Source organism: Thamnophis elegans, chromosome 4, assembly GCF_009769535.1.
Source record: "Thamnophis elegans isolate rThaEle1 chromosome 4, rThaEle1.pri, whole genome shotgun sequence".
NCBI lineage: Eukaryota > Metazoa > Chordata > Lepidosauria > Squamata > Colubridae > Thamnophis > Thamnophis elegans.
Genome location: NC_045544.1, coordinates 66,269,292 through 66,322,591, shown reverse-complemented (window position 1 = coordinate 66,322,591; position 53,300 = coordinate 66,269,292). Strand labels below are relative to the sequence as shown.

At 38.2% G+C, this 53,300-nt stretch overlaps 3 protein-coding genes across 3 annotated transcripts; 2 read left to right on the top strand and 1 right to left on the bottom strand.

Moving 5' to 3' along the window:
* Window positions 1-5,089: 5,089 nt before the first annotated feature.
* On the top strand, window positions 5,090-24,477 carry EGLN1 (egl-9 family hypoxia inducible factor 1). Its single transcript, XM_032215325.1, has 5 exons — window positions 5,090-6,547; window positions 18,641-18,760; window positions 20,091-20,227; window positions 21,333-21,400; window positions 22,637-24,477. The coding sequence occupies exons 1-5, from the start codon at window positions 5,588-5,590 to the stop codon at window positions 22,699-22,701; spliced, it is 1,350 nt and encodes a 449-aa protein (XP_032071216.1). The 5' UTR covers window positions 5,090-5,587; the 3' UTR covers window positions 22,702-24,477.
* On the bottom strand, window positions 24,165-35,597 carry SPRTN (SprT-like N-terminal domain). The gene is made up of 5 exons (XM_032215323.1): window positions 35,270-35,597; window positions 34,354-34,453; window positions 33,319-33,447; window positions 30,978-31,236; window positions 24,165-29,855 (listed from the first exon to the last, which is right to left on the bottom strand). The coding sequence occupies exons 1-5, from the start codon at window positions 35,506-35,508 to the stop codon at window positions 29,137-29,139; spliced, it is 1,446 nt and encodes a 481-aa protein (XP_032071214.1). The 5' UTR covers window positions 35,509-35,597; the 3' UTR covers window positions 24,165-29,136.
* A 150-nt stretch (window positions 35,598-35,747) lies between these two features.
* EXOC8 (exocyst complex component 8) lies at window positions 35,748-42,368 on the top strand. The gene is made up of 2 exons (XM_032216841.1): window positions 35,748-37,415; window positions 40,204-42,368. Exons 1-2 carry the CDS (start codon window positions 35,847-35,849, stop codon window positions 40,810-40,812), a joined length of 2,178 nt encoding a protein of 725 aa, XP_032072732.1. The 5' UTR covers window positions 35,748-35,846; the 3' UTR covers window positions 40,813-42,368.
* The last annotated feature ends 10,932 nt before the right edge of the window (window positions 42,369-53,300 follow it).

Below are 53,300 nucleotides of genomic sequence, written 5' to 3'. Positions count from 1 at the left end.
GTCTACTCTGTTAACAAAGTATTGTTTCCAAACTAGTGTTTTTTGCTCTTTTGTGAAATGGGCAACACTCAGTCATGGTCTCCTTAGCAAAGATTCATTGGATAATATACAAGTGGCAGGTAATGCATAACATACTGTACTGTAAACAAGCCATGAACATGCCTTTACAAATCACCCTGGCTGCATTGATAACAATGGGCTAAATGAAAACTTCATAAACCATATTCAACCATGAACAATGGCAAATATACATAAACCCAGAATAATATTGCAGGATCCAATCTGGATCGTCACCAGGACCAGAGGCTTTGTCTTCCAATTGGATCCTGCATATTCAACCATATTAAAATGTACTTATGAATAAGTAATGCCCATATTTGTTAAAAGGAAAACAGCTTTTCTAGATTTCTTTATAAAGGAATATATATATGTAGAGTAAAAGTTTGTACCTTTTACACACATGCATATACACATTTTATACATACATACATACATACATACATACATACATACATTTTACAACAAATTCTTATTAACATCATCCCAAATCATCACTAGATGAGGGCCTCTTTATTGAGGGTTTTGGATGGATGAATGGATGGACAGATAGTCAGACACATCTCTCTAGGTAAAATATTAGCTTGAGCAAACTCTGAATGGATAAAGCCCGTTATTTCCAAAGCAGTATAGATAACTGACATAATTTATATGCTAATTACCTATTTGCATGATGATGTAAATATGCATACAATGTTACATCAATTGTATTAAACAGACATATAACTCTAGTGGATATTCCTTCTCCGCAGTTAGTCGGTAAGATTGATGTTTTATTCTTGTGCATAATTTGGTTTGCTTAGAAAATGCTAAGTATAAAATGAAATTGAGGTAATTGACAAAGATGATACATTTATTGATTTGATTTAAACTTTTAAATTTGTGTGACAATTAGAGCTTATTAGATTGCTGAAGGATAAGAATTATGTATCTTCATTTTTGCCTGCTTAAAAGAAGCAGGCAGGCAGAAGGTAACGCTGAAATCAAGATAGCCTCAGCAAAATGAAAGAAGCTATGTATTCTGGATTTTCTCTTTCATTGTGTCAAACATATAAAAATCATTGATTTTCCTGAGAAACAAAAACATGGAGAAAGAACGAAAGTGTATAGGGCCAGAAATAAAATCTTCCCAAAGAATATTTACAGCCTAAAGCTCTGCTTCTCTTGCTTGTTTTCCCTAACTAGAACAAATATATGCAACACATAGGATTACTCTATCAGCTACAACTGGAACGCCCTGAACCTGGTTTAAAGTTAGACAAAAATTTAATTCAGATAGAAATCATAAAGTATTTTTTGGCTTAGGGAGATATGTAAAATCCATTAAAGCCAAGTGTGATGTGAATGTCAGATTATTCTAATAATTATGTCTTTTAAGATTCCAGTTTAGTTAAATTTCACATTGGTTTTTTCCCCTCAAATCTAATGATCCAAAAAGTTTGAATAAACTAATCAATATTCTTTCATGTTTCAATAGCCTATTCATGGTAAAATAAAGCACTTGCTTCAGGTTGTCTTTCTCTGCTCTCATAGGTGAAGGGATTTCTGGGAAGAAACGAGTGAAGCAATTGATTGTCCACCAGATGGTGGATCTTCCTGGGCCTCCTTTGACAATAGCTTCATGATATGGTTTGAGCAGCTCCTAATACTAATGCCACTACTGTAAAGAAGTGGAAAGTGCAAAAATACATTTTTGTCATCCATTTGAAAATAAAACCTTATTCACAGGAGTTAGAATATATTCTAATTGCAATTACAAGTCAGACAAATGTAGATGTTTTCTTCATGACTGCCATCTTCATGCAAGGTAAAGCGCACATCAAATATTATATTGTTCATGGCATAAGAAAAAACGGAACTCTGTCAAAAACAAAATGTAACAAACATCATGTGGATTATAAAGCTGTGCTTTTATTATTGAATTATTCCATATCACAACATCCAGCTTTGTAGGAGGCACGTATTGAGAGCAGTAAAGTCATAATGTATATGACTGTTCTTTAGAAATTACACAATGATGCATTAAAAAATTGCTATAAGAAGAAATGGATGGACATAAGACAAGTTAATTATTAAACAAATTTATGCAAAAATGCAAGAATTGGCATTCTACTGTGGTTTTCACAAGGTCTGCTCTCATGTTTCTATGCTGAGTCATAGTGATGTAACTATGTTAAGTAAACATCACAATGCAAAGTAAGGTCATGGTGAGATTGTGCCTTTCTTTGAAGACAGGGAGGGAAAGCAAAGTACTGAACAGATTTCTACTAAGCAATTGTAAATGTAATATGCTATGATGCAGTTTCCAATAATTTGTTTTTAGAATTTTTAGAATTTTTGTTTGCCAATAGTATTGTCATATTCTAAAATTCACTACAGTACTTTCAACATTTATACTTTTTGAAACTTATATAAGCTGAACATGTTTGAGATATATTGTTCCCTTGCCAAATAAATGTGTGACTAAACTGTTCTGGTTATGGAAGGCATTGATTTTTTTTTTCAAGCAGCACATAAGCTATAAACTGGTAGTGCTAATTATGCATATTATTACTAGACCACCAGAAAAATGACAACCACTGAAGGGAAATGGAGATATAAAAAACTTATCTTCTGTGTGCTGCCATCCAATAGTAGAACAGATTTTTGTAGCCAAGATATGTAGGTTAACCTAATACTGAAAGGTACTATAAACAGGGCTACTACAGTAATCAGTTCTTCAGAAGACAACTTCCTAAATTTTCATAATTGGTCATGCTGAAGTGAACTTGAACCATAACCAATCCTCCTGGAGGCTATCAAATTGCCTACCCATTACTTCATGGCTGTATTAAAAGACTCTCATTCTGATATTACATGTGATAAATTGATAATTACACTCTACTGAATTTTGGATAGTTCATCTGAAAACATTCTTAAAAATGCTCAGTTTCTTTCAAAATGCAATGTTTTCCCTGGAAAAAAGCCTCTATTTTGTTCTACTGTTCTTACTTATGTAAGATTTCTTGTGTATACTATTTGTTTTTCTAGACGTAAATGACTGCTGAGCAGTTTTCCCAGCATCTGTTCTAAGTTTTGCAATGAAGAACTGTTGCTACTGTACTTGATAAACTTCCTGGAATTTGCAAGTTATTTTCCTCAGCTGTCTTGTATCAGAATTTAGCCCTTAGGAGCAAGTCATCTGCTTGAGCAAGAGGGCATACTGTGTAGACCAAACCTCTCAAGTGTGGCAGCTACTTAAAAATCTCCCATACAATGTACTTTAGTTTTTCAGACAGAGTTTAAACTAAGGACAAGGGCAATATAAGCATATCTTGAAATTTTGCAGCATTCTAATCTTCAGCAGTATTATAATTGTAGACATGAGAACTGTGAGCCTATTAGGACTGGATATAGAATAACTAATCCTAGGAAACAAGCTGTATCAATCAATGAAGTGATCTTTCTTTTATAGAAATACATTGAGGCCAGAATTTGCATTGCACTAACTTACAATTTGGTTTATTTTATCTTCTTTTCTGATTCAAATTGCAATATAATCAATAAATTACAAATAAATATTGGATTAATACAATGTGAAAATCCAAGCTCACAATGAAGATACTGCTAATTCTTTATAAAAACTCAAGGCCATGTCACATTATAGTATCAAAATAAAAACAATCCATTTGGCTACATTTTTAGAGACACTGTGAAGATATTCTTTAGTTGAATACATGTATCCGAGATCATCAATTATAGAAAGCTCAAAGTTGTTTACTGCTAGCATCTAGACAGCAGTACCATAAGTAGGTACTGTATATAGGTTACTCACCATTTATTATTTCTAAAATTTCCATCTATCTTAGTGCATATGTTTTAATTAATGTATTCTTTTTCAGCAATATAGCTATATACATAGCTATCTTGATATACATAGCTATCTTGAACAAGGAAGGAGATATACAAATTTTTCTTCATCCTTTATGAACCCATGATATAAACTGTTCAAAACCTAGCCCACAGATAATTGGAAATATGTGATCATTAAGAGCTGACATAAACTTGACAGCCATAATCAATCAAAATCAATCAAAACCAATCAACCTGATACATTTGCAAACATCTGCAAATGTTGGGGGTGGAGACTAAATAAGCTTATTTTTCCTCTGGCATGAATAGAATTCCAAGTAGACCAAACAATGCAGCAGATTCTACTCTTAAGTAATAATGCCCATCTTTTTTAATGTAAACTTTCTAAATTTTTACAAAGATAGAATAACTTCTATACTTAGGGTCAAACATAGCTGGATACAGCTTGGTTGTTGGAACCGTTTTACCCAAGTTTTCAAACTTGGCAACTTTTAAGATGTGTGGAGTTCAACTCCCAGAATTCAGCAATTTACAGACCAAAATTATACATTTATCAAAATGATTATTAAAATAATTGATCAAAAGTCCACATAACTTAAAAGTGAACAACTTTGAAAACCACTACTTTATGCCTTCTTCTGATCGAAGGAATATTGGGTTTTAAACCTAGAAATGCTTCCTGTGTTTTCACATTAGCAACTACAACGTTTCTTGGCATCGTCAATTTCCTGGTCAGGTTCAAATGATAGGCTCTATTTTGCTTTATTCAACCATATTTTCTGGGCTCGGCCGGCAGAACAAATAAACTGCGCACGCTAAGTTGCGGGCGGGCGGCCAGTTGCAGTTACAGATTTGGAGAATCAAAACTAGAAAATGAGTCACGGGCACCCCAGAGAAACGAGATTTAGCTAGTCCATGCGAATCAAAGTTCCCTTTCAATCCGCTCAATTGAACTACAACGGAGCTTGAGGGTTCAGCGGGTTGTCGGACCCGCCGCCTCGGATGTCCTCCGCCACATAGCCACGCGGCCCCGACACTCGCGCAAGAGAAAGAGGGAAAGAAAGGAAAGCCCCTAAACGCGCGTGGCCACCCCGGGTTCCGCCCCTCAACTGAACCTCCGGGGGTGGTTCGGGAACGCGCGCGCTCCTCCCCCCTCGCCCTTCCCTTCTTCTGGAGTGAACTGACTGGAAGTGGCGTACGTGCAAAGCAGAGCCGGAGAGTGGCGGCGCAAGCCCCGCCCCCTCCAAAGGCCCGGGCAACGATGAGAAGGGAGGAGGAGGAGATAGGGCGAGTGGGGGGACGCGGGGAGAAGAGCTCGCGCCGGCAGCGGACGGGTCTCTCGCTTCTCCCTCTGCCTGAAGAGGTGGCAGAGGAGGAGGGAGGAAAAAAGAGCCGCTGAGTTGTAGGGGAGGACGCCTCTCTTCCCATTTGCCAGAGGCTGCTATGAGGCGTCGGTAGGAGGGCGCCTCTGAAGCGGCAGGCGAGAAGGCGGCGGGGTTTGGTGGCGCTCCTCCGCCCAACAGGAGGAGAGGAGGAGGCGGACGAAGCAGCAGAGCCGCGGCGCGGCTCTGACGGGCTAGGGGGCGGCCATGATGAAGTGAGCCACTCGCTGCTTTCCCGAGGCCGCGGAAAAAGAAAAAGAAAAACCAGGAGCGACCAAGGAGTGGGGCGCGAGAACATGGCCAATGACAGTGGTGGGAGTGGCGGCGGCGGGGGGGCCGGCCAAGGTGAGGGATGCGACGGCGGCGGCGGGAGCAGCAGCAGCAGCGCCAGCCAAGAGCGGGACCGGCAGTACTGCGAGCTGTGCGGGAAGATGGAGAACCTGCTCCGTTGCGGGCGCTGCCGCAGCTCTTTCTACTGTAGCAAAGAGCATCAGCGTCAGGACTGGAAGAAGCACAAGCTCATCTGTCGGGGAAGCGAAGGCGGCGGAGGCTCCCCGGCGGCAGAAGGGGGCGCTGCTGAGCCTCGTAAACCCGGCGGTGACCAGCCCTTTCACCAGAGCGCTCGTCGCGGCCGCCCGCATGCTGCAGGACGGGACGGCGAGGAGAGGGCGGCGACGGCGGCTGTCTCCAAAAAAGCGACGGCGCTCCCGGCCAAGCCGCAGCGGGACACCAACTCGGAGGAGAACGTGGCGGTAACCAACAACCACGTTGCCAAAGTGGCGCCAGGAGCCCGAACACAGGAAGAGGAGGATAAGGAAGCGGCGGTTGCTGCGGCAGGTCCGGCCGTGGAGGCGGGGCACTTCTACCGGGATAAATCCAATTTGACTGGCGAAGCGTCTCTGCGCCCCAATGGGCAGATGAAATCGCTGGTGCCTCAGCGTCTGGCTTTGGAGTACATCGTGCCCTGCATGAACAAGCATGGCATCTGCGTGGTGGATGACTTTCTGGGCAAGGAGCTGGGCGGGCAGATCGAGCAGGAGGTTCGGGCTTTGCACCATACCGGACGCTTCACCGACGGGCAGCTGGTCAGTCAGAAGAGCGATTCCTCCAGGGACATTCGTGGCGATAAAATCACCTGGGTGGAAGGCAAAGAGCCTGGCTGCAAAACCATCGGAAAGCTTATGAACAGTATGGACGATCTTATACGCCACTGCAATGGCAAACTGGGTAACTACAAAATCAACGGCAGGACGAAAGTGAGTGGCACCTCCTCTTTCTTGCCATCCTCTGGTGGTACTTATGCAGCTGTCGGCAGTGAGGCCTTCTAGCTGTTGATTCTTTCTTTATGGTCCCTAAGCACATTTATTTTTAGGATGGTTTAATAGATTAATTGAAGGCCACAAAATTGTGGGTGAAGTGGTAAGGGTCAGAGAAAGATTGTGAGACAGCTTCTGTGAGGGATCCATGAGGGTTTCTTGATATATGTCTGTTTGGGGTTAATCTCAACTGAATTTAGTAGAATTTAAATGCTCCTGATTGAATAACTGTTTATTAAGTAAAGCACATCCAAAACATTAGGGTTTGCTCCTAATTCAAAGATACCAATATTATTTTAAGGTTCTTAGAGGACAGAACATTGAAAAAATAAGTTTTTCTCTATAACCAATTGATGCCACAGTTATATAATTTTGTTCATATAACCAGTTGATGACACAGTAGTGTTACAGAGTTGTGTTTAAGGTGATTGAAGTGAGACTCCTAAAGTGAGATTCTGTTTTCTAGTTGAGCAAATGTGTGGAAGAGAAACAGTAAAATGGAGAGCATAGTAGTGTCAATATGTGTGCTGTTTATCTTCTCTCATTTTATCAGTATACCTATAAGAGTATATACCAGTACATGCTAAATGTTGAATTAGCTAGAACTAATCATGGTGTAAACCTGGGGAATTTGAATTTACTACTTGACATCCTATTCAGTCCTGATTATTTTGTAATGCTAAATGCACATCGTTACATATAGCACAAGACTCTCAATATTGCACAATTATGCTTACTGAGATTTAGTGATTATTTCTTTTAGTAAGCTGAAAAAGCATTCTTGAATATTATGGTAAGCATAAAATTAGTTTTTAAGTTTATTTATAGGAACTAATACGTTATTGAATTTAACATTGATAATTAGGAGTAAAGTTTCATAGTGTTACCAACATTACAGAACTGTATTATAATTAGAAAGTATTATAAATTTTTATTGTGGTTTTGTTTCTTTACACATGATAGAGATGAGCCACAGCTCTTTTTAAATGTAAATGCTGAAGATGAAGAAATTGCCTGGGATTATACGCTCTCTTCTTAGTCTGTAACCAAGAGGATAAAGCAAATTTTGATGAGGATTAACACTTGTACTTGTACATTTATTGGAAAGAACTGAGCGGGGAAAAATTAACAGGTTTAAAATGTGGAAGTATCCACTCATTAGAAAAAGTGTTGTGTTATATTTATAATTATATTATAATTATCAGTGATAGAATTAATATGCTACTTAAATCCAATATGTTAGAAAAGTTATATCTTTGCTAACCATCAATTAAAATATAATTGGGCAGCAGCATTGTTTAAAATGTTTCATGGTTAGGTCAGTGTAGTTTTAAAGAGAAGACTTCTGTCCTCATTTTTCTATAAATCTTTGTGCTGGGAAAGCATAGGGAATGAGGTCTGTTTTTATTTTATTTATATTTGCCCACTTAAGAGTATACTTTTGAAGATATGCAGTTAATATAAAGAATTAGGACAAGAGCCACCTACACTGCTTTGTGTTGCACATATATTAAGAAAAACTGTGCATTGTGATTTATAAAATAGGACAAAATGATACATAATCTGAATTAAGAATTCCTAAAATCTGTTTCAGTTTTTAAAAAATCATGATATTTGCTGGCTTGTGAACTTCATGGAAACAGTGCATTTGATAGTGCTAAGAAAAAGATGATGTGAAAGTCCCTCCCTATAGTTTTTATGGGCAATTGAAGAAAGAAAAATCATTTAAGATTTGCAGGGAATACTTTCTTGAAATATGAGTGTGTATTACACCATGTAACAGTTTATATTTGAAGACACAAACCCCTATCTTCTCCCAGAATTATGCAGCAGTTTCAGAGGGCAAGCTTCCTAAACACAACCCCAAGAAGGGGTAAGGCTGCTTTAGGAGATGCTACATTCGCCCTCTGATCTGGACTATCTTGTGCCCTCAAATCAAAACATATGTCATATACATAAAAATATGGAAGAAAGCTTGAAAGATTGAACTGTGAAGTCAAAGTAAAATGAAATATAGAAGTACCAGATGATGTAACTATAGTACTTGAGAAAAATAAGGTTTTTTAGATTTTTCTACTCATGAACTGATTTGACACATGATCAATATTTTATCCACAGGAAATAGTTAAACTTCTTAATGAATGCTGGTGAGCAGGGGTAGCTCAGGTTACTATTCAAATTGTATTTGCTAAAATTTCCCTTCTAATGTTTAGAACACTCATTCCATTTTTAGATTCTCGTAATATTATATATAAAATTCAATTTTCTGTATAATATTTTTCTTATATTCAAATCCTGTCAAACTTGAATGTTTTAATCCATAACATGCTACCTCTACGTATAGTAAGTGACTTCAGTGTGTCAGACTAACTATTTCTGCTTTCAAAACTCTTCTGGTTTTTTTCTCTCTCATTACAGGTAGTCCTCAACACACAGCCTTTTGTTTAGTGACCATTGGAAGTTACAACATTACTGAAATAAGTGACTTATGACCATTATTCACATTTAGAACCATTGCAGCATCCCCATAGTCAGGTGAACAAAATTTGGATGCTTGGCAATTGGTTCATATTGATGACGGTTGCAGTATCCTGGTTTTGTGACCTTCTGACAAGCAAAATCTATGGGGAAGCCACATTCACTTAACAACCATGTTACTTAACAACAGTAGTGATTCGTTTAACAACTGTAGTAAGAAAAAATCGTAAAATGGGGAGGAAACCCACTTAATTGTCTTGCTTAGCAACATAAATTTTGGACTTAATTGTCATAAGTTGAGGACTATCTGTATTCCTTAAGTGAACTTGTTTTGTCAAGCTTTGTTACTTTTCAATTTCATTTTTTCAAATTTTATTAGGTACTGCAACTTTGTAAATTTAATACAACTTACAACTGTTTATGAAGGAACCATGATATATTTGTGTGCTATGTAGAATTAAGCACAGTTTTAGAAAATTGTCTTTTAATATGTTAATATTAAAAATAAGTTGTCATCATATATCTTTGAGTAAATCTCATAAGCTTAACTCTAATAAAACCTTTGTTTTGAGGTGAACAACTATTTTAAAACTCCAGGATTGTTAAAAAGGTAATATAAAAAACTTTAATATAAAATATTATTTAGAAATCTTTGTTTTATATAGTTTTTTTTGTAGAAAACAATTATTTGCAAAACCATTTGTATTGCACTATCACACATATTTTATTCTTAGAATATTGTTGCCCTTGGATAGAAGCACACTCTCAATGAATTTTGCTTATTTGAAATGAACCAACTATTTTGTATCACTAAAAATGAATGTGACTTAAAAGGGCAGGCTTGCAAGTCACATTTGAGAGCAGCCACTCATCTAGTATCCCTTTCTATCTGTTCTAGTTTAATCCTGTAAGATAATTCAAAACTTTAAATAGTTCATTTTGAATAAATTTTGCAATTCTAATTTTAATGTCATAAATGTGTTGGTCAATTTGCCTTAGATCCCAGGTTGTTCAATTAACTCACTTATTTTAAAGGCCAGTAAACATTTATCATGAAACTTTCTATAAAGTTGTTTTTATTCCATTATGTTGCTTTTTATATACACCAGCAAAATTGATTGGAATCATATAACTATTTGAAATATATACGGGTAGTCTTCCACTTAAGAACATGATTGGGCCCAGAATCTTAGTGGTTGAGTGAAGTGATGATTAAGTGAGATGCCATATGACCATTTCAGTTTTCTGGCCAACGAGGTCAGTCATAGCTTCAGAAAGCAAACAATTAGTGCTTTTTCCTGCTACATTTTGTGTTCTTCTCCCCCCACTTCTGTCATTCTAGTTTACTTTTTTAAAAAATTATAGGCTCATAGAATTTCATACCAAATATTATGTAGCTGTTACTCATTTATACTTTCTAAAACCAGACCGCAGAGGTTTTGATATAAATAAAACCGATATTATAAGGTCATGGATTTGCAACTGATCAGCTTCCCGTTTTTTTATTATTAAAAGAATTATAAATATATTTTATCAGGAAACCTAAGAAATGCTGAAGATATCTGTAAAGACTTGCTGTTCACTATGGTTTAAAGCTATTAGGAGTATAATAGAGTTAGCACACTCCAAGTTCTTTTAGTTAAACGTGTCACCTCTTGGATCCTAGAAGTGACTCTTCTCTGTGCTGCCCTCTGGAATGACATTTACCTTGAGATTTGAGTGGCTCTGAAGACCTTGCTCTTTGCATAATAGCAAATGAGATTGCAGACCTTCTTTCCTCTTTTTTTATTCCCATCTGAGTTTGTTAACTTATGCCATTTTTGTTCCTTTTTGCTTTTTGGTGTTTTTTGATTTTTAAATATTTTTTACAATTGCTAAACCAGTATAACTGGGAGTCGGGTGGCATATAAATTTAATAAAGTATTACAGTTGGTTGTACTGTAAGCCAGCTATTTAGACTGGATTTGACATTTTTATCTACCTATTGATTCATTTCCAAGGACAGGTGTTGCTTGATGGTGTTAAAGGTATCAGCATCATAGAAATGTGAACTTTTGCAAAGAAAACTACCTTTGCAATTGGCCAATGATCATTTTGTTTATGTGTTGGAGTTCAACTGTACTCCAGTTGTTTTGGGATTGCACCTAAGGCGCCTATTACTATCATTGTTTTCTTTTGCCATAGTCACTGTACTTTTGTTTGCAGGTATTTGCATATTGTGATTTTCTCCAGTTCTTTCTCTTCTATTCTCCTATCTCCTCTGGGCACCACAAAATCCACTATCCAGATTTTTTGTCCTTCTTATCAACAATTGTTACGTTTGGAGTGTTATGTGACAAGTACTTGTCTGTTTTGAATTCTGAAATCCCAGAGCACTTTAGCTTCTTCATTGTCTACTTGTCTATTTTGTGGACTCACTAGTTCTTGCTTGCTGGCAAATGGTATTTCTTGCAGATCTTCCAAAGCACTATTGTTGCTACTTTGTCATGCTGTTATTGGTAGTCAATCTCTACAGTCTTCTTGCAGCAGTTAACTAGGTGTTTGTTTCTTCAGCTTCTTTGCAGAAGCTTCATTTGTTCTTTGTTGCAGCCTTCTCAGTTCTGACCTTGTATTCATTTGTTCTTAAGACTTGGTCTTATACAGCCAAAATTAGCCTTCACATTCTTCAGCTTTCTTGCTTTTAACCTTTGCCAGGTTTTGTTATCTGCTTTGCTTGCTTTTTTTAAATATACAGGCCATGTAATATTTTGCTTTGTCTCTTTTCTATTCTTCATTTTATCTGTCTTACAGGTGAGTTTGGTCTCTCCAGTACTCAATAAGCCTTCATGGTATACTGGTTTGCGTTCATCATCTTCGTTATTCTTATTAACATGCTCCAGAAGATGAAGTAAAAAAAAACCTCAGCATTTCTAACTCTATCTCAAAGTAGGATGAATACATTTCTGCATCTTAAAGTTTATAACTTTATATAACTTTATTATTAAATAATAAAGGTAAAGTTTAATACCTTATTTTTCTGTCTTTAAGTTATGTATTCTTTTTGTGCAAAATAATATAAAGAACTGCAAAGGTTGACTGAAGTTATTTAATAGAAAATTAGTTATTTTCCAGGTTTGCTTTTTCTTGACTTAGGAATTGACACTTTTGTAGGAAAAGCATCATGGTCTCATTGCGGTGTTGATGATGTTGAGAAAAAAAAAAACACAATTAGCTTATTGGGATATATTGGGCTCAGTTTGTGGCATACCAATTTTTACTCTAGTCTAGGCATTTTAGTTTTCTTCTCTCCTGTTTTTTTTCCATAGAAAATTGTGTTAGTCCAAGGAATTGATAATATGTTTAATGTTAAAAGTATTGTAACTCTGTGGATTCCAATGTAGATTCTGAACTAGACTGTATTTGGGAATGTGATATTGTATCACATTTCTATTGTATTTGATAAAAGTCCATTTGCTAACAGAGGAACACAGCAGAGAAAAGAATTCCCATCAATTCTCTGTGTCTCCCAAAACTTCTGGAGGATTTTAGAGTAGATTGAGATATATACTGAGATGGTTTGAACAGGAAGAAAAGAGAAAATATCTTAAGATAGATTAATCATAATAAAGTCTAGTCCTCTTCTGGTAACCAGCGTCAACTTGACATTAAATATATTTCTATTTTTAGTCCAAACATTAAATATTAAAAAAAATGGTGGAGAATAGTTGTTGCCATTTACTTGGCAATATGAGAGGGGGAAGCTTGCAAACATTGACAAATATTCAAGAATTGGAAAGAAAACAAAGTCATGTCATTATTCAAAAGTTGAAGGAGAAATTACAATCATCAAATGTCTCCTTCCCAGTTCTGAGTTTGAGGACAAGAAACTTCAGTTTTTTTCTCGATGGGGTATGGTTTGAGGACTTCAAAAATAATCATCTACATTTATTTTAGGTATATTTGTCCATTATCCTATTTTTATTGTTATTCAAAATTGTTGGAAATATTAACATCCATTACATTTACAGAAAAGGAATCTTGCTTTTTTTTAAAAAGTTAGCAAAGGATGCTATGAGAAAACTTTAAATTGTTATTAACATTGTCTATATAACTGCTTTTAATCTGAAATGTTTTTTAAAGTTCAGAGCATTCTTTTTTGTCTTTAATTTTGGAGAAATTAAAATATGAATATATGGATATAACATTGATGTGTTTGGTGCATAAAAGACATACAGCGTATAAATTTATCAATTTAATTTATGTAAACATTTTTAATTTTAGTTGCAAATGCAGCTATAAACTGTTGAACACTAAATAGATATCTTCATTTTTGCTTATTCAGAGTGAAAGCATGAACATTGCAAAGTAAACATTGAACTGACATGTCATAGAATCATATAGTGGAAAGGAATCTTGAGTTAAAAGGAATCTTGAGGTCTTGTAGTTCAATATTATCTTCTGCTACAGAAAATAATTCTGAAAATATTTACTTTTTAGGGGGAGAAAGTTTAGAAAAAGGTAATGATCAGGCCTGAGAATCCACACATTCCATGTGAAGCATTTTCTAAATGGTTTCATTTTTTGAATTTCAAATATTGTTATCAACTGTCATTGTTTGTTATTGAAGATTAATCATTTTCATTACTCTCTGACCTTCTACAATAGTTTATTTCTTTTGCTTTGTGTATTTCCTAATGTAGGCCACTTTATCAGTTAACAATTATGCATATCATTTAATAAGAAAATATTATGCTATAGTTTATAAATTATTTTACAGGAAGAATTCCTCTCCCCATTTTATATGAACTTTTCTATTTCTATTCAGTGGTCTTCAAATATATAATTTTGTATGACCTTTATTGAAATAGTGTGCTAACCTGTGTTGAAAATAATACCATATTAAAAATCGCATCAAACAATCATGGGAAAAGATAGTGGCAGTAGATACATCAATTTTAATTTTTAATGGAGTAAATATTGTTAAATAGAGGGCAAAACATTTTCAACCAAGATACCCCAAATGAAGTAACTTTCAGAATGCATCCAAAATCCTGGACCCATGTCTTACATAAATGAGAAAGTTTTGAAATATTTACAAATATTTCATACAAAAAGTCATAAATATGTTATATGGTCAATTCTTAATTGTGCTGTTTCAATATGGGCTAATTTCAAGGCAAATACATCTCTGATTATGTCCCAGATTTTTTAAGAACTTTTATTTCCCACTGACATTAGAAACGTTGCAATTGTTGAAGGCATTGACAAATCTGGTAAGGAAATATCTCTGAAACAGTGACTCAAATGGGGATGGGTTTCTAGTATTTTTTTAAAGCAAGGAAGAATCCTGAAAGAAAAATATTTAAGAAAATTAAGCTGAAAATATTATGTTTATAAAACATTTGAAGGTATCTTAATCATAGTATGTTATATTACATAGTACCAGTTGAATGGGAACATAGAATCTGAAACCTCTCTTAGAAATTAATTTTAAATGTTTTGTTAAGAATGCTTTTAATATAGGATATCCATCTGTCAAGTCATCCAACTATCCACCTATCAATCACATTTACATTACCACCCATCTCATGTAGTGACTGAGCAGTGTGTACAAGATAATCCAAATAGATTTTAAAAAGCTAATGATGCAAAAAGATTTTTAAAAATAGTGGCAGGAGAAGCCATATAGAGAATGTATTCTGTTGGCCATCATGTAACCATCTGGCAGGCTCTGCTCTTATTATGGGATCCAAGCCAGTTGACATAACCATGTTTTGAATATAATCTGAAGACCAATAAGATTGGAGCTAGCCTCACCTTGGGCAGGGGGAGGACTCTCCACAGGACAAGCACCATGGCAGAAAAGGCTTTCTTCCTAGATCCCATTTGAAGATATTACTTATCTGGGTAGTCCTGTAATATGCCCCCCGTCTGCCAGACCTATGGGACAGGTAGATGTAACTGGAGAGAAGTGATCCCCCAAATAACCAAGTGCCATGATAATGATAAGTATCAATAAAATTATTACATCTTGTGATATCAAGACTTTATGCCCGATACACCAGTTGAACACACTCATTTTTGTATTCTAAAGCAGACATAAAGTTAGATTAATAGATTTGTTGTAAACAATTAGAAAGCCAAGCATTCAAAGAAAAAGAAGTGCTGTATCTAACAACCCAGAATCTTGCCATATGTATTCCCAAGGCTTAAATCCTGGGTCCTTTCCTCTGACCCTTTCTAACCAGTGACAGTTTTGCTGCTCATTTCTTGATGCTAAAGATTTGTGAAGCAACTCTCTTGATAGTGAGAATCAAAGGGCTGCTGCCGGTTTGCACCAATTCAGGCGAACCGGTAGTTAAGATTCTGCGCGGTGTGGCTGTGATGAGTGACATCACCCAGTCACATGACCAACCGGCCGCGCCTACCCAGCCAGAGAACCAGCTGTTAAGTTATTCAAATCCCACCACCGATCAAATCCCACTTCAGCTCTTAGCAAGTGCTATGAGAGGAAAATCCATAAGAAGCCGTTTACTTTTCCTCTTCTACCCAATTGTATGAAATGCAGTGAAATTCATTTTCCCTACTCTGTAGATCATCTGTAGCTCTGTTGTTATAGAAATGGCTAGTTTATACTCTTACGTAAAAGTAAAACATTGAGGTTTGATGTTATTTCTTGTTCTACTGCCCCAAAGGCAGTCGGAAGTCAGTGCCTTCTCTTTTTCCCCCCCTTCTTCTCTATACTTTTCCCTTTTTCCTCTCCTATTTTTCCTTTTATTTGCTTTTGTATCTTTGTGTTTTATATTATAAACTAATAAAATGGAAAAGATGGGGAAAAAATAACTAATTTTTTTAAAGGCCTCATCTTTACTTTCAGAACTTGATGTCTTTGTTTGATTTCTCATCTTTATTGAAAGGAGCTTGCAAAGCATGGTCAGACACACTAGAGACATGTTCAGTAATATTCAAGAGCAAGACCCTGAAACAAAAAACCCCTGGGTTTATTTATTATCAACCAACAAGGAACTACAAACATGTAAGAACATGATTGGTTACAAAGAAGCCTGAAGCAAAAATAGACACATCATGCTGCACCTGTCAAATGCGAAGTCAAAACTTTCCACTACTTTTAATGAACAACTTCCTTTTGAAACCCTAACTGCTAATAGAGTTGAAACAATAATGCATGCTTTCTTGATTGTTTATTAAATAATGACTATTATATTTAAAACTCTTACACTATGCTCAGGAACATTTAAATGCTTTCACAGTACAAATGTGCTAAAAGTTTCATAGTTGGAACCATCAACTTGGTGTGGTCCATGTCCAAACCAATTATGCTTATTTTATGTTATGTGAAGCAATACAGTATGTTGAATTTTATATATATGACTACACACATGCACACAGACTACAGTTAAATTATATGATTTATCAAGTTGTGCGTGGTCTTTGATCCAATTTTAACCATGGCATTAATGACTTGCCGAAAATAGTTTAAGGTAGGAGTAGTAAAAAAAATCTTTGTTAACTCATCTGTACTCCCATTCCTTTAATTTTCGATGTCTAGGGAAGTTCTCATCAAACAACAAATGATTATTTGGCTATAAAAGCTAAAACTATATATTATTATGTTGCTTCTGGGAAAAAAATATTCCTTTAGTATTCAATTCCTTAATTCATTAAGATCTCTACGTAGTTTTCTTAGTAACTATTCTTTTCTTCTGGGATGTTTTTAGAGAGGAATCTAAAGGTACTTACAATAGAATAACTTATTACTGCAGATAAATGGAGACAAATATCATCTTTAAAAGATTATGGATATAGGGTAATTAGAGTTTGCTGTAGAGCATTCTAAAGGGATGATAATGGCATAAGGTTTTTTGTTTGATTGGTTTAGTGTTTTATGGTTGTTTTAGAGTTACTGGTTTTACTGTTTTATGAGCTGCCCAGAGTTGCTTAAGATGCTTTATACAACACACTATACTAGGCTAAAAATGTTGTTGGATAGTTTATAATTCAGTGTATGTTGGGATTTATACCACTGTCCTAGCATTATATGAAATAGGCAGTCTTGTTTAGCTCTAGTGTATTGAATTTGTTTTAATAGAGCATATTATCCAAATATAGCTGTTGTGTTTTGTTAATCTATTTTAAGGTATAGAAGGTTGTGTGGACCCAAGCAGTGTGTAGAATTCCTTGTCATGTCCATTTTGAAACTTAGGTTTTAGTGTAGTATATAAAGTAACTTTCCAATTCTTTGTAGGAAAGTAATATCTGAATTCCTTTATTTGTCTATTTTTAAGTGTTCTTTGAACATTTTTGTACTGTTTTGAAATGCCAGTGAAAAGTCATTCTTGTTTGTTTGCGGATAATGACATATAAATAACTATCCTTAGACGGCAGCAATAACTAACATTTCTTACATTATTAATAATATAATAGAATTTATAAACAGCAGGCTAAAATTTAATGGAAAGCCCTCTGATTTCTCCAAATTATAATTTTCTTAATAAAGTAATGTAGATCATTCAAGTTATACCAGTTTACTTACAGAAAATATTTACAAGTAATCCTTGTCTTTACAACAGTTCATTTAGTGACTGTTCAAAGTCATAATGACCCTGAAAAAAGTGACTTATTACCATTTTTCACACTCATGATTTATTGCAGCATCACCATGGTCATATGATTAAACTTCAGACGCTTGGCAACTGACTCATATTTATGACAGTCGCAGTGTCCCAAGTGTGTCCCCTTTTGTGACCTTCCAACGAGCAAAGATGATAGGGAAGCCAAATTCACTTATCAAGCGTGAATTAACCTAACAACTGCAGTCATTCACTTAACAACTGTGGCAAGAAAGGTTGTAAAGTGGGCAAAACTCAGTTAACAAATGTTTCACTTAGCAACAAAAATTCTGAGCTCAATTGTGGAGGTAAGGAACCCTAGAGCAAGAGACAGCTGCAGAGGAAAAAAATAATTGTGGAAGTATACTTGAAAATTATTGAATATAGATATATTGCTTCCTTGCTTATTTATTTATTTATTCAGTTTATATAGCTTCCCATCTCAATGAATGACTCTGAGAAGTGAACAATAAAACAATAATAATTAACAAAAATTAAAACACATGGCAGCCAAGAAAATCATTGTCATAACCAAGAGATGGGACCTCTTATATCCATGGGTCCAGAAAAAGATCTTGCAAAATAATTTTGATTTCTTCCTGTTTTAATCTTAAAATATGATAAACATTATTGAGCATTGACCTATGGTGTTAACTTGTTTTTTTTTTATTTCTCCATGCTACTGCTGGCACAATAATTATACTAGATTAAAGCTTACAAATTGTCAATATGTATAAGGCTATCATTACCCTAATGTGTTAGACAACCATCTGAACAAATATGCTTTTAAAAAATAGTTTCATGGATGTTACACATAATCACTTGCATATTTATTAAATATTTTCACAAGATTAAATTTCAAAATGCTGAAATTTATAAATCCATTTCTTGAGATAGAGAAGAAGTCCCTTTATGTTCATGTTATGTGTTTTCTTGTTAATTGCAGGCAATGGTAGCTTGTTACCCAGGCAATGGAACAGGATATGTGCGACATGTGGATAATCCAAATGGAGATGGAAGATGTGTTACGTGTATATATTACCTTAATAAAGACTGGGATGCCAAGGTACTTTCTATTATTGGAGAAGGTTTTACAGTATATTAAGAAATGGCATTCTTGTTATATTAATTGTAATAAGCAATTGATTGTTATGCTAAGTTGTTTTAAATAAGTCTAAAAATAGTTTTTGCATAAGTTTTTAACATGCTCCCTTGAATATCTGGCAAACTCATTCTTAATATTGCAACCAAGCCCTAGGTCTCCAGGGCAAATATATTCTGTCTAGGATCTAAAATGTTATCTGGTTCTACTTTTGGAAAATATATTGGAAATTCTATTATGTAAACTGAGACCTTTAGCCTGAAGTAATTCTTCTACCTTCAGCTTATGTTTTTTATCAACATCATGATTTTGGTTGTTGGTAAAGTGATTCAAATGAAAATGTAATCTTACTTATAATAAAGTACCAAATGTGTATTGGTGCTTAATTGTGGTGCTTAATGTATTTGTTGAAAAGGGGAAGGAGGAGGAAGAATTACCACATTTTTGGAGTATAAGACGCATCTTAGTTTTTGGGGAGGAAAATGAGAAGAAGAAAAATTCTGCCTCTGCCTACCAGCATCCATGGTATTCAGCTAGCTAGCTTCCTGTCAGTATGTGAGACTTAATGACTTGGAACACATGATAACAAGGTCAGCCAATTAATAGGCATAGCAACTAAGTTAGCCAATGAGGGCTAATTGAACTCTGAAACAGTATTTGTTGTGTGAGCAACAAGGAGACAGAAAGGAGCCTGGTTTAAGCTGATAACTGAAAGTAAAACTGCTTCTACCTTGGAAAACCTGCTTTTGGTATTATATTGTATATTATTATTATTTTGAATCCTGCTGAATCAGTTACTTGTATGTGCGTTCAGAATGTAATTGCTGCTGCAAACTATGACCAGCCAGGTCAGTTTTAGCACTTAATGCAGCCTGATTCAGCACAACTGATTGGCAGGTGGATTCAACTGCGGAATACCCCCAATCAGCTGTTCCAGCCTGCAGGGATTGCCACAGACCATCGCTGCCTCCATGCCTTGCATTTTTCGCCTCTGGTGCGGGTGGGTGGGTCTAGCACCCAAATTTTCACCCTCTTTTGGGGGAGGGGAAGGTGCCTTTTATACTCTGAAAATACAATATCTTTAGGAAAGTTTGTGGAAAGACAGCCAGAACATAATTTGTATCATCTTAGTTTGATGACCCTTTGTAACTGTCATTTTACTTTTGCTTCATCCTGAAGAATTTTGGAATATTAGGAAGCATTTCCATTATTGTTATTATCTATTGTAGCAGATAATATCTTACAATAACTGATAACTACTAAAAATGTAAATTCCTGTTGGATTTTTTTCAAGGTAAATGGAGGTATTCTTCGAATATTCCCAGAAGGCAAAGCCCAGTTTGCTGATATTGAACCTAAATTTGACAGACTGCTGTTCTTCTGGTCTGATCGCCGCAATCCTCATGAAGTGCAGCCTGCATTTGCTACAAGGTGAGATGAATGAATCATGCATACAGATTTTAAAGAAGCCTGGCAGGGTGTGAAATGTTAAAAACTTGCTGTTTTAGCTTTCAAAAACACATTAATTGCTTTCTAGAAAGTTATAGATGAACAAAACCCACTTAAAATGCTTATTGCAATTTAGGGATCTACCATGCGGCTACTATTTGTCGGCCATCAGGATCAAAGTCTATCAGTTTTAAGTACTGTAGAATATATAACTAAAAAGTTAGAATTTTGGACAATAATGAAAACCTTTAATGGATCTTATTTTAGTAGAGTTGTGTTTAGTTAAAAAGTCTAATGATTCTGTCTATTGAATGTAAGAAATAAAGAAATTAACTATGTTGTTCTTGGGCTGGACCTGTATGTATCTTATTTCAGAGATTGCAAAAAAGGTAAATAAACTTAATCTATTGTGGTGTTATTTATTTAAAGGCTAAAACAGCCTCCTATTATCTTGGGGCTCTCCAGATGTATAAAATTCAGTTCCTAGTATTCTCAGCAATAGCCATGCTGGCTGAGAAATACTGGGAGTTGAAATCCATATATCAGGAAATGTTGTACCTACAGAAATGATATTTAGATAATTTGGAGATAGTAATTTTTCCTAGAAGATCAAGAAATCACAATTTTAACTAATGCAAAAAATAAACTTTCAATTCAAAATTGAAAAATTAAGGAATCATTATGTGATGTAAGTGAGGAACATCTTTCAAATGTTTTGTAAAGAATTAATAGACTGGTAAAATTATTTTATAAATAACATTAATTAGCAAAGATACAACATACTTCAATAGTTTTTATATTCATATTGATTTAAAATGATTTTCCATAAATTACAGAGGTCTCAGTTCTAGAGAAATTAAGATAGTAAGCGTCTTGAGCTTCACTTTAAAAAATACCTAGTTCCCTATAAATTATGAAAGATCATGATATTCATGGGCGCCACATAAGGGAGAAAATAGTTCTATAAAACTGACAAATTGTGTTGAAATTGTACTTTTTAAGTGTAATAGAAATAATCTCAAGTAATCTAAACAGCAGCATTATTTTAATGTGCCATTACTGCTTCACCTTTTTTATTCTTTTAAAGGTACGCAATAACAGTGTGGTATTTTGATGCAGATGAAAGAGCCCGTGCAAAAGTAAAATACTTAACAGGTAAGTAAGTTGCCATATTTTCTTACTGAGTGTTTTTACAAATTTTTTACTTGAATTTGGTCTAGTAGGACTATTCTATTTTTAAAGATTGTACTTAATCAAAATTACAATAATCTAGAGCATAGAAATTGAGCTACTATCACTTTATTAAAATATCAAGCAATATCCACTATAGAGATATAGTTTACTAAAACTGGCTACTTTGGCAAAAATAGAATTATATATCATTCTTACTAGCTGACTTTTGCTGTGTAAGGGTAAGAGGGAAGTGGAAAAAGTATATAGCCTTGGATAGGCACATTGCATAGTTTCTAAAAGATGAATATTTATTTACTTGGTTCTCTGAAGTATCCTTAAATTTTGCTCTACTTGTGTGGGACTGCCCTTGAAGAGCAGCTGGAAACTTTATTTATTATTGATTTATTTAAATGAAAATTACAAATTTGAACGAAGAAAATAAAAAATCAAAATGTGACAGGGACGATAGACACATCAAGGAGATCTCTTAAATATGGAGTGAGGTCCACAGAAGTTAAGTTAGAATTAAAACTATGAAACTGTTAACCTCAGCTGGTTCAAAATGCAATGGCACATGCAGTTATTTGTGTCTGTAGTCTAAAAGAACACACATTACAACAGTTTCACAACCTGCACTGGTTATAAGTCTGTTTTCAGTTTCGATTCAAGGTGCCGTTTTTCTTACTTAAAAAGCCCTACATGGGCCAGATTATTTGAGGGACCATTTCTCCCCAACTATATTTGCCTGTTCTATCAGTTCCAGCTGAAAAGTGTGGGCCTGTCAGGGAACTACATTTCTGGGACTCAGGAGGCAGATTTCTCTGCTGTCACCCGCTTCAAGGACTAATTATGGGCTCAATTATGGTTGTATTGCCTATAAAAGGAACTTTTTTGTGAGATGGGGGCCCATATAAATTAGATGAGTAAATGAATAAAAATGAAACTAAGACATTGTATTAATTATAACAAAATAACATAATAAAAATAGTTTTAACATTCAAAAGACAAGCGCAAATATGTGCCTTGATGTTGGGGTTTTTTCCCCAACTTCATTCACTTTTGTAGTCAATTAATATTTAACTTGGTTTCAAACAGGCATTAATTTTGAAGTTCTAAAAATGTGTATTTTGTTTTAAAGTTTAATAAAAGAAAAATTATAACATTTCAAATCCGTGTATCAGTACCATCATTCCATATAATATCCTCCCTTCTTTGCAGGTGAAAAAGGTGTGAGGGTTGAACTAAATAAACCTTCAGATTCAGATGGGAAAGAACAATTGTAAAAGCCTTTGGTCTACAGTTCCCTCCTCTACATCCTGGATCTTTTCACCTCACCTTCATCAAACCTTGATGATATCTATTAACTTTTGAATGTGAATATTAAGAAAAAGAAAATCAGCACCAAATCAAGATTTTGAATCGGTAAACAATGGGTTTCAATGTTACATCAAATGGCTTTTTAACTGCTGAAGCATTGTACTCCATGATTGTGACTCCAATCCCGTGACTGCTAATGTAAAGATTGACAGTTTACACATGAAGTGCCCAACATTTTGAGATTTTTCTATCATTCATCTTTTGACATTCAGTCGTTCATCTTCCTCTTTAAAAAAGTGATAAATGTTGGGTTTAAATAATTTTGTATAACTAGGTTTGGTGATCAAAATTGAACAAAACATTCTACAAAGTAGCATTTCTCTATTTTTGTAAATCTACTATTTTCCCCATTATTCTACCATATAAAACTTAATTTAAATAAATGAAATGCCAGTAAATGATTGTCTTTTTACCTAAAATCCAAAAAGGAGCACTTTAATCATCATCTGAGAACCCATTTTTTTCATATCTTATACTGATTTGATTGATTGATTGTATTATGTTCTCTCTGAAACTTAAGCAACATGAAACGATGCCTGTCTTTCTGTCAGTTACTTATGGCTTTACTTACTGAATCCGGAAAGTAACCATTTTTTAATCTGTCTCATTTGGGTTTTCTAAGTGACTGGCTGGCCACTAAGTGAACTTGATACTATCTGTACTGTCATAGTGTTGAACGCTATGGGTGTACTCCACTGGGAACTTCATCTGTGAACCCATTTAATGGAAATGCAGTTCTTCAAAGAAAAGCTGGGCTCTTGTGCAACTTCTGCAGATGAATTACTAGGTGGATTCTGTCCACAAATATCATTCAATACCTAAACTGTAAGGGCTTTTCTAGGCTTTTAGATGAAGCAACACCCCTTCTACTACTTTGATGGGAGATCTGTCTTAACTCATTTCAAAGCTTTCTCTCATTTGTGTAAGTTAAAATCAGATACGTTTTCTCTCAAAGCATTACCATCCCTCATCCTTTACTGTTTGCCCCTTGATCTTCTTACATAATGTCAGGTGTATATTAAATACATTAAGACTGAAGTGCATCACTGCAGGCTTAATATGTGAAGGATTTCATATCATGGAGAAATTTTTACAATGGTCTAATGTTTGGGGGTCGGGGGAGAGTGAGGAACAATAACATTCATTTATCAGCTATGTGAAATTTATTTTTCTGCTAAAATGTGATTCCCTGAAGGGGGAAGCTTTTAAATTCTCCCAGCCTTACTGATAGCATCACCAATCCCTTTTTGCCTCACTTAATCAAAATAAAGTAAGTGTACAGAAATGTTTTTCTGTATGCAACTTAACATCTGTATAGTTTATATTCTTAAAAGTCCTTTTCTATGGAAAGCTCAGTAATTTTTATTAAAAAAACCTTACTATTCATGTAAAACATGAAAAACAACAAGGATTGTGCTTAATGACCATTGACAGAAGGGAGAAAATTCAACATTAAAATAACATGCTGGGGAAAGTTACAAAAAAAACTTTGGGTTTTGTTCCCTTCTGTTCCCTTCTCCCAAAATTACTTACTAGCTGTCAAAACTTGTAATAGTTTGACTTTTCTCTTCATCCTGGTAAATCAGAAGAAAACACATCTTACTCTTAAGTGCCTCTGGAAGCCTGGCCAAGGAGTGTTAATTCTTTACCGACTGATCTGCAGCACAATGCACAGTTTAGGCCTAGTAAATCTAACTTTTAACTGCTTTTGTATTATGTTTAATGTGTTAAAATGCAAACCTAAGATTTTACTTTTTTGTCCCTTTATTCAAAGGTATCAATCAGCATCTTAAATTTGCGCTTGCTGGTGAGATATACAATCTCTTGGATATCTCCATTATTTACAAAAGTTACCAAACCGGGCCTCTGATGCCCATTTGAAAACAGTTCACGTTAGTTAAATTTTCAGCCTGGGGCATCACCAAACAGAAACCTGTTTCAGACTATTTTTAAACTGTCTTATGGCCTGTATTTCTGTTTAGTCCTGGTTAAAGATAAAGCTTCATGATGCTATTTTTATTTCATGACATTAGCCAGCTGTAAAACAAGACTTTTATCTAGCAGGCAAAGAAATTCAGGATTCATTTGCAGATTTATTATAAAGTCATGTAACTTTTGAAAATCAGTGTTCCTTATTGAAACAGCTCTCGAGTTGCTTGTAAAGCTAATCTAATTAAAAGATTATGAAAATTCTTGAAACAATGTGGTTATTTTGTAATTATGTAACTCTTTTAAAGCCTATTCCACAGCAACTAATTTGTAATCTGATAAACTGTGTGTGTGTGCACGCGTGTGCCTGTTTTTAGCAGGCAGTGACACTGTAACTGTAGTCAAAAGTCTGTTAGCTTTATTTATAAACCCTGTTTTTAATTATCTAATCTAGCTGGGATTGTTTTTAAAAGTGAGGCTGCTGAGGGAAAATAGAGGAGGGAGAAAAGTGCTGTGGCCTGTTAGTAAGTCAACACTATGATTATAAACATTTTATCTCTACTACCTTAGTGCCTCCCTTGCTGTAAACACAGTTCTTGATTGAGAGATGTAGATAGGTATTCTGAGTATATCCACACAAACTGAATTCACAATCACTAGATAAACAGGGTAGGATCTTCTGCCTGCCCTTGTGTCTTCTAATCCACAAATGAAGAAAATGCTATCTGGATACATTTCAAGGCTAGTCATCTCCTAGGGAATGGACAATTACATATACTTGTCAGAAGACATTAAGAGGATTCACTTTTAACCATCTATATCAGTGGTTCTGTCGCGACCCCTTTGGGGGTCAAACAACCCTTTCACAGGGGTCACCTAAGACCATCGGAAAATTGCAAAATTACAATTAGGAAGTAGCAACATTTTATTCTTGGGGGTTACCACAACATGAACTGTATTAAAGGATCACGGCATTGGGAAGGTTGAGAACCACTGATCTACATAAAGCACCCTTGATTGCTTATGTACGAGATACTCTTCAATTGATTACAATTCTTTAGTTGGTTCATATAACATTTAAATAAAAATGGTTCCTCATCAAATCAATAGTTCACTTTTTTTTCACTGTTAGAACTTTGTTCTGAGAAATTTAATTTTCTGACCATGTTTTTACTACAAATTTGTGTTTTTAACTTTAAGAGTTTTGTCAAAACAATGAGAAAATCTTTCAACAACACAAATGCAAGAGCCTTGGTTTATGTTTTGATGTATTATTGTTATTTCCAATATTTAGGGAGACCCCTCTATAAATGTTTATAAGTATGTAACCAGACATATAAAAACAACAGTAAAATACAGTGCAATTTAGAAAAACTACAGTATAAAAATGTAAACTCATAGCCTTATGGGCTATGATATATATCCATTGCTTGGCCACAAATTGCCTCTTAAATATATGCAGTGTAGTAGATCTCTGGAGATTCTTCATAACAACTATTTCTACACAGTTGGTTACAATAAAAATGAATACATTAGATCAGTTACTTGAGTAAGTTGGATTAGATCACTTAGGGGCTTGTTCTATGCTTGTTTTATATATTTTTGTTAGATTAATAATATAATTGAATTCAGTTGGATACCATCATCTAGACCAGTGGTTCCCAACCTTTTTTTGGCCATGCCCCACCTAAGCATCTCTAAAACCCTAAAGCGCCCATCCCCCGCATATAATTCTTACTTTACTCAAAAAGCGAACTCTACTCACATGGAAGCCTAAAAGGCCATTAACTTGGTGTAAAGGTTCAAATTGCCCCCATTAAAAATCAAATTGCTCCCCTGTGGGGCGTGGGTCCCATGTTGGAAACCACAGATCTAGACCCAGTAATTATGTTCAAGCTGCATTACCCAAAAGGCATAGAATGTAATCTACAACAGGGGTGCCAAACTCACGACCCAAGGGCCAGATGCATCGCATGCTGCTGGCCCTGCTCCGCCTGGTTTAGCAAAGGGGAAAAAGGTCCCAATGTCACATGATGCCACAGTGACGATGCGAGTTTGACACCCGATCTACAGCATAGATAGCATCTATTGGAATCAATAGAACAATTACTTGCCTCACATGATGTCATGATGCAAACTCCATCCTTATATATTTGTCAGTCTAATATAAGCACATAGACGGTAAATTTTGCATCGACCTGTGATGGCCCATGATTAGAACCATGATGGCCTGTGATGGCCCATGACCTGTGATGGCCCATGATTAGAACCATGGCTTACTTCATATTCTTCTTTTAAAAGTTGCTTCATATTCTATTTGCCTCAATATTTTAATGCGAAGTTTTAAGTCATCCCTTTTTTTGTACACTGTGAATCTTTTAACACTTTTTTGCTCCTTGTTCTGTGCCATAATCCAATCAGCTTTGGGGGCAAGCCTGTGCTTTTTGTATGTATGTATACAATGTCTGCTGTTAATACCCTAAAGATTTGTTTCTTTGTCCCACCCAAGGTAGCTTTGATGTATTATCTGAATCTAGCCAAAACGTATCTTATTTAACAGGGGGTAATCCATGATGTGTGAACACAATTGTCAACTGAATTTGTTTTGGCAGATTTTCTGCTTGTTTTCCATATATATTTTTTGAATGTAAATGTCTTTTAGTCTGTTTCACTACTCTGGTTTGATGCATCTTTTGAACTAATAGGTGTTTATTTAAGTTGATCTTGTGGTTTTAACTTATTTCTATGCATCTTGGACAATTAGTTCTCTTGATTCTCTATTTCCTTTTATCTAGTTCCTTCATCTCATTCCATCATCTGATTCTGAAGAGGAATAGGATTGTGCTGACATCTAAAGTTGATATTAATGGTATTAAAGTCACATTTCCCAATCAAGCATAAATTTGTCAACATCGTCATGTATAAATATGTACCATAACCACAATAGAAGTAATTTATATTGCCTATTATTACCCTATTATTTCAATGCATTCCCTGGATGCCTTTCTTATTTATTTTCCCATCTCAAGATTGCTTTGTGCCTTTTGAATAATTTTTTTGAGACTGGTTGTGATATTATAGAGAAAAGTATACACGTAAGCGAAGCAACAATTGTTCTCCTTATCGATCACTTATCTATCATTCCAGGCTGTTGACAATGAACAATCACCAGCAAGCTAGTAGAATGTCTGATTGAAATTGAAAGATGCCATGGCTGTTTCTTTCATAGCACTGTCTATTGTAGGTTTTCCAGTCAACAATAAAATACGAGCCTGAATAGATGTTTGCATGCTTATATGAACATTGCCGTTCAAAACAAAAGCTAGTACAGATCACCAAAACCTAACTGACCTATAAAAGACACAAGTTATGTTACATTTTATTTGAAAAGCAGATTATGAAATTCATGATTTATTTTTGAAGAGAGTTCTGTTCATATATGATTTCAGAAAAGCTATTTATTTTTAATTGTACAAATGGCTGACAACTCTCATGTGCAAGAATATATTTCCATCTCAGAGGAAATAGGTTTCAAAAGTTATTAATAAATAGTAGGCATACATCACTTTAATAGGCACTTTATAAATGAAATGGTAGTGTTCCCTACGTGTTTATGATTTAGAAAAACATCTACCTGATCAAAAATCAGTCTAACCCTTCTGAACTCAACAGAAAAAAGCTTTGGAAATCCAGCCAAAATCTATAAATTGGGTGATAAAAAGCAGACATGATAATTTTAAAGCAAATACTTGGTGAGCCATTTCTTTAGGTGCAAACAGAAAAGTAGCCAGTATTCTTTACAATATGACAACAGCTTTCAAATTCAGGGGAAAACAATCCCATGTCTCTCACACCAGAATTCCCCAACCTTTCCAGGTTGGTGGCCCAGAGTGGGGAAAGGGGATGATTTTGTGGAAGGGCAAGAGTATGCACACGTGTGTGCATAGCGCCTGTGATGTTTGTGGCAAGGCTCAAGCAAGTGGTTAAGGCTGATTATATCTTGTCTTTTGCAATTTTTGATCAGGTAGATGTTTTTCTAAATCAACACATGCCCATCACAATGCTCATGCAAGTGGGGCCACAAGCACCCACGTTGACACTCGCGTGACAGGCTGCAAGCGCTGAGGTTTGTGCAACTGGGGCTCATAGGAGGCTCATGTAGTGCAGCTGTATACAGGTGCACCGGCTGGCCCCTAACGTGGCCCAGTGGTGATTAGCCCATGGCCAGGTAGTGGGCCGCAAACTGCAGATTGGGGACCCGTTTTACACAAATTCAATGCACATTTGAGTTTCATGCACAAAACAAAATCAAATATAAACTTTTCTACGTAAAAGACAGAAAGTGCATAAATACATACAAATACAGAAATCTTGAGCAAAGCAGTTTTAGATGAAAACCACATTAGAAGATTTCAGAGGCAGAGGTCTAAGTGTTCATTAATTTTGGTTTCCAAAACTTCAGATTGACAGACGGGGCAATATACGTTTCTATTTTGGTTACTAATTGATGTTTCTGAGATTGCTGATTTAGCTGTATTGTTCATAGAAGAACTAGCCTCCTTGAGTTCTCCTTTCTTTAAAAAATAGTTGACAAACATAACTGAATCTTCCATTCGGGCTCGTTTTGCTGGGCCACCATTCTGGGTGTTGCTGTTTCTCTGAGATGGTGACTGGGATTTTGGAGTCATTGTAGCTGATATAGAAATTGTGTTTTCTGGAGCCCTTTTGTGAGGTATATCTCTTAGAGCCTTTGTAGAACTTGATTCTGACCTTTGCCCCCCCAAAGAAGTATTTTTAACTGGTGAGCCATTAACATTAGTATAAACCTTACGGTTAGCAACTGAAAATCTAGGAAATGTGGTACTAGAAGCAGAGCTATTTTCAGGACCGCTTGGAGAAAATGGAGAGGAGACGGTTGCGCAGGAAACATTTTTCTCAAATTTGATTTCATTTTTAGGATTTGACCTAGATGAATCAGCAGGTGAATGATATTGTGACTGGAGCAATTCTCTGCTCTTAATGCTTGGACTTACAGCTCCCTCTAATGATGATTCACTTCTTTTTCCTCCAAGAATATATCCTTTCCCACTAAAAGGTATTATGGTCTGTATGCTGCTTCCATGAGCTTTTCCTGAAATTATACCAGAAGTTCTTTTAGTTCAAATAAACATCAGCTATTACAAATGCTTCTTACTCAATATATTTACATGTACTGAGTAATGCCCATTGCAAAATGAATTTAGCAGATTTATTTGTAAAAACAGCGCTTGAAACATGTCCATAATATTTTGATGTATCATTCATAAAATTGCACTTGTAGAGAGAGAATTCTGCAAAACCAATATGGAATATGAACACAAGCAGCTTAATTTAAGTGGAATTTATTTTTTTCTATTTTTATTTCAGAGAACCAGTCTGATACAGTGGTTAAGTTACAAGGCTAGAAACCAGAAATCCAGAGGTGGTATTAAGCCAGTTCAGACTGATTCTGGCGAACTGGTAGCGGAAATTTTGAATAGTTCGGAGAACTGCAAATGCTACCTCTTGGTTGGCCCCGCCTTCCCTGTCCTATATTCCCTTGTTTTTTAGCTCAGCTGATTCACACGGCAGAGCGGATTGCCGTGCTTCAGCTGAGCTAAACAACAGCTCAGCTCACCAATGCTGACATCGAGGGCGATCTTTGAGTGTAGCGCGTGTGCGTAAAGTGCACGTGCATGCTTTCATACAATTGGTAGGAAAAGATTTTGAATCCCACCACTACACGAATCCCACCTTAGGCATGAAGCCAGCTCGGTGACTTTAGGCTTAGTTCTCTCTCAGATTTAGGAAGAAAACAATGGCAAACAATTTCTGAAAATAATGCCAAGAAAACTACAAGGTAGTTATCAGAAATCAAGATTGATTTTAAGGCTTACATGAACACAAAATTCACTATAAACCTATCTACGGATTCTGGAATGGAAACCTTTTTACTAACTAGTGGAGTCGAGGAATTGAGAAAGTCTCTTATGGAAAACTTCATTCGGTTCCAACTGCTTTTAGGATCCAAATCACTAGTTCAAGTTAATCTCAAATCACCCTCATCTAGAAAATCAATATTCAGTGCTTTTTGCTTTTATACTGAACACAATCCCATGTACTTGAAAATATTAATCAGCATTATTGAGAAAAAATTAAGTAGCTTTTAGCAATTAATCTTTTCATTTAGCCATACAGAATTTAGTTACACGGTAAATTAAAAAAAGGTACATACGTGGACCATCGTCAAGGATTTTTGCTTGATCATCTTTCTTCTTGCCTTTCTTGGAGCTGTTGTCGGGCTCTCTGACCTTGGTAAATGTTCCCCCACAGCTCCTTTGGTGCTCTGCCCACCAATAGTCATTGGCAGATGGCGCCCTATTCATTACACGCTTTACGTAGCCATAATAAGGTTTCCTATTTCGACATGACCCATTACAACGCCACCAGTGCTGACGATAGAAATCCACCTCATCATGAAATTCATGATAGATCTGAAATTAATCCAGAGGGGGAAAGTGTACTGTACAACTTTCGTTTTCTTTTTATATAAATACATACACATCTATCATGCTACTATATTCCCTTTCACAGTAAGCAATGATAATTCAGACTGCAGAAAAGGAGTGAGAAACAGTAAATCAAACAAATTAAAAGTACAAGAGAATCTGAACACTCCAGCCAATCTTTCACTTTCTCTATGTGTACTCACTCTTCCTTCATATATTTGTTTTCCAAAATGATTAACATTCATTTTTTTACATAAGGAACCTCTTTCAATATACTGTATTTTTCAGAGTATAACACCCACCTTTTCTCTCTCTCTCAAAAAAAAGGTGAAAATCTGGGTGCGGCTTCTAAACTGAATACAGCATTTTTGACCTACCGAAACATCGTCCCCCTTTGCAAAAATGGACATGCAGAGGGTTTGGGAAGCTTGCAAAGTGCTCCTGAGGGCTGGGGAGGACAAAAAAAAAAAAAGCAAAAAACGGGCCAATTTGCTCCCCCAGCCCCCAAGAGCACTCTACAAGCCTCCCAAAGCCTCTGTATGCCCCCCTCTTTTTTATTTTTTGCAAAAAGTGGCTCTTTTTTTTAAAAGAATGGGCCTTTTTTTGCTTGTTTTTGCCCCCCCCCAGCCCCCAGGAGCACTCTTAAGAGCCTCTCAAAGCTCTGCATGTCTTTTTTTTTTTTTTTTTTGAAAAAACGGGGTTCTTTGCTCGGTTTCCCCCCCCCCCCAGCCCCAGGAGCACTCTACAAGCCTCCCCTTTTTTGCAAAAAACGAGGCCTGCAGAGTGCAAAACCTTTTTAAAAAAATGTACCTCTTCAAAATCATGATGCGTCTTATAGTCCAAAAAATATGGTACTTCTTTTGTACTACTGATGCAATGCCCAGCCCAAATAACTTAATCACCCATTCATTCTTGACAGTAATCTATTGTCCAGAAGACTAATTTTCCCACTCTCACTATTTTTTTTGTTTCTCCTGTATATCCAAATCCTTACTTTCATATGGCTAACATGGGCAAAGCGCACTCTTAAATACAGCTATTTTTACTTCTTCAACAAACATTCATTCCTTTTTACAGAACACATGTGTTTCTGCAGACATTTGCATGTATTGCATGTCTATCCATTTTCCCATTTTCAGTAAACATTTATGAATTCTTCTACTGGTTCTAGTTTTTCAGCATTTATATACAGTATAACTAGCAGCTGTTTCAACCATTTCACCTGTCCAACAAATCTTTGATTTGCAGCTCCACACCCCTTACGGCCACATACAATCTGTTTAACATTATGTCATTCAAGTTCTCATACAATAGATACCATTTCTGTGCTAGCTTCACATGACCAACCAACAACTAACTTTCCTTTTGTATATGGAATAACAATCATATTCTTCCAATTGTTAGGCAGAATCAGTTTTCACACTTGTTTGAAACAACTCACATAGTCAATCAAATAATCAAGTTACATTTAGAGATTTTTTCCAATTATTCTATCTGTATATGTTATGTTATGTTTTTTTTTAAACTTTCACCTTTTTTCCCCTTGGGCACTAATCCAAAGAGAAAAAAAACCAAGCATACATTTTCATTTTATGTAATTTATAGCATGTGTTTCAATTGATCTCTTCAGCATGTTACTATATTGACTTTTCACACTTAAGCATATTGCTATTATACCCAACAAATATGTGAAATATTACTCCCATTCATTCTGAGAGATTTATTGATCTTCTAACACTTTTTTATATAAGCTTCATGCTTTTTTCTCTACAGTTCTATTTCCACTTATTTTTTCAATTCTTTTTTTAGATACACTCAGATTGATCTATAGTAACTCAGAGCATATTTTCTGATCATTATAGTTTAGTGTTTTCACTTCAATGAGTTGCCCTCAACCCAAAAGATAAAACTACATCTGCTAATAATAGAACTCTGAGGATTGGCTGAAAATATCAACTCTGCTAAAGTATATCATCCCGTCAGGAACTGGCTTGCCATCATATCATGCAGTCTCTATTCTGTGCTTAAAAAATGAAAATGAGCCTTTATATCACAAAAAGCCTTTACCGTAATATTTGCTCCTGTTAAGCGATTTATCCGGTGCATATGTTTGCAGAACTCTGGACCATGAGACTCGCGATCCTTGTCATTATTAGTAACAAACAACAGGGCATGAATCATTTCATGCAGAAGAGTCTGAAATTAATTAATGAGATTACTTATTAAGTATCCATTTCTGACAAGACATTGCATATCCATATTTTGGAAAGAAATTTATCAATTTCAGTTTGTCTACCATATGGCAAGAAAAATATGAATTAAATTTTGAAATGTGGTGTTTACAATTCAGGTTTGTACAAATGTACTTGGTTTACAATGAGAATTCATAAAACTGTTGTTAGTTTGCATTTATTCCACAGCTATGTAAAACTGACTGTAGTTACCAAGCAAATAGATCTATTGAACTTTTTTTGTCCCATTAATGAACTAAGCGAAAGAAGAAAGGGAGTTTGCTTCTCTCACACAAAACAATCATGGAGGAAACAGATCTCATGAAAACCAAGACAGATGTGTTAGCTAACTGGCCACGGACCAGAGAGTCTCTACTCTCATAATAACAGAATTTCATATCTCCTTGTTTGGAATACAATAACTCATCCCATTATATAAGAAAGTAAAATATTGCTATAGATCAAAAATAAGGCACATACTGCTACACTGGAGCTCCTTGGTATTTTTACAATACAGGAGTCATTGTTTCTTCCATCTCTGTAGAATTAAAACATTGTTTTTAAAGCAAATGAGAGCTAATTCCTAGGAAAAAGTACTTTATTAAATATATATATAGTACTGAATTTCTGCAACCACAGAGCACTAAGGCATCAAAGTGCTCTATTCATAGAAAAGACCTGACTATTCATATGACTACTTGCTATATTTAGATCTCTTACTATTATTCTTATATTATTAAGCATATTTCAAGATCTGATTGTTACTGACAAAATATATTCCACAGTTTATGCAAGCATTCAACCATGTTAGGCTGCAAGAAATTTACATGCTACATTCCATCTTTGTAGAAAGAATTCCATTTTGCAATACCTCCACGAGGTCCTTCCTTGGCCGTAATTTTAAAAGTGGTTCACTTAGTCGAATGGAACACATTCCTCCATGACCTTCATAGCAGCAAACTCCAGCACACCTAGAAGGCAAAGCAGAAACTATCAATTTTTGTATCCCAACAGCAAAAACCTACCAAAGCAGAATGTGACTGGAACAGTTATCCATTGTAGAAAACTTTACCAGTTTTCTTTGGTAGTAAAAGGACAACTTTTCAAGAAAGAGAAGTAGAAGAGCATTTAAAAGCAGCCCACTTCTCAATCTGAATTAGCATAGTTCACACTGCTACCTCATCCTGCTGGTTTGTGGTAGCTCAAAATCCCAAGACTCAGGTACAAACATTTTACAGCTATCATTGATCTTGACCAGTATGTGTGTCTGATTATGCCTGCCCTGCTTGGTTGTCAGATTAAAAAAAAATGTGCCTGCTTGCAATCAGGCAATCCAACCTTGGCTGACTAGGAAAGCTTAACAGGATCAGATCTGACAATCAGAATGAAATATCAGGGTTGTACATTTTACTACATTTTACAGTTTTTTAATGGGTAGATGTGCTGCAATGGGAGCAGCTCAAAAGGCACCTTTCTTGACACCTGAGCCCGCAGAGAAAGTCTTTCCTCCCGATATTCTTTGCACTACCAATCCCAGAATTGCAAGCAGCAGGGAATTCTGGGAGCGGTAGTCCCACCATCCCTGGAGGGCGTCCGTTTAGGGCAAAGGTCTTCAAACTTGGCAACTTTAATACTTGTGGACTTCAACTCCCAAAATTCTCCAGCCAGAGCTGGCTGGAAAATTCTGGGAGTTGAAATCCACAAGTCTTAAGGTTGCCAAGTTTGGAGACCTCTGGTTTAGGGATGTCTCTCTCCTCCCTCCCTCCCCGGCGCTTCCCTCGGCCTACAGGGTCATGCGCGGGCTCCATTTTACTTCTACCGCCGCCAGGCGCCCCCAAAAGAGGGTCTCGTTGAACTGCAGAAAGAGGCCTCGAACGTCCGGGTTGGGGTCCATCAACTCCCAGGCATCGTCCATCAGTGAGAGCGGCCGCGGAGGATCAGAGGAGAGCGTCTGAACCCGCACCTCCTCGTCCTCCGCTCCCCATTCCTCCTGCAGCTGCAGGGCCAGCAAAAAGTCCTCGTCCATCGTGCCTCCAAGGAGCGACACACCGAACTACCAACAGCCGCCATTCATTGGCCGGAAGCGGCTTTGCAATCTGGCGCATGCGCTAAGCCTCCTTCTTCGACGCCGCAAAGCGCTTGCGCACCTCTCCAAACATTCAGAGCGAAAAGCCTGCTCTACATTTGTGGCCATGCGCGAAACGGAGAGCGACGTGTCGCCGTTCTGTGACGTTTTACGTGTCTCCCTCTCCCCCCCCCCCGCAAGCTCTTCTCTTTTGAAGATCTTCGGGAGCGGCTCTTTTTCCGGCGCAGACGCTCCTTCGTTTCCGCTTTTGGGGGTCTCTCGCTGCTCCGGGCTCAGGCATGGCGGTGTCTCTGGGGGAGGTGGCTGCAGTCGGCGGCGCCAGCCGTTTGCGGCGGCAGCTGGAGTCCGGGAGTTACGCGGCGGAGGAGTACGTGAAGCAGCTGTCCCAGCAGTCGGACGGGGACCGGGACCTGCAAGAGCACCGGCAGCGCATCCAGGCGCTGAGCGAGGAGACGGCGCAGAGCCTAAAGCGCAACGTCTACCAGAACTACCGGCAGTTCATCGAGACGGCCCGCGAGATCAGCTACCTGGAGAGTGAGATGTACCAGCTCAGCCACATCCTCACCGAACAGAAAGGCATCATGGAAACCGTCACCCAGGCCCTCTTGCTACAGGCCAATGTCGGCGAGAGGGAAGACCCGGCCGTCGCGGGAGCCTGGCGCGCTGCAGCTACCGCCGCTGATCCTCACACCAACCCTTTCTTGCCTCTCTCCGGCAAGGACGCCTCGGCCAACGAGGAGGGCCGGCAGCGAACTCTCACCACCCTCCTGGAGAAAGTGGAGGGCTGCCGAGACCTCCTCCCAGAGAGTCCTGGCAAGTACCTAGTGTACAACGGGGACCTTGTAGAGTACGATGCTGACCACATGGTGCAGATCCAGAAAGTCCACGCTTTCCTTATGAACGATTGTCTGCTGGTGGCAGCATGGCTGCCCAACCGGCGGGGCATGTACCGTTATGATGCCCTCTACCCACTTGATGGGCTGGCGGTGGTTAATGTCAAGGACAACCCCCCCATGAAGGATATGTTCAAGCTGCTGATGTTCCCTGAGAGTCGCATCTTCCAAGCTGAGAATGCCAAGATCAAGAAAGAGTGGTTGGAAGTGCTGGAGGAGGCCAAAAGAAACCGAGTTCTCAGTGAGAAACGGAGGCTGGAGCAGGAGGTCCCAACACGGGCTCTTCCAATGCCTGCTGAGGCTTCTAATCCATTTGAAGTAGATGAGGAAGAGGAGATGAAGAAAGAAGAGAAGGTGATGCCCGAAGAAGAAATGGTGGATCTGTCTTTAGAATGGATTCAGGAACTGCCAGAAGACTTGGATGTCTGCATTGCTCAGAGAGACTTTGAAGGGGCGGTTGATTTGTTAGATAAGCTGAAGGAATATCTGAGTGACAAACCTGTGACCCAAATGGTTAGAGAGTTGCGAGCGAAGGTGGATGAAAGAGTCCGACAACTCACTGAGGTCCTTGTGTTTGAATTGTCTCCGGATAGGTCTCTCCGAGGAGGACCCAGAGCTACCCGGCGAGCTGTTTCTCAGCTCATTCGCTTGGGTCAATCAACTAAGGCATGTGAACTTTTCTTGAAAAATAGGGAAGCCGCTGTTCACACGGCCATCCGACAGTTGCGCATTGAGGGCGCCACGTTGCTGTATATCCACAAACTTTGTCACGTCTTCTTTACCAGCCTGTTAGAGACTGCAAGAGAGTTTGAGACAGACTTTGCTGGAAACAGTGGGTGTTACTCAGCTTTTGTAGTCTGGGCCCGGTCTACCATGCGGATGTTTGTAGATGCATTTAGCAAACAGGTGTTTGATAGTAAGGAGAGTTTATCTACTGCAGCTGAGTGTGTAAAGGTAAGTAAAGGGAGAATGGAGTAAAATCCTGAAAAAAAGTCTGTCAGTGCATCTCTATGGGAGAGGTATTTGGGCAGTGTTTTTGAATGTAGTGTAGCTCACTCTAAATCCTCCCATCTTGTCATATCAAAGACATGGAATTTATGCTGGGGCCTCCTACAGCAGATACACACATAAATGTAATGGGAGAGCAGAAATGCACATACAGCATCTTGTTTGTTACACAAAACAAAATGCTTATGAGCAAGTGGTAAAAGATCTGGAAGACAGCAACATTTCCAGTTCTGCTAGTGGTAAACAGACTCTCCCTCTCATATTTGGAAAATACAGGTTAGTCATATGCACTGCCTCTGCAGTGCACCTGGATCTTAACCACAGATCCTGTCTTACCTGAAAAAGCATATTTTGCTTTATAGAACAAAAGATGAGCCTCTGTATAATCTAATGTTGCTTTTTTACTGTCCAAAAAAGATACAAGCAGATACCATCTGCCATCACTTTTTATTTATCTCTTATCTCTGAAAAGACTGAAATGGAATACAGACTACTCTTTTCTGTTAACTGAATGGTGGGAGTACTGCATTTTTTGGAGTATAAGACGCACCTTTCCCCCCCCAAAAAAAGAGTGTGAACATTTTGGTGTGTCTTATACATGGAATACAGCATTTTTGGCCTCTCGAAACCCCACCCCATGAATCCCGTTTTTCGTAAAAATGGACCCGCAGAGGGTTTGGGAGGCCCATTTTTTGCCCTCCCCAGCCCTCAGGAGCACTCTACAGGTCTCCCACACCCTCTGCACGCCCTCCTTTTTTTTTCAAAAATATGGGCTGGTTTTTGCCCTCCCCAGCCCCCAGGAACACTCTACACGCCTCCCAAACCCTCTGCCCCATTTTTGTGACTATTTTTCGCCTCCCAAACCCCCCATGCATTACATTTTTGCCCTTCCCTCCTCACAAAAACCAGGGCGTGCAGAGGGTTTCATTTCATTTTTTTTTTTCATTTTAATGACATTTATAGGCAGCCCTTTTCCCTGAGGGGACTCAGGGCGGCTTACAATAAATAGGAAGGGGGTGCAAGACAAAACACAAGAAAAAAAAAACGTGTGAATAAAAAAAATAAACCAGTAAAACACAACATTCATTCAGCATTCGGGTGGGGCGAGGTTAGGGTCTTATCCCCAGGCCTGACGGGATAGCCAGATCTTGAGGGCTGTGCGGAAGGTCTGGACGGTGGTGAGGGTGCGAATCTCCACGGGGAGACCGTTCCAAAGCGTCGGAGCTGCAACTGAGAAGGCTCTCCTCCGCGTAGTTGCCAGTCGGCACTGACTGGCGGATGGAATTCGGAGGAGGCCTACTCTATGCGATCTGATGGGACGAAGGGAGGTAATTGGCAGAAGGCGGTCTCTCAAATAGTCAGATCCACTACCATGGAGGGCTTTATGAATGGTGAGTAGCACCTTGAAGCGCACCCGGAGATCAACAGGTAGCCAGCGCAGCTCACGGAGGATCGGTGTTATGTGGGCGAACCGTGGTGTGCCCACGATCACTCGCGCGGCCGCATTCTGGACTAGCTGAAGTCACCGGATGCTCTTCAAGGGCAGCCCCATGTAGAGCACATTGCAGTATTCCAGCCTAGAGATCACAAGGGCCCGAGTGACTGTTGTGAGGGCCTCCCGATTCAGGTAGGGCCGCAAATGGGGTACCAGGCGAACCTGGGCAAATGCCCCCCTGGTCACAGCTGACAAATGATGGTCAAAAGTCAGCTGTGGGTCCAGGAGGACTCCCAAGTTGCGGACCCTGTCTGAGGGGTCTAAATTTTGACCCCCCAGCCTGAGTGATGGAACGTTGGCCAAATTGTTGGGAGGAAAACACAACAGCCACTCGGTCTTGTCTGGGTTTGGGAGGCCTGCAGAGTGTTCCTGGGGGCCAGGGAGGGCAAAAACATTTTTTTTTTGTTTTTTTTTACCTCTTCAAAATCCTGGTGCGTTTTATACTCCAGTGTGTCTTATAATCCAAAAAATATGGCAATAGAAATGAAACTTGTCTTTTATCCAGTTTTATTTCATATTAGCATTAACATTATGGATAGTTAAATTACTGGACAATACATTTCTTTTAAATGTATGAAATAAGTTTCAGTTGTATGTTTTAAATTAAGATGGTCACTGCAAACTAGTTATTTTTACTTAAATTTTAGCATAAGTAGTATTACATGGATTAGAGCTGCACTGTCTTTAACATTAGGTGAGACAATGAAAGGCAAGAATGGGGCAGAGTCCATTCTTCCTCTGTCACATGTTAAATAAGAAACTTAAGTTTGTAAGAAATAATGCATCTTGAAGTCGCGGCTCCAATTATGAGGCAATGTCTAGTCATATTTATTGAGTGGCACAAAGCCTCTTTTGAGCTTTATACAAACTTTGAGGTATTTGTGTCCTATATTGAGTAAAGCCCTGGAAGAAGAGAACTGCCTTCTGAATTCAAATTATATTTGGTATTCCTTCCATCATCCTCTTCTTTCTGCCTATTATGTATGCAATCGGTATTAACATCCCTCATTGACTTTTGGCAACAAAGCCTTCCAAGAAATGTGGCTGTCAGCTGATTAAAATGTTGCCCATCCCTGGATTAGACAATTATCTATTAATGATCCTGTAATACTATGCAGAGATTGGTTTAAAGTCATATTTCAGTGTTTTCTAATGTTTCCAATAGGAAGATTATTTTGCCATCTCTGTATTGTACAATATCTTTAAATTTAATTAAATTAATGTCATTTGTTGTTGAAGGTGGCAAAGGAACATTGTAAGCAACTTGGCGATATTGGTCTGGATTTGACCTTCATTATTCATGCCCTACTAGTAAAGGATATCAAAGGGGCTCTGCAGAGCTACAAAGACATCATAATTGAGGCCACAAAACATCGCAACTCTGAAGAGATGTGGAGGAGAATGAACCTGATGACCCCGGAAGCCTTAGGAAAGCTTAGAGAGGAAATGAGGAGCTGTGGTGTGACCAGTTTTGATCAATACACTGGAGATGACTGCTGGGTGAATCTTAGTTACACAGTTGTGGCTTTCACGAAACAGACTATGGCTTTCTTGGAGGACGCTCTCAAGTTATATTTCCCTGAGCTGCATATGGTTCTGCTAGAAAGTCTGATGGAGATAATCCTTGTGGCCATCCAACATGTTGATTACAGTTTACGGTGTGAACAGGATCCCGAGAAGAAAGCATTCATCAGGCAAAATGCATCTTTCCTTTATGAAACTGTCCTTCCTGTTGTGGAAAAAAGATTTGAGGAAGGTGTTGGAAAACCTGCTAAGCAATTGCAGGATCTGAGGAATGTTTCACGACTAATGCGTATTAATCCTGAAAGTACTACCTCAGTGGTGTGAAATATAATGCCTCAGTAGTTTTCATATAGAGATTGTATATACTTGTGTACATACATACATAAAGATATGTATGTACATACATAAACTCCTGATGATTATCAAATACGGCAAAGCTCTCATTAGTTAATTATGTTCTGCAAATACAAGAGACAGCAAGGAAAAAAGGAAAAGAAAGCAAATACTGTAGTTAGCTCAAGTAGCATCTTTTTTTGAAGGTCTGAAAGTGACTGTTTAGATTTCAAAACATGTGATGACATCTGTTTATGTTAATAAATAATGTTATTTAAATGTATGTAATTAGGTGCTCCAGAAAAAAAATTCTGACCTTTTTAGGAATGTAAATTATGAGGTGTGTCTATTGATTTCTCCACGTTAGGCAGGGGTGCACGTGAAATAGGAAGAATGTTTTAAACAATCTGCTGTGTTCCCTATGTTGAGCTGTTCTATATCAGCCACAGCTTAGTACAACCCAAACCCAGAATGCTTTGGTTATGGAACAAAATCCAAGTAGGATTAGATGACATGTATTGCTCCTCTTTCCCTTCCTCTCCCTCAGTGCTTCCCAGTAAGCCATATCTCATTATACTGGGAACAGCCAAAGAGAGGAAGGGAAAGAGGGGATGTGCCATCCCTTTCCCCAGTGCTTTCCCTTTAAGCCACTCCAGTGTTCTAGTAGGGCATATACCAGAGGTCCTTGTCCCCATTTTCCTGGCGCCTTCCCTCTCCTTTGCTGTTGTTGACATTCCAGAATGGCATGTAGCATTGGCTTGCCTTTCGCACTGATTGGCCCAGGATTTGCCTTCTCTTCAGGTTAGGGTTCCTGTCATGTCGTCATCCCCCACCCATCAGTCCATCATGCCAAAACATGCATATCAGTTTGGGCATTGGCCTCCTAAAGCCTGCTATATCATGCATGAAACATTTTATACATCTATAGTATCAAGACAATTTTCCTTTGTTTCTAAAGTAGCAGAAATTGTGTAGAAAACAAAGCCGTCTTGCATGAATCGCTCTCGGATGATGGGGAAATACTACAAAAAGCTGCAGTCAAAAACATCCAGCTGAAAAATTCTTTGAAAACTATCATTCAGTATGAGGTCTGCACTCTTAATGATAGCATTTCTATTGCACACATATTTTTGGCAATAATAAATGCTACCTTAAGCGTAAAATTTGCTTCTTTTTGATTTTTAGCAGGTGAAACATGAATAATTTCAAATAATAGTTGTCTCAAAAAGGTAAGCCTGCTACGATTTGTGAATTTTGTTGCAATTTTGCTACAGCTTCCTGATTTTACTGAAGTCAAATCTACTTTAAAAAATGAAACTCTTCTTAGTTAGAAATGGAAAGTCCTATAACTAACTACAGAACAAGTTGTGCTTGATCTAGTTTTCATGTATCCATTTACACATATCCTTTCAATTTCATACAGTGATGTTTATTTGAGAGAAGATACGTAATCTGTTCAGTTCATTATGTCTATGTGGTCATCAGTGATCCACTGAGCAGTGAAAATCGGAAAGAAATGGAGAAATATTTTACAATGTTAATAAATCTGATTCCCTGAAAACACCATGATATGAAAAATCACCCACATACAACATATAACATATATAAGGGTGGGATATTTAGGGCAACGCAAGAAGAAATTGGATGGAGGTTTACCTGAGTTTAAAAAGTAAAAATTTACCCAGGCAATATTCAAGGTGTAAAACTAATAGCTCTTTCCATAGTTTTGCCCACAGTGATTATGTATTAATATGGGTAGAGGGTTAGATTTGTTTGTCTTTTTTAAGAAATACACTGTACAAGGTAAATGCCAATTGAAGGAATCCCTATTAAAAATATACTGGTGTTGTATAATTATCTAATGAGTACTAAGCCAGAATTAATAACTCCAGGGAAGTGCTCCAATTTGTTGGAAAAAACATGTTCAGTAAAATGTAAAATGAAATGCTACGTTGAAAATATTAAAGACTTGCTACTACTATGTTGTTGCCTTTAAAATTGTGTAATGGAGATTGGGTGAACTGTCTTTGCCATATAAACAAATACTGGGGGGGGGGGAAGGGAAAAAGTTATTCTTGCCTCGCATTTCAGTAAAGTTTGAGTAAACTATAAGAACGTGGGACTGTCACACATGTTCTGTTCTAGCTGATGGTCATGGAAAAACACTTAACAGAATATCTGCATATTCTTTTTCCAGAGAAATGTAAGTATAAAAATGTTTTGAGCATAACCAATCTAATATGCACTGGAGGTATATACAGTGGATCCTCCGGTCACGACCGTAATCCATTCCAGGATTTCAGTCAGCACCCAATTTGGTTATGACTGGAAGAAAGACTGATTGCGCACCCAAAAATTGTGGAGGGGGAAATCATGCAGCAGGGAAAACCGCTGCGGCTGTGTTTCATCGCCACCCAAGGATGTGTTCGTAAACAGTGAAACATTCAGCAGATTTTTGGGTCGGCACCCGATTGGTCATGGTCAGAAGTGTTCATGATCTGAGGCTCCACTGTAGGCCTGTATTTCAAAGGACACAGAATTCTGTATTTGCTACAACAAAAGAAAGGCTGTAATGTTGAGGGTTATACCACATTTGATCTTAGCCAAAAGGCCGAGAAGTTTCATGCCTCTTGTATAAATAAGAAAAACATTGTTTCTCAGGACTGCTTTTAGCAGCCTCAGTAGACCAAAGAAGCTACAATTTAATTTGAGGGAAGTTTATATCTAAGTATCTGAACAATACTAAATAGTTGAAATTTAGAAAATTATTTTATTCATGGCATGCCCTAAAATTGCATGCAGACTTAATGAAGGGAAACACTACCCAATGTACAGGTTTTTTAATACAAGTATGTTGGCCTACTTAGCACCCCTTCTATTCCCCCCCTCCCCCCACATTAACAGCCCTGTTAAGTAAGCTGGGCTGGGACAGATTGACCCAAGGTCACCTAAGAAACTTCTCTGGCATATAATAAGGCTGCTTCATATTTAGTCACTTGAACTTCCTCCGAAGGATGAAATTGGAGTGTGTTTTAAATACTGACACTTGCTCTTCATTAATCAAAGCACAAAAGAGGCCTGCTAATGTTGCAAAGCACCAATTTTCAGTATCATTTTATTTCCAAGAGTTTAAAAAAAATCAGGCCTAAGACACTTAGGGGAAAAAATGAGGTTGGCGGCCACCCCATGTTTTCTGTAAGGAACCATGATTACCTATCCAACCACATAAAAAGGTAAAATTGTTGGGTAGGGATCTTAAAGGTAGCAAGAAACTGCAACATTATTAGCCTTTAAAAAAAAGTAAATTGATGTAATTACCCATTATGGCAGCTGTTTTGAGAAAGGCCAACCTGCCATTTGGTGAAATGCCTGTAACGCGTCCACAAAATTTCAATTCACAAAAGATAGGACAGACCCTTTTTAAAGGCAGCTTTATGAAAGGAACAGATGCCTTTATAGAGAGAAAGCTTATCCATTGCTATTAGCCAGGATGGTGTGCTGGAGAGGAGACTTGATGCTACATATCTTTGATTCTTTTACAGGAAGCATTCTTAATATGCATGGGATTAAGAGTGCTGAACACACATTGTCACTGACACAGTGCAACACCGATTATTATTCCAATACTCAGCTGCTAATCAGATCAGGCACAAGCCTTGTCAGACTCTATTAACTGTATTTATGTTTTGCACTGAAGCCTGAAATGACACATTAAATGCTTATAGGGATAGTGCTATATAACCTCCAGATGAATGAAATTAGCTGTGTTCAATCATTTATACTGCATGTCCTTCAGTTACCTATTTATTTGATCAGCAAAACTGCTTAGGGAGACAACTGGAAAATGATACATATTTATCATATTCAGTATTTTGCTGTAGGGCACAGCTTTAACTCTAATAGTTTTGAATCCCTGAAATAATTGCTGATTTTTTGGTTATTTATTTATTTATTTGGTCAGCCAATAACCATTCAAGGAAATATTTGAATATCACTTTATTTCAGAGACTCTGTTTTTTCTCTAACCTTTATCTTCATATTTAACATACAAAAAACCCCTGTTCTGTTGTTACCTACATATTGGTATCACTGAGTATATGAGAGGATTCATTCTTGTTTGTTTCATAATCTGCTTCTAATTTGGCTCAGGATACTGTATCCTGGGAAATGTGTGGATATGATAGCTAATATACAATCATATTCAGAAATGCTGGCACAAAACCACAATATTAGTGTACTTTTTCCACAGATTACAAGTCAGGATATTTCCTTTATGGCAAACTTTAATGTGTAATCAGATAACTTTTGTGATTGGTTAGTTTTTAATTATTCCTGTGATTGCATAATAGTTATGTTGGAAGAAATGTCCTTCTGGGTTCTGCTCCAAGTGGGGAAAAAGACACTGGAGACTTGGAGGCTGCTTGGAAAGATGGTTTTAATGGTGGACAGGACCACATGGCTTGAGTCCCGAACAGAAAAGGTGATCACATGTTTCAATGTTGGTGGAGAAGAGAAGAGAAGAGGAAGCAAGCGGAAGCAAGGGAGGAAGAGTAGCCGAGTCCCTGGTTTAATGCCCTCTCTGGCCTTTGATCTTGAGCTTGTACTCTGATTGGTTGTCAGACTCCCATAGGCCCATGCAGGGGCAATTCTCTAAGCTGCATTTTGAATCCAGGTTTGGTTGAGTTCTCAGATGCCATGTGGCGTGTTGGGTTATGCCTTAATCCCATCATTCTGGAGCTGAAGGGGAGAACTCTTTTTATTATTTAAAGTGGACTAGCTCAGGCTTTAAAGGCTCATTGACAAAGGGGGATGGGCAGGAAGCTACAGGCAACTATTCTGTCTTTTAAAACATGTTTCTTTCTTTTCACATCCAGAGAAATATTCTGCCCTTTCAATATTTCCTAGGATATTTCATTTTTCTGGGAGAGGGCTGGGTGATAACTTCCTACAGTTACAATACTGGATAAACCAGTATTGTATTGTGGTATGAATATTATGAAATGATTAAAATTAAGGCATTGTCAGCCCTGGAAGCCATCTTTTTTGTTGGAGCTTTAGGGCTGCCACATTTAGTGCCTAGGAAAACAGGAGGGGGGAATCACAAGGAGTGGTGGAGGATTAGCCATAACAACATTCCTTTCTCAGGGAATCAAGGGCATTCGGCCTGCACCTGGATGGGAGTGACTGGGGGTTGTCTTCAGTTGGGACAGTGTATTCACTGGACCATGTGATGGACTTGTGGGTGCAGGGGATGGATCTTTGACTTTCTTTTGGGTGGGGAAAACTCAGAACTCTCAGATTCGGGTTTTCCCAGATGTGCCAGTATGACATCTCTAATAAAATGAAACTTTGAGGAACTTCAAGCCTCGGAGTCTCCTTCTTTGGCGGTGTTACTTGGAATCCTGATAGGCATTTTACCTTGCTGTAATTAAAGTGTGATATTTGCAAATTAAAAAAAACAAACAGGAGAAGATAGGGAGTAGTGCTTTTTTTTTTTTTTTAGCATGTTATTTTAAGAGCAGGTAAACCTTTGGTTACGTATGACATCTATGACGGAGGTCATAGTAAATTGTATCAAGATATTTTGCATGTTTTCCTGGATTTTTTTGGAAAAGTTTGGAGACCTATTAATATTCTCTATGCATGTTAAGTTTCCCTCATAATGACAGAAAACCTTGTTGCCAATTTTTAGCAATCACGGTCAGAGAAGGCTTCAAGTTACCCATCCTTGTTTTAAAGGAACCTGTATTTAGAATACTTAGATCACGCTTGCTCAATATAGATTACTTATTGATCTACATAATTACATTGGTGATTAATAATAAAATAAACTACCAATAGCTACATGCAAGAAAACTAGGCAGCCTGTCTCATTAACAGACCCTGCTGAACTAAACTCTCAGCAATCCTTTCTTGATTCCTATAGTTCCTAGGAATTGTAAGGCCGCAAAAACTACCAACCTCTGATAACTATGCTTAGCCAGATACCCTTGAGTATCAGCTGTGGAGAATGTTGGCATGCACTGAGCTAGTCTGACTTTTCTCCCATCATCTTAAGAGTTTCCAGGATAGTTGTTTGGAAATCTCCAGTCTGTCCAATTAGTCACCTGTGGTTTAAGACATTGGCTGCCTCATACTGGGATAAAACATTGGCTAATCTCTGTCTTAGAGTGTTTTGCAAATTCAATCAGCATTACAGGTTACAGTTCAAACAATTGGGTTAATTCAGTAAACAATTATTCTCTTAATTATGGATTAGCATGTATGAACACCCGGACTTTGGCAGTGGCTAAATCAGATAAAGGCAATAGATGGATGTGGACAGCAGGTGGCAGTCTTCTCCCTCTAAAATAAAACAGTTGAGTAAGTAAAGTGTGGCAAAAAAAAATTAGTGGTTTAAATCTAGCTTGCAACGCAGTGGGCATCATGATAGAAATATATTAGAAGCAGTATGATATTATTGTAACATAAATAGCTATAATGCAGTGATAATGTATCAGTCAGTTTTAATGATATGTTACTGTACAGGCAGAATAGGATAGAGAAAAGTGATGAAATGTAATTGATAATTAAATACTTCGATGAACAAAACTTTGAAAGTTACAGACAGTGGATATGTAAAATGTATGTCGCTGAACCCTGGCTAGTACTTAATCTCTGTACTTCCATGCTTCTGCAGCTGATGGATCCTTTCTGTCTTGTTTTTTTAAAGGCCAGAATGATCGGTTTCTGATTGTTCTGGTCTCATACCCAGAAACACAGGATTTACACGTGAAAGCACATCCTGTATTAGACCTGCACATGACAAAAATTTGATGAAGACTTTCTTTTAAAAACAGTTGGGCTAAGTGTCTTGATATAAAAGAGGAACTTATTTTAAAAAAGGAGAAAAACAAAGAGGGTAGTCACCCAGCCAGAATCTATATATGTAAAAATGGCTGTGTGTGAATATGTTCCAGCATAACTCTGGAACGCCTCCAGCAATTTCAACCAAACTTTGTACACAAATAACTTACTCTCTGGAGAAAAATACTGTGAGATAAGAGGCCCCTAATACCCCTTCAGGGTGTGTGTTTTGTTAAGATGCAGCCTGTTGTGCCTTTAAATGGCTTCTACTATACTGCCGTAAAATGGCTTCTACCGTACAGCACAGTGGAGTTTCCATGGTAACGGCTTCACAGTACTTCACAAGGGGGGGTCACTCTGGTAAGGGGGGAAATCCTACACTAGAAATTACATTTGGTCCAGATATTTTCCCTCTATAAATAAATACCTGGGCAACGCCAGGTTATCAGCTAGTTCCAAATAAAATAAATTGTAACCATTTAAGTTTTTTACATATTGGGATACTGAATCGAACTCAGAATTCAAGTATTGTGCAGAAAGAGGTCACTTCAGACCTCCCAACATGTAATGAGGGGACACTGTATGGTTATATCAAAATATAGCGCTTTTCACACTGGATATGAATTGAACTCATAGTCTTCATATGAATCAATAAGATCTCTGTTACTTGCCCAGAGTAAATTATATGCATTGGTATTGACTGCCAAACACTTACCATGTTTCCCCGAAAATGCGACATGTCCTCATAATACAGCCATGCCACATTTTTCTGGTGAGCAAAAATATAAAATCCCCCGCATATAAGCCCCTGGACAACCCCCCACATCCATCCAGGCAGAGTGCCGCTCACCAACCTAGCAGTATCCCGAAGGTGCCAAGCCACGGGAACATGGGGGGAGGCAAAGGTGATCGTGTTGCTTGGCGCTTTCAGGATACTGCTAGATTGGTGAGCACACACTCTATGGTTGTGTGCTCTGCAGGCACCTGGCCCACAACCATAGAGCATGCGCCCAGAGCGGCCACTGCCGAAAGACTCAGGTTGAAAGCCACAGAAAAAGCCAGGCTGGGATGGCAGCGGCGGAGGTACCCTGGCTCTGTAATGAGAGCTGGGCCATGCATTGTGAGGCTGGGAGGTGGGTGAGCGAGAGCGGAACAGTTGCTCATGCAACCCCCCTTCCAGTCGTGCAGAGCGCCATTCACTGGCATTTGGAAGGCGCCAAGCTGCGGGAGCCGGGCGGCGGCAAATAGGCGCTCAGGCGGCTTGGCGATACCCCTAAGTCAGTGAATGGAATTGCACTGTGCCTGGCTTCAAAGGGGGTTTACCGGGTGGCTGCTCGTGAGCATGGTTGCTTCATGGCTGTTGTGTTGCGCTGCTGCGACAGCGCAACACAGCCATTCTCCCATGAGGCTGTGCCTGGCTCTTCGGGAGCCCACTCACAAGAGAGCAGCCACCCGGCAACCCCCAAAAAATAAACCCTTTCCCCATAATAAAGTTCAAGTCATATTTTGTAGGTAAAAAAAAAAAAAGACCCTGTCGTATTTTTGGGGAAACACTGTAACAGTCTTCTCCCCCCCACACACCCCTTTTCTAAAATACAAACAAATCCATGTTTCTTTTCCTCATGATTTTAATCAGTATGGCCCACTACTTCATGCCCTTTTCCTGTGCTTTGCCTAACACTGTTTACCTTGAAAGGGAATAATGTGATCAGAATCTATGTGGCTTTCTGGACAACATCTTTATCATTCTGAACTATCTTTATGGTCTCTTCCTTGGTGACCTGTATTCTTCCATGTTTTTGTGTCTTGTTTTTTTAACCTTTGGATCTTCACTCAGCTTTTTGTGTACTCAAGATGAAACCTGCCCACTTTCTAGCTTGAGTAGGACTGAGGTAAATCAGGACGGTAACATAATTGGTAGATTGCCAATAATCTGATAGATGCAGTAAAGATATAAATCCCTTCCATCGACCATTAAATCTCTGATCGGTATTGAAAGTACAGAGTTAAGCAGGAGTTGGGCACGCTAACTACTCTGTAGTTGCTGCAGTCTTTCAAGTTGTGCCACTGAAACTTTATAGTGAGGCTTTCTGCCAATACTTGGAATAGTTGTGTCATGGATGTCATGGATTTGTGTTTTGGCCTGCCGGGGTGAAGAGGAATTGTCTTGGGTCACCTATAAAATATATAAATAATGTATATAAATAACAAACATTCCTTGTTAATATTTTTTATTGTAACACGGAGCTGCATTATTAGTTGTCCAGGACTGAATGCAGGCAGAGGTCACAGATTGGACATGCCTGGTTTATGTTAAAACTGCATTTGGAACATTGCCCAGCCTTTTATGTGATTAAAAAAATGTAATATTTTTATGTTATTCTTGTATATGTGAAGGCATCATAGCAACTAAGTGGTTTGGGGGGAAAGCAGCAAGGGTGATACCCCAACCCACTCCCGATCAGAAGATTAGTATAAAATGATTCCATCCTTTAGCAGTTTTTTACAGGTATACATGGTACTTTCTATTTTATGAAAGTCTTTCGGAAGGGAATGGGGGTGAAATAGTCCTCTCCTTAAATCTGAAATCTTATATGCTTTTATAAAGGAAGAAAGAGAAAAGAAAAAGAAAGCAAAGTAAAAGCCAAAGTGCAAGAAAAGAAAAACAGAAAACAAAGAAAAAAGATACAAAGAAATCGTTCCCAATATTCTTCACAGCAGTTTATATTTTAACCCTAAATTACATTGTGATACTCTTTCTATAATCATCAAAGCCACAAATCACAAGTTCATTTTTTAATGCAAAAAGTGCATAAGGTTTCCAATCACCCAAAATGTAGATATCTTTTCTCTCATTAAAAAGGTTAGTGTATCTCAGCAAGATCTGTCCATTTCACCAACCATTCCTCCATAGTGGATAGTATCAGACTATTCCATCTCCATGCATATAATAATCTCAACACAATAATCATATCTTGAAATATGATTATTGAAATTATGTTTCATAGCTTTTTTTCTAATTGTTTGTCAGTCAGTCCTTAAAAAAAATGTTCTGGCTTCTATTGAAGCTACTTCTTTGTATTTTGTCTTCCTTATGTTATATTACCGGTACTTTGTATAAATTTTTTACCTTTCTTTTTAAAAGTTCTAATAAAAAGTTATATGTGAAATCTTGTATGCTAAAGGTTATATATGAAATCTTACATGCCGTTATTTTTCAGAGTTTATTCCCACCCATCTCACAAATATATTTATTCAGAAGAAGCTTGGGGAATTTCCTTCTCAGTAAACATGGCTAGGATTACAATTTAAGCCATTTTTGCCTTGTATTGTGTCCTCTAGAGGAGTTGAATAATAACTCTCAGTCGGGATGACTAGAAGGCTCTTGGTTGGTAGGCTTGATTTAATAGACATTCATTAGCCACTGACATCAATTATTTTTAATCTGCGCTTGAGCCATTCACCTGTTTATTATTTCAGCAAATGTTTTAAATTAGAAACCAAGCTTCAGCTAAAAAGGTAAAGGTTTCCTCTGACCAGTTGTGTTTAACTCTAGGGGGCAGTGTTCACCTCCATTTCCTAGCCACTGGAGCCAGCATTGCCCAAAGGTACTTCCACCTGGTCAGCATGACTATGTGCTGAGGAACACAAAATGCTGTCATTTTCCCACCAAAGCGGTACCTATTTATCTACTTGCCTTTGCATGCTTTTGAACTGCTTGGTGGGCAGGAGCTGGAGCAAGGCAAGGAACTTACCTCATCCCACAGTACTTGGGTCTCAAACTGCTAATCTTTCGGTCAAAAGCCCACTAGGCCATCTCACACACACACATACACACCCCCAAGCTTTAACCATAGACAGGTATATGTTTGAGTGCAATGGCAACTGTCTAGTGGTTTGGTCTAATAGTTAAGGCACCAGGCTGGAATCGAGGAGACTGAATTCTAGTCCTACTTTAGGCATAAAAGCCAGCTGGGTGACTTTGGGTCAGTCACTCTCTCACAGTCCTGCATGTAGGCTGAGACAATAAACCGGTTGGTCAACTCCTGTCACAACCAATAAATTAATACTCAATTGATTTTAAAAAAGCCCTTAAGTGAATCCTGCATTTGCAGCAAAATGCTAGAATGCTAAGGCGGGTGAGGGGAGGTAACTGGAGATAACCCAAAAAATGTCTCATAATTTGACACTTAAATGGGATCCAATAAACTGCTTGCCTGGCAGAATGGAAAACCAAAACCATTTGGATAATTTTAGCTGTCAGTCCTCTAAGCCAGTGGTCCCCAACCCCCGGTCCTCGGACCGGTGCCGGGCCGTGGAGTACCTGGCACCGGGCCGCGCAGCGGCCGGGGGCCATGATCGCTCTTTTAAATCCGCTCCTCTTAAATGCATTTCTCTCCCCCCCCTTTGGTCCCACCCTCGGCTCTCTCTCCCTCCCTCCCTCGCCGTCTCCTCCCTTCTCTCTCCCCCCCCACCCGCACCGATCCATCGCCAGGGAAAGAGAGAGTGAGAGAGTGAGAGAGGAGAGAGAGAGGGAGAGAGGGAGGGAGTCAAGAAAACTGTTCCGGCCGCCGCTGAAATGACTCAGTAACTTTTGCGCTTGGATCTGCTTTTTCAAACCTCCCCCAATCATCATCGCCTTCCTTCCCGCCCTGCCGCGCTTGGTCTGGCTCTTTTCTTTTTTTGCTCTCTCCTCGGCTTTTCCTGCTTTCTCCCTGCAATTTTGTCACCCAGATGCATGCTGTGGTTCGCGAGTGCGGCTCGGTTTTATGTGTCCGCTTCTCTCCCTTTCTCTCCACACACCCCCCACCTCCATTTAATTTTTTTTTTTAAAGAAAGAAAACCGTAGTTCTGCCAATTGCAAAAAAAAAAAAGTGTGTGTGCGTGCATATCTGCCGGTGTGTGTGCGTTTGTGTGGTGTGTGTGTGTGTGTGTGTGTATGCGCGCGCAGAGAGAGACTGGTTGGAAAGGAAGGACAGGACTGGCGGTGTGTGTTTCTGCAGCCCCTCCGGTGGAGGCTGCACTAGCCGTCAGATCTGGTGTTTTTTTTTTCCCCTCTCCTTTTTCCGGCAGGTCGTTTTAATCCTTGCTAATTACTTTCTGTTCTTCGCTTGCCAGCTTCCTTCCCACCCTCCTTCCTCCTCCTCCCCCCCCCCCCCGGCCGGGTGCGCCTCCCCGCTTTTACTCCCAAACAGTTATATATTTATATATATATTTATTTTCTCTCTCTCCACGGCATTCGCGCGCGCGCGCTCTGTTCTTTGCCCGCCGAATGTGGTGGGGAGGGGGAGGGCGGGCAGAAAGGTTGGTCCGGGTTGAGGGTTCAGAATGGTCTTTGAGGAACATAAGTCTGTCCGGGTGGGGGAGGCATATTAAAGCACTTTATATTTATGTAATTGTATTTTATTTTGTAAGGCATGTTTAAATACAATAAAATAAAAGTTGTTTAATCAAAACAATCTGATATATAAACAATCAATGTGTCGTCGCGAACAACGCCCCCCCACCCCTGCGCGCGCTCAGCGGGCCACGGTAAAATTATCAAAGGCTGACTGGTCCGCGGCGATAAAAAGGTTGGGGACCACTGCTCTAAGCATCACTCACTGGATTCAAGTGATGTCTTTGCACATGAC

Excerpts from the sequence above, each read along its gene's own strand:
- EXOC8 (XM_032216841.1), top strand. The coding sequence starts at position 35,847 with ATGGCGGTGTCTCTGGGGGAGGTGGCTGCAGTCGGCGGCGCCAGCCGT. Across the intron at positions 37,416-40,203 it reads CTGCAGCTGAGTGTGTAAAG|GTGGCAAAGGAACATTGTAA; the intron begins GTAAGTAAAGGG and ends TTGTTGTTGAAG.
- EGLN1 (XM_032215325.1), top strand. The coding sequence starts at position 5,588 with ATGGCCAATGACAGTGGTGGGAGTGGCGGCGGCGGGGGGGCCGGCCAA. Across the intron at positions 6,548-18,640 it reads AAATCAACGGCAGGACGAAA|GCAATGGTAGCTTGTTACCC; the intron begins GTGAGTGGCACC and ends TGTTAATTGCAG. Across the intron at positions 20,228-21,332 it reads CAGCCTGCATTTGCTACAAG|GTACGCAATAACAGTGTGGT; the intron begins GTGAGATGAATG and ends ATTCTTTTAAAG.
- SPRTN (XM_032215323.1), bottom strand. The coding sequence starts at position 35,508 with ATGGACGAGGACTTTTTGCTGGCCCTGCAGCTGCAGGAGGAATGGGGA. Across the intron at positions 34,454-35,269 it reads TGGAGCCCGCGCATGACCCT|GTGTGCTGGAGTTTGCTGCT; the intron begins GTAGGCCGAGGG and ends TTTGCCTTCTAG. Across the intron at positions 31,237-33,318 it reads TAACAGGAGCAAATATTACG|ATCTATCATGAATTTCATGA; the intron begins GTAAAGGCTTTT and ends GATTAATTTCAG.